The following is a 72,089-nucleotide window of genomic DNA, read 5'->3' as shown; positions in this document are numbered from 1 at the left end:
ATAGCTGAGTATCTCTAACTTAACTTGGGGAAAACTCCGGAAAAAAATATTGAATAATGGTGAGTAAAGAAAAAAAACTGACATAACTGAACGGCTAAGAGCGGCCATTAAGAAAAACCCGCCTGTTCTTTGAGGGAAGACCTGAGCATCTGGAAGGTACCAAATGCGGTTAGAAGGCTGTCCGGCACATACCTTGAGCGATTCCTGTGGGTACTGTAGTGGGGACAAGGAAGGTGGTGCGACCGTGCGAGCCAGACCATGAGTGCTTGATTCCATTCAAAATCCGATAAAAGTGACTGATTGAAATATGGTGGCAGTCTCCTACGTATTTTTTTTTTTTTTTTTTGCCATTATCGCGTATGATATTTATTATTTTAATGAACTGTATGGAGACTTGCCTGGAGAAACCCCCTAGTATGGCGTCATACGGTGGGTAAGGCGACGCGCCCTCCGGCGTATGCCCTATTGACTGATTTATTATATATTTTAGTCAGTTTTTTTTCAAGTATATCCGAAAATTTAATCCGCTTCAGATATCAAACTCAGGATATTTTCATATGAATAAGGTGACAATATTTGAATCTATTTTTTTATAAATTTTGGTAATAGACAGATCGACATAAAGACAGAAGGGCAACGACAAATACATCATTGCCCTCCTGGAAACGGGCGATAATTATGTATCACTCAAGTATACAGAAAACAAGACTGGCTCCATTGTGCACTATTATCATAACTTTTATATTCGTCACGCCTAATAGCAGAAGACGGTATAAAAGCCGCCATTGTGAGGTGTGGAAACTCGAGGCTTATCATCGGTTAACAGTTTGTCACAAGGAGTAAATCAACATCGTTTTGAGTAGACACTGACGGGGATGTGGCATTCCGACTATATATATATATATATATATATATATATATAGATATATATATATATATATATATATATATATATATATATATATATATATATATATATATATATATATATATATGCAGTAGCTTCACTTCACCGCGAAGACGTATGTGTAGACATACCACACTAGAAAAAAGAAAAGAGAAATATAGTAAGTACTTTCGTATATTACATCTTCAGACTAAATTTAGTCTGAAGATATAATATACAAAAGTACTTACTAAATTTCTCTTTTCTTTTTGCCGGTAAACCGCCGGCTTACCGGCAGTAAGCCGCCGGTCCGGCGATTATTGCTTATTTTGTCGGCGGTCAGGCCCCGATCGGCTTATCGGGAGTCATCGTGGACGGTCGCGACCGGGACCGGGAATGTGTGAGAGCCCCTTAATTCAGCAGCAGCAGCAGCATTGTCAGACATTATTAGTTCACTGCAGGATAAAAACCTTTCCAAATGTCCTCCATTCATCTCTCCACCGTGTCCTTTGTCAACCCTGACTCTTGCAATGCCTGGGATGCCACGCTACTAATTTGGTAGTTTATCAGTCACCACTTCTACGCCTGAGATATCCTGCATGCCCATTTCCACTTTTATACTCTTCAAAGTTTATACGGGCAACTACCTACTATTGGGTTACAGCAGTTTGATACCTTCGTCGCCACTTCCAACAGACAGATGACTGAATACTGAATGAAGAGCCACATACTATACGCAGAGCTATCTAAAGCCTTACAACGGGTCGTGAGGATTTTGCGTGAACCCAAACTGGATGTCATTAAGGAATTTGAGGACTTATATTCTTCAAAGTAATGGTCGCGTCCTAGCACGAAAAGATGACTAGAGACCAAACGGCAAGAGGCACACAGCTCTTAGTACTGTAATGAGGCTTGCAAGGAAGTCGCGATGGTAGTGCGTAAACTCAAACTGTGCGGGATCAAGGAAAGTTTAAGGATTATTGCATTAGTTCCATGTCTCATATTTTAGTGTCTGATATGGAGCCTCGGAAAGTAACACTCCAACGTGATCCTATGTCCCCTACCCACATTCCTTTCCCATTTACGTGGGTGTCATTTATCACGTCCTATGCTGAACAAGACTCGTTCTCTGTAGGTTCGGTGCCCCGGCAGTGTTGCGGAACAATGAAGTGTGTGGCATCCGTCGCAGCGCTGTGCCGGACATCTTCACCAGGATCGTGGGCGGTTCACCTGCGGAGAAGAGTGAGTAGACCTAACCTAACTTTTCCCTTTTTATTTTTACAACCAGTCCCTGCCCCCACGTACCGCCTTTGAACCCTTCTGCTAGAGCCATGAAACCCTTATTTGTTGTTGCTTGAAGACTTATTTGGCCAAAATAAAATTGAAGTATTTAAAACTCAGAATGATATTGCGACTTAGCTGACATTGATGCTTCTAATGTATACCAATAAAATATAACGCAAAATCCATTGGTGGCACGAGCGTTTTTTTTTTTTTTTTTTTTTTAATGACGTCGTAATTATTGCTGTTCTTCTGATACAAATATACAACAGCTTTGACAACATACTCAAAATAATAAACTCTTCCACGTTTCCACAGACGAGTTTCCGTGGCAAGTGTCGCTGCAATTTGTCAGCAACTGGTACAGCTATCACATCTGCGGCGCCACCGTGGTCGACCAGCGCTGGGTGTTGACCGCCGCACATTGCACCCATAACATGAAGACCGACCAGCTTCTCGTGGTGGCCGGCGAACACCATCTCAAGCGTCGACATGGTGAGAACTGGAGTGCATACCCACGAATGTTGTGTGCGTGCTAAAGTGTGGGAATGGGTGCTGTGGGTTGGGTATATAGGGTAATGTAGGGAAGGTGTATGTAGGTTGGTGTGTGTGGAACAGTATAAGAGTATGTGGATAGGATGGCATAGACAAGGTAGTGTGAATAGGGTGTGGTTTGGGTAGAGTACATATGCAAGGAATAATGATAAGGTGTTAGGAAGGTGGTGTGAATAGAGTGGTATTAATTTGGTGTTGATAAAATGATATGGACAGGGAATGTAGGGTAGAAAAAGATACTGCGACTCCTAGTAGGGTGGTGAGGCACTGGGCAGGTGGAGATGATGTGGACACTTAGTTAATACCCACCGCTCTCTCTCTCTCTCTCTCTCTCTCTCTCTCTCTCTAACTATATCTATCTATCAATCTCTATCTATTTATTTGTGTGTGTGTGCGTGTGTGTGTGTGTGTGTGTGTGTTCAAGCCCATAGCGCCGGAAGGCCATCATGGAGTGGATTTTCTTAGCATAGTGACGCGGTATTGGTTACGTCCTTCAAGCTTCACGTTTGTTGCAGGGGATGAGCAAAGTCGCTCCATCGAGACCATTGTCGAACACCCACAGTACAACGTAGAAACGCAAGAATACGACATCGCCCTCCTGAAGCTCACAAGACCTCTAGTGCTGGATGGCGTCACCGTCGCCCCAATTTGCCTGCCGCCCTACCTCAATAGTTTTACAAGTGAGGACACAAGAGGCGGGTTTTGTTAACTCTGTAATGCAGTTCACAATGTCCAGATATCTGTATATTGGTCTTAAGTCTTCTAAATGGTTCAAGAGTTTGATCTTTGCGAATAGAATCCGTCAATGACCAACCTCTCCTATATCATACGTTAAACACCCTGGATTCCTTTGGTTGAGTAAGATTCAATGTTGTGTGAGTCCAGGTGCTCAACATTATGTGGAGGTCTCTAACAGACCGAGACCGAATAACTTGCCGCAAAGATCAGCATGCATAGTCTGTCTTTTATGAGCCCCTCCTGTGTAGAGATTCCATGTCCTTAATCCCATTACCCCACTCTTCTTTATTCCGACCCATCTCTTTGGCATATTGTCAACAGTTTATTCTTTGCTAGTACAATCCATCAGTTCTCGCATAGCATCTCTGTGGCGGTCTCTTCTGCAGGAAACGGCGTTGTGACAGGCTGGGGCAACACGAAGGAGGATGGCGAGAGTTCTGACGTGCTGATGAAGGTGGTTGTACCCATCATCAGTGACAACCAGTGTCAGCAGAGCTACCGCGCTATTGGGTACACTGGGCCCATCACCAACAATATGATCTGCGCCGGGTATTCCTCGGGGGGCAAGGACGCCTGTCAGGTAGACTTGTTTCTCTCATGTCGTATTATCTTCAACCTTTTAGTCATTCGTAGTGTTACTTTCCTCGCTGTCTTTTTTATTAGTATTTTCGTGCTAGCTGATTTTTGAAACTTGCTAATTCCATGCATCCACCCCTTCCTCAACGTCGCTGCACAGTTCCAAATGCAAGAGTTAACCTTTATTTTCACTTTATCCCATTTACTGGTAAACCTCGAAATAGCAGAGCTTCTCCTGTATTTCCCTCAGTATTATTCTTTCAAAAGGGGAGTATAAAGACGTTTTTTGAACGAAGGTGAGCTACAGGCTATCATAGGAAACACGTTGTCGGCCCCAACCCGGATTTTTTTTCCACGGTACAGGATGCTAGCCAAGGCTAAGACAAAAAGAAAGCCCACAACTCGCCACCATAAAAACAGGAGACAAAGGAAGAAAGTGGAAATCATTGGTCAGATTTAGTTCAGTAGATGTCTAGATACTCCTTTCCTTAAGTTTAATTAAATAGTAGGAAGGTGAAAATATGGAATATGGATGGCTGTTCCAGTTTATTAGTTAAGGGATGAAAGAGTGAAGATGCCGGTTGGAAGCTGGACAGCATAGGGATAAGGATGAATATAAATTCTTGTGCAGCGAGGCCGCGGGAGAGGCAGAGGCATGTAATCAGCAAGTTCAATGAGCAGTTAGCATAAAAAAGTGATAAAAAAACAGCAAGAGAATCAATATTTTGAGCCAGACTTTGTTCTGAAGACTGTCAGTTAGGGGAGAGGAGTGAATTAATCTTAAGAGGCACTAGTAGACGGTCCTATTCGTTAGTGGTGCGGGCGGAATTTTCAAAGAGAATGGAACTACATTTTTGTCCGCAGGGTGACTCAGGTGGCCCCTTCGTGTGCCTGGGTCCTGACAACCGGTACTACCTGGCGGGCGTGGTGTCCTGGGGCATCGGTTGCGCCAAGCCTAACGTGCCCGGAGTATACACAGAGGTGAGTCCCAAATGTGACTGCATAGCGCCTCCTGCCGAGCCACGCCGATTCAGTCACGAGTCACAAACTGATGAAATACTTATAGTGTGTGTGTGTGTGTGTGTGTGTGTGTGTGTGTGTGTGTGTGTGTGTGTGTGTGTGTGTGTGTGTTCATACTTATTTGTACGATAACAGGATTGAGTCAAATTCGTAACATTTCATATTTTATCACTTTTTATCAGACATTTTCCTAAAATTGTATATACTCTTGTCACGATTTACTTTCGTAAATCATTCATTTCACCTATATATTAGCTCGGAAAGCTGATTATCTCGTGTGTGTGTGTGTGTGTGTGTGTGTGTGTGTGGGTGGGTGTGGGTGGGTGCATTTCCGTGGGTGTGCATGTGCGTGCGTGCAGTATACTAACGTACCGTGTTCCCCAGGTGAGTCACTTTGTGCCTTGGATCAGTGACGTCATCAGCAACCGCATATCATTTCGCCCTCGCCCCATAAGCATGCGGTTCGCTTCCTTTGGCGAGGAGGCTCAGAAGGAAGAGGAGGAGGCTACCACAGACCAGCAACAGCAGACTAACGCCCAACAGGGAGATGAAACTCAGAACGAAGAGATAACTGCAGAGACGGACACCGGATTCCTGGCCACAAATCCTTACGTGCGTCATGTAAATGAAGCAACGCAAAACGAAGAGATTGAAGTGGAGAGGGGCACCTCAACCCACCCCACAAGTACCTACGTACATTAAGAAGACCCTAAAATAAAGGAAGACACTAAGGTAGACATGGACTCGATGACCTTTGCTCCACATCCCACGAACTTAAATGAAAATGAAGAATGTAGAATGGATGAAGATGTAGAATACGGCTCCATAATCCACACGACAAGTATACCTACTTCGGGCATTAAGAGGAATGTTTTGTAAAGAAATAACAGCTTAACAAAAAAAACTGAGAATTCAACAAAGAACACCGTGATCTATCCTATAATAATCTATGGGCATTAAGAGTAGTTTAGAGTAAGGGATGAAAATCAGAAGTACATACCAGCAGTTACAGGAATGTCAAGAGAAGAAACAACACAGAACTAAGAGGCTGACATGGAAAGGGGTACTCCACAAGTATACCCACGGGCAGTAACAGCAGCTAGTGGTGTCATATTACATTACATTTTGAAAAAGAGTAATGTCAGCATTTGGGACCCACTACTTAGTGTCCTATTAGGTTGCAGTGTGTGTGGTTTGGGGAGTGGAAATTGCCGTGACATTCATCTTGTCACCTTATTCCATAGTGTACATTTAAGCTGGTGGCAGGAGCCCAAAGACATTTTTGCCATTTGGACAGTATATAGGATATTTGTCAATCAGCATGTCTCCCTCATAGTCGAAATTGGAATATATTACAGTGTAAGTATAGTAGCCCTTCAAGGAGTGGGTTTATTTTTTGTTGATGCCAAGTTATAAAACTGAGAAGTCAGTGATAACGGTAATTATATGTGCAGGATTTGTAAAAGAGGAGATACAGCACGGTGCATAAACCTGGTATATGAAAACAATTTTATGATAAATTGTTCGTGTATAATGTGTGTTCCGTAAGCCTTAAAAAACGTTTTATGAATATTAATCATTAGTCTGATAAACTTTTGGAAATACATGTATTTGTTTCCTCCTAATATTTTTTACATTTTGTAGTTTACTACACATAACGTATCAATGACTTGATAAATGATCAGTCGTTTTGGAAAACAAAGGTTGAAGGTTTCTAATGGCAATTAAGAATAAGAAATGGACTAGGGTTGATCATTTCGTGTGTAAAACTGATAATAAAGGAACAATCAGAGTGACAAACTAGCAACCCAGGAAATAAGAAGAGGTCAGGGCAGAAAGATCAAGTGGAGGTGAAATTACGCCACAGCAGGAGGAGAACTCGAACATCAGGTAGAGAGATGGAGAACGTTGTCAACAGCCTTTGTCCTGCAAATAACAAATAATGATTGATGACGATGGTGATGATGGCCAGAAAATTTGGGAGAAGCAAGGACCACCCCCTCCACCGTTGCAAAAGTAAAGTGAAATGTCGTTCGATAGAACTGCGCGTGGCCTCGGTGCTCACATCAGTCACTGTCCCTTGACTTGAGTCTATGGTGGGTGAGAACCCATTAACCCGGGATATAAGGCAAGTGTTGAATCCGGGTTACCACAGTTTACCTTTCCCAGGAACTCATTTATCGACCAATCCGAAATAAAAGATGAATAGCTGAATAGGCTACTCGCTGACTGCCCAGACCAAGATTCGAACCCGGGTCCACTAGCTAAGTGTGCTAACTACTACACCACGGAGGCTCAATACTCCCCCAAAAAAACTACTCCCTGTCATCATTGCTGAGTGAAGGAAAAAAAACAGAACAAGAGGCCAAGTTCGAGGGGGGCAGCGTAAGAATGCACAGTTTCCTCTGCGGTAACAAAAGATAGCCGGAAAAGAAGCTGTGATAAGGAACACCGATCATCACACTTTGTATCAATACATAAAGTAGTATTAAAGAATTTCTAGTGACAATATGTTTAAAGTACTGTCATGATCATAGTAATAAACCCTCCGTTTAACTCGTCTCCTACAGACTATGTAGGTATATGCTTTTTTTCATTCTTATGATTTAAGCCACATTCTCCAGTGTTTCCTTATGCTCAGGTATATCTTCACCTTCCTCTGTTATTAGTACAGGAAAATAAATGATATAATAATCATTGAAATCATTATAGGTAGAGGCATTCCGTTACTACTTTCTGCCAAATGTGAAAAAAATTTACTTCTACCAGCATTGCAATGGTCTATGAGTAGGTATTCTTTGCAACATTTTATCTACACTTTTCTCCAGATGTGATAAAAATTTACTCCCAACAGTATTGCGAAGGTCTATGATTACTTGTTCTCTTCCAGCATTTGATTTAACCTCTCCTCCCAAACGTGGTACTTTCACCAAAATAGCGAAGGCTAATGTTTACTTATCAACTTCAAACATTCTTAATTTTCACGATAGCTGATTTTCTCTCTTCTACTCCAGACATGACAGGTTTGGTCCTCAATCCAAAATCTCCTCGTAGAATTTGTTGACCAAAGAATTTCATCAAAACCCGCGCTGAAATGGAATTTTTACGTTGTGATTCTTTACTTTATTGATAAGACATAAATCGCACTACATATTCGATATTCCGTACTAGCGTCAAAGTTTTATTTTTCCATTTATTCTTACGCTTATTTTCCAAGGTACCAATTTCTTGACATCATCAACAGATCTACAGATATTATTAGCCTAACTACAGCTGTAGGGTTCCTGCAAGGATTATTGATATGATGACTGGCCTTTACTCCGGGATTGAAGCTGCTGTGGAGTGTGGGGGAGAGGTTTCTGGCTTCTTCCTTGTAAATTCAGGGGTGATGCATGGCTGCATCCATCTTTGCTCCATCACTTTTCAACATTTTTTGCATGAACTGGGTATTAGACAAAGTTGTTGGTCAAAGTCGTTGCGGAGCGTCGGTGAACAAAATCAAGGTCACTGACCTTGTTTTTGCTGATGATGCTGTAGTTCTCGTAAATCGCTATAGATTTTTGGTGATAGCTCTTGACGTGCTGCATAAGGCGGAGAAGCCACTGACACTGAAGGTCTCTTGGGCCAAAACAAAGGTCCAGTCATTTGGAGGCCTACGGGATGAGACACTTCAGTCTGTTCATGAATGTGTTGAAGACATTGAGGTCACCAAAAGTTCCACACACCTTAGTAGCGTAGTACATAACAATTAATGGTGAGTCTTTGCCAGGAAAACACTCGATGGATGTTCATGGCCCACAGTGTTATGAAGTCGCTCAGCGTTTTCTACATATATGCAGGCGGACAAAGATTCGCATTACTTGCGCTTTCTGTCTTACTGTATGGCTGTGAGACATGAACACTGAAGAGTAACTTGGAGAGGCATGTCGATGCAGACGTATTTAATGTAGATTATGAAAAGAACTAAACCAGGAACTGTACCCCATTTTAGAGAGAGAGAGAGAGAGAGAGAGAGAGAGCGCACTCTCTCTCTCTCTCTCTCTCTCTCTCTCTCTCTCTCTCTCTCTCTCTCTCTGTGTATATATATATATATATATATATATATATATATATATATATATATATATATATATATATATATATATATATATATATATATATATATATATATATATAGAGAGAGAGAGAGAGAGAGAGAGAGAGAGAGAGAGAGAGAGAGAGAGAGAGAGAGAGAGAGAGAGAGAGAGAGAGAGATTATTGTTATTATTATGATTAATTGCTTTCGTTAGATCATGGAGTATCGCTAAAATGACTTCATGCCGAACCAGTGACTACTTCGTGAAACTGAATCGAGGCCTATTACTAAATTATAATTATATCAACGTCATCCATCAACATTATTCATCAATGCCAGCTCCTGCTGTATGAGCACATGGCACGCTTCCTGGGCGCCGATCCTGCTTATAAGTCTGTTTCTTCACTTTCTAATATAGCAATGTCCTTTGCATGGTGGGGACACCAAAACTGTACCGCATATTCCAAGTGGGGTCCCACTAAGCTATTGTAGAGCGGAAGTATTACTTCTCTATTTTTTAATAAAAAGTTTATTTTTAATGAAGCCCAACATTCTGTTCGCTTTATCTGCTGCATCGATGCATTGCTGTAAGAATTTAAGGTTTGACGCAATTTTGACACCCAGATCCTTGACGCATTGAACGCTTTTGAGTTTGACGCCACGCATTTCGTAATCGAACTTCTTATATCTTGTTCGTTGATGTAAATAATGAAAAGCACTGGGCCAAGAACCAAGCCCTGAGGGACGCCACTAGTGACAGGCACCCACTCTGAGTTAAATCCGTCGATCACCACTCTTTGTTGTCTGTTGCTCAACCAATTCGCGATCCATTGGTTTACTTGACAATCAATACCTAGTTGCTTTAATTTATAAAGTAATTTATGATGTGGAACTTTATTAAACGCTTTCTGAAAATCAAAATAGACTACGTGCAGTGATTTGGTTACGTCGTAAACTGAGAAGAGGTCGTTATAAAAGGTCAATAGGTTTGATAGGCAGGATCTTTTGTTACGGAAGCCATGTTGTGAATCCTTAATTAATGAGTGGCTTTCAAGATAACTCACAATTTTGTCTCTAATTATGCTCTCAAGTAGCTTACCTACAACTGAAGTTAGACTAATGGGCCTGTAATTACCCGGTATTTTTCTGTCTTCTATCTTAAAAATCGGTGTCACGTTAGCCTTTTTCCAATCCGAAGGGACGATGCCTTGTCGCAAAGGCATTGAATACGGTTGTAAGAGAGAAGAGTATTTCGCTCTTTCTTTCTTTAAGGAGTATAGGATATACTTTGTCAGGTCCGGGACTTATTTGTTTTAAGGGATTGAAGAGCTTTTAGGACTTCATCGATAGTTATTATTAAGTTAGGCAATGCATTCTCAAGATTTACGTTAGTACTGTTGTCGTCGCTGGTGTTGGTGGTAGTGGTGGGAAGACTGCTAGTACATCGAGGAAAAGTAATTGTTTAATAAGTTCGTAACGTGTTGGCTGTCAGTCACTAGTTCACCGTCACTGTTTGTTAGAGGTCCAATTCCACTTCTGATCGCCTTCCTGTTGTTTATATAAATGAAGAAAGATTTTGGATTATTTTTACAGTTGGCTGCTGTTTTCTTCATATCTACGCTTTGCCTGACATACTAATCTTTTTAGTCGCCGCCTGGCTTCATGATAAAGTCTAATGTTTTCGGGCGTGCTTCGCTCTTTCTTTAGCCTGCAAGACAATTTTCTCTCCTTATAGTCCGTGGGCCACCCTCACAAAATAGCTCTAGAAAACAAGTTTCGTCGGGCATATGTCCGCATTGAAATTTTTCACTTGTAATAGGTTGCAGCAATGTTCTCAACACTTTATCCGTAGAGCTTAACCAAAAATACTTGCACATTAACATACAGTGAAAATTCATACATCGGCTTCTTGGTATGTATAAAATAGTATTCCCCACACGTTAAGTGATAGGAAAAGCAACTCTAAACACTTTTTCATCTATGGCAATTTGTGTTTAACGCCTTCGTTTTAAAGTTACAGGATGTTTAAATACGAAAATTGATCAATTTCCAGCCTTTGGTCCTGATCTGAAAATAACGGTAGAGACATCAGGATGGTTGCAAATTACTCTAAAATACAAGCCAAACAATTTATATTCAGACAACATTGGGCTAATGTTAACTATTTGACCTATAAAAACAGTCATAGTTATGCATGCTGTCATGAAAATACCATTTGCATCGTATTTTTGCTTAAACAAGTTGTACAGCCTAAACAGTTGCCATTAGACAAAGACTGTCTTAATGTAATTTGTTTGTCTTGTAAAGTAGAGTAATTTGCAACCATCCTGAAGTCTCTACCATGATATTCAGATCAGGAACAAAGGTTGGATTCCAGTTAATTACAGGATGTTTAAATAAGAAAAATTCATTGGAATCCAGTCATTGTTCCTAATCTGAATATCATGGTAGGGACTTCGGGATGGTTGCAAATTACTCTACTTTACAAGACAAACAAATTACATTAAGACAGTCTTTGTCTAATGGCAACTGTTTAGGCTGTACAACTTGTTTAAGCAAAAATACGATGCAAATGGTATTTTCATGACAGCATGCATAACTGACTGTTTTTATAGGTCAAATAGTTAACATTAGCCCAATGTTGTCTGAATATAAATTGTTTGTCTTGTATTTTAGAGTAATTTGCAACCATCCTGATGTCTCTACCTTTATTTTCAGATCAGGACCAAAGGCTGGATCAATTTTCGTATTTAAGCATCCTGTAACTTTAAAACGAAGGCGTTAAACACAAATTGCCATAGATGAAAAAGTGCTTAGAGTTGCTTTTCCTATCACTTAACGTGTAGGGAATACTATTTTATACATACCAAGAAGCCTTTTTTTATATTATTATTTCGTAAACGTGCACATATAACTGGTTAAGCTCCTTGAGACTAGCTTCTATGCAATATTACGAAAGTGTACGATATCTGATGGTGGCCCACGGACTAATAGGTAACATTACGTCAATGTGATCCTAAGAAAAGATTTACTACAAAAATTTATCCTGCCGCCGCCAGCAAGGTGGGCAGGTGCCTGATGCACATTCGGTCTCATGTCAAGTACAACAAATGTAAAATAAACATACAAGTAATTTGTTCTAACAAATTCCCAAAGTCGCAAGGCCATTTCAAAATTATATGGATTATATTTACTAACATTACGGTCTTCTGTCTTCTTAAAAAACGAGAATAGTCCCGTGAGTCGAAATATTCATCAGAACGAACAGGCAAGGCGTTTGTTTACAGTTAATATTAAAACCTTATTAGAATAGGTACGTAAATATTTTTTTGTATAAATAAAACTACATATATTTGACATACTTTATTTGTGCTTTTTTATTCAATTCAATATTCATTAAAGCATTAAAAAAAAAAAAATATTGAATTTAATTTAGTCAGCCATAAAAGTACATTTTCTTTGGCGCTTTTAAGCATTAGAGAATACCACAAGTTTTTGTGGAATACTATCCTATTCATATAAAAAAATAGATTTTAATATGCTATTATTTCGTAAACGTGCAAGTAAAACTAGTTAAGCTCCTCGAAACTAGCTTCTATGTAATAAAACCTATTATATCCTGAAGAAAACGAGCGCTGCGGAATGATGCCCGACGAAAGTGTAAGATATTCCAGGGTGGCCCACGGACTATTCTATCTGATCGCCAGTATGGGTTCCGCAAGGGGCGTTCTATTGGTGATCTCCTAGCCTTCTTAACTGACTCTTGGTCATCCTCTCTTAGCCGTTTCGGTGAAACTTTTGCTATTGCGCTGGACATATCAAAAGCTTTTGATAGGGTCTGGCACAAATCTTTGCTTTCTAAACTACCCTCCTACGGTTTCTATCCTTCTCTCTGTACCTTTATCTCCAGTTTCCTTTCTGACCGTTCTATTTCTGCCGTGGTAGACGGTCACTGTTCTTCCCCTAAATCTATTAACAGTGGTGTCCCACAGGGTTCTGTCCTATCTCCCACTCTTTTTCTGTTGTTCATTGATGATCTTCTTTCCAAAACGAACTGTCCTATCCATTCCTACGCCGATGATTCCACTCTGCATTATTCAACTTCTTTTAATAGAAGACCCTTCCTTCAGGAACTTAACGACTCAAGGCTGGAGGCTGCAGAACGCTTAGCCTCAGACCTTACTATTATTTCCGATTGGGGCAAGAAGAACCTGGTGTCCTTCAACGCCTCAAAAACACAGTTTCTCCACCTATCCACTCGACACAATCTTCCAAACAACTATCCCCTATTCTTTGACAACACCCAGCTATCACCTTCCTCAACACTAAACATCCTCGGTCTATCCTTAACTCAAAATCTCAACTGGAAACTTCATATCTCATCTCTAACTAAATCAGCTTCCTCGAGGCTGGGCGTTCTGTACCGTCTCCGCCAGTTCTTCTCCCCTGCACAGTTGCTGTCCATATACAGGGGCCTTGTCCGCCCTCGTATGGAGTATGCATCTCATGTGTGGGGGGGCTCCACTCACAGCTCTTCTGGACAGAGTGGAGGCAAAGGCTCTTCGTCTCATCAGCTCTCCTCCTCGTACTGATAGTCTTTTACCACTTAAATTCCGCCGCAAGGTTGCCTCTCTTTCTATCTTTTACCAATATTTTCACGCTGACTGCTCTACTGAGCTTGCTAACTGCATGCCTCCCTCCCTTCTGCGGCCCCGCTGCACTCGACTTTTGCTCACCCTTATACTGTCCAAATGCCTTATGCTAGAGTTAATCAGCATCTTCATTCTTTTATCCCTTCCGCTGGTAAACTCTGGAACAGCCTTCCTTTGTCTATTTTTCCTCCTGCCTACGACTTGAACTCTTTCAAGAGGAGGGTATCAGGACACCTCTCCTCCCGAAACTGACTTATCTTTCGGCCACCTCTTTGGATTCTTTTTAGGAGCAGCGAGTAGCGGGCTTTTTTTTTTTTTATTAATGTTTACTTTTTTGTGCCCTTGAGCTGTCTCCTTTGCTGTAAAAAAAAAAAAATATATATACATATTCCTATTATTTTCTTGTAACATTTATTTATTCATTATTATTTTTCTTTGCAAAAGGGGGTGGGGGGTCATGGCCCCATGCCCCCCCCCCCCTCGGTACGCCACTGTGTGTGTGTGACGTGTGTGTGTGTGTGTGTGTGTGTGTTTAGAAGAACGATTTACTACAAGTTTATTGTGCAGGTAGGATATGGGTAGAATTTGCGGGTGCGGGGTGGGTGTCGGGTTCTTTATAAAATATTCTGCGGGTACGCCCTTTGAAAATACCTGTGGGCGCGGGGCGGATGTGGATATACTTATTGTGGGCATGGAGTGTGTGCGAGTGGCAGATGCTTTCAGATTACGGGGCGGGGCTGGCAGGATCTTTGCACCTCAGGTCAGGTAGGGTCAAGTAGTACAGGTAGGCTACGTGTGAAGTGAACTTTGAGGGGTTGAAGACTAAGGGCCGCTTTCACAGTCGTTATGTTTGTTTTGATTATTACCAATGACGCCGATCGACGCTATAGTTTTCCACGTGAAACTAGCCTATGGGGTAGTGGCGGGTGCAGAGAAAGCGAGAGGTGTTGAGAGTGTGTGGTAAGGTGAGGGGCTAGGCTAACCCCGCAGCCGCCACTATCCCATCGGCCAGTTTTAAGTGGAAATTCTATAGCGGCGATCGCCGCCATTGGTAACGATCAAAACAAACAATACGACTGTGAAAGCGGCCCTAAGGAAAGGGGATTATATGACCTGATGCTTAGGTGTTAATTGAGGGGCAAGGCTACTTAGGTCATTAGTGGCGGCGGCGGAAAGCTAGGGTTTCCCACAGGAATGTCACGGTTACTTCCGATGGGTTACCGACGTTCCCGACAGACTCCAGGTGCTAAACCGGACCCTTCCCGATGCCATCCCGGATAGTCAAGGTTGTTCACGCGGCATTTGACAGTTGTCGGGGTGAGCCCCGATCATTTTGCTCGCGCCAAAATGATCGGGAGACAATGTCGACGTCCAAGGTTTTCCCCGGCGTGGTTCCAATGCCGCGCGGGAAATCCAAGGTATGTCAGGGTTAGTCACGGATACAATGCCGATTCACCATTTTTGCATGTTGGGAAGGCACCGGGACCACAAACCGTGAATGTGTGAACCCAGTTTCACCCGCCGCGCCTGCTCTCCAAGCCCCGCCATCAACCGAAGATGTCTCGCCACAGGGGAATGGAAGAGCTTCACCTGACACTGCAGGCTTCACTCCCGTGAGAGGAGGAGCCAGACCCGCCCCCAGCGCCATTTACCCTACTCATTGCTTCAACAGATTTGCCATACTGGAAGAGGAGAACGAGGAGCAGAGCACTTTCTTGGTTGGGGACTCTATGATTCGCCATCAGGTGGTTGAATTCTGTGGAAGAGTTCCCCGTCGTAGGCGTAACTATTGTTATCCTGGAGCTGGAGTTGACGACATCACAGCTGCCCTGGGCGAGGTCTCCGCTGAGGCTTCTAATGACTCTCTTTTTGTTCTCCACACAGGTACGAACGACGTCACCACGACCCGGTCTGAGGAACTGCTGGACAAGTACCGTAGGCTTATCCAGCAGTACAAGTCTAAATCCCCTAACATTGTGATTTCAGGAATTCTACCACAGAAGTCGGCGGCGAGCGACTTCTTCAGCAAGGCCTACAGCCTTAACAGCCGCTTACAGACTCCTTGCAAGGCGTTTGACGTCGAGTTCTTTAACGCCTGGAACAATTTCTACGGCCAGGGTGAGCTCTTCCATAGGGACGGAATACACCTGTTCCCCGTCTGGGTAGCCAGATTCAGAAGGCTCCTTAACGACACAGTACGTGACACCCGAGCAAAAAACTGCTCTCGGCCACGTCCCGCCACCCCGCCCGTGTAAATAGACGGGATGCAACACAACAAACGCGAAACCGTCAACCCGCAAGTAACACCAACTTTATTATTAAACCTCAAGATAACATAAAAGTCCCAAGTTTCAATGCGCGTAGCCTAAGAAACAAGTTTAATGAATTGAGATGTCCTGTTTCAACATAAATTTTTTATGTTATTGCTATGACCGAAACATATATCGACACCACAAATATTGATTCAAGTTCAGAATACAACATAGATGGCTACAAACTCTTCAACAAAGATCGTGTTAACCGTAGAGGTGGTGGTGTCGCCCTTTACGTCAAAAGCTATGTGCAACCCACTGACAGAACACCAAGAGACAGTAACGTTGAACATTTGTGCGTGCGAGTAAACATTGCAAAAAATAATCTAAATATATCTGTCACCTACAGGTCTCCGGGGCAATCACTCGAAGATGATGTAGAAATGTACAGCGTTTTAAGGCAGTCACTTAATAACAGCGACTCACTGATATTAGGAGACTTTAATCTCCCTCATATTGACGGCGACACTGTCGGGTACAGAAGGCGAGTCACATAGAATGATCGAATTTTTAGAAAAAAATTACCTAAGCCAAATGGTTACAGAATCAACTCGAAAAGCTAACATACTAGACCTTGGTATAGCGACCCAGGATAACCTAGTCAGTAATGTTATGGTAGGAGAACACCTAGGTTCTTGCGATTATAAATTAGTGCGTGTCGATATCAGAGCTCAAACAACAATGACTGAAAATCAAGGTGCCCAATTTCAAAAGAGCAAAGTCCGTAGAAATTCGACAAAAACTAACAGAAATACAACTATCAGATGATGGCAACGTAGAGAAAGCCTAGCTAAACTTTAAAAAATCATTTACTCACTCAGCAGAACACATTTGTCCCATTGTGCGAGAAGCGAAGTAACACTAATAAAAGTCCACCTTGGTCTAATAGCGAAATTAAACATTCGGTTAATAGTCCGTGGGCCACCCTGGAATATCTTACACTTTCGTCGGGCATCATTCCGCAGCGCTCGTTTTCTTCAGGATATAATAGGTTTTATTACATAGAAGCTAGTTTCGAGGAGCTTAACTAGTTTTACTTGCACGTTTACGAAATAATAGCATATTAAAATCTATTTTTTTATATGAATAGGATAGTATTTCACAAAAACTTGTGGTATTCTCTAATGCTTAAAAGCGCCAAAGAAAATGTACTTTTATGGCTGACTAAATTAAATTCAATATTTTTTTTTTTTTTAATGCTTTAATGAATATTGAATTGAATAAAAAAGCACAAATAAAGTATGTCAAATATATGTAGTTTTATTTATACAAAAAAATATTTACGTACCTATTCTAATAAGGTTTTAATATTAACTGTAAACAAACGCCTTGCCTGTTCGTTCTGATGAATATTTCGACTCACGGGACTATTCTCGTTTTTTAAGAAGACAGAAGACCGTAATGTTAGTAAATATAATCCATATAATTTTGAAATGGCCTTGCGACTTTGGGAATTTGTTAGAACAAATTACTTGTATGTTTATTTTTACATTTGTTGTACTTGACATGAGACCGAATGTGCATCAGGCACCTGCCCACCTTGCTGGCGGCGGCAGGATAAATTTTTGTAGTAAATCTTTTCTTAGGATCACATTGACGTAATGTTACCTATTAGTCCGTGGGCCACCATCAGATATCGTACACTTTCGTAATATTGCATAGAAGCTAGTCTCAAGGAGCTTAACCAGTTATATGTGCACGTTTACGAAATAATAATATAAAAAAAAGGCTTCTTGGTATGTATAAAATAGTATTCCCTACACGTTAAGTGATAGGAAAAGCAACTCTAAGCACTTTTTCATCTATGGCAATTTGTGTTTAACGCCTTCGTTTTAAAGTTACAGGATGCTTAAATACGAAAATTGATCCAGCCTTTGGTCCTGATCTGAAAATAAAGGTAGAGACATCAGGATGGTTGCAAATTACTCTAAAATACAAGACAAACAATTTATATTCAGACAACATTGGGCTAATGTTAACTATTTGACCTATAAAAACAGTCAGTTATGCATGCTGTCATGAAAATACCATTTGCATCGTATTTTTGCTTAAACAAGTTGTACAGCCTAAACAGTTGCCATTAGACAAAGACTGTCTTAATGTAATTTGTTTGTCTTGTAAAGTAGAGTAATTTGCAACCATCACGAAGTCCCTACCATGATATTCAGATTAGGAACAATGACTGGATTCCAATGAATTTTTCTTATTTAAACATCCTGTAATTAACTGGAATCCAACCTTTGTTCCTGATCTGAATATCATGGTAGAGACTTCAGGATGGTTGCAAATTACTCTACTTTACAAGACAAACAAATTACATTAAGACAGTCTTTGTCTAATGGCAACTGTTTAGGCTGTACAACTTGTTTAAGCAAAAATACGATGCAAATGGTATTTTCATGACAGCATGCATAACTATGACTGTTTTTATAGGTCAAATAGTTAACATTAGCCCAATGTTGTCTGAATATAAATTGTTTGGCTTGTATTTTAGAGTAATTTGCAACCATCCTGATGTCTCTACCGTTATTTTCAGATCAGGACCAAAGGCTGGAAATTGATCAATTTTCGTATTTAAACATCCTGTAACTTTAAAACGAAGGCGTTAAACACAAATTGCCATAGATGAAAAAGTGTTTAGAGTTGCTTTTCCTATCACTTAACGTGTGAAATATTTTATACATACCAAGAAGCCGATGTATGAATTTTCACTGTATGTTAATGTGCAAGTATTTTTGGTTAAGCTCTACGGATAAAGTGTTGAGAACATTGCTGCAACCTATTACAAGTGAAAAATTTCAATGCGGACATATGCCCGACGAAACTTGTTTTCTAGAGCTATTTTGTGAGGGTGGCCCACGGACTAGAAGGTCAGAAGTGGAAAGGTGCTTTTGAATCTTACGGTTGTATTAGTATTACGATTACGAATGTGTGTGTGTGTGTGTGTGTGTGTGTGTGTGTGTGTGTGTGTGTGTGTGTGTGTGTGTCGAGAGCTCAATGGCACCGAGTGACCGAGTTATTTCCCCTTTGGTTTTGTTTTGAGTTAATTAAGGTGTTAAATGATGGGTTCATAAAATTGTGTGTAGAGTGCGATGTCAAGCTGTCAGCTGAAAGCGGCGGAGGGGTGTTTGTAGCGGGAGCGGGGAGACAGGAAGAAGAGGAATACGAGATTGGGATGGCTCTGGCAGAGAGAGAGAGAGCACGAAAGTCGTAAGTGTGCCTTCTCTCCTTCTTGCCTCTCAGATTTACTTGATTTTAGGTATAAGGTGCTGTCAAAGGGATTAGAGGACTATGTAATTATACTGTAGAGGCACCAAGTGAATTTGTCTGGTGACAGTGGTGAGTATGTAATATGATTCTGTATTATGACGGGGAGAGTGGCAGGCGACGCGAGACGCGTATGGGACCTGTAAGGTCGGCCTTTGCCGCTATATTACCACCTTTAATGACTGTTTTGTGCTTGACAGTGAACAGTGTAGAGTGGCTGAGTAACTATTGTATGTTCAGCACTTGAACAATGGAGCTGCTGAGTTAAATAGGAGCAGGTGATCTATTTTGAGAAACATTCATTGACGACGTAGGCTCACATGACCGTAGCTCAGTGGGCGGGATTCTGGAGCTGCCCTGTGTAGGCCACCCGGCCTCTTGCAGTTTCCCTATGTTCTTATGTTCTTATGTTCATATGTTATCCGTATAAGATTTTCTGACCACAAATTCCAAATTTCTGAAAATTATGATTGATAGACTTCATTTTCTGTTCATGTAGTACTTTTTTACTATAGCGTGTGTCATTTCTTGAATTCACGCAGGCTTGGGATCTGTGCCTTTCCACTCCTTACATATTTCCTCCTTGGTCACAAAACGCCAGAAAACGCTTCATGTACGTACTTTATCTGGTGTAAGAAAGTCACCACTGACTCGACTGATGCCCCGGATAATTCAGTTAATCAGGTAGGTAAATAATGAAATAATGATTAAGAATAATTACTGCAAAACACGTTAGGTGAAGAATCAGCAGCCAAGCCTAATCTAAGCAATAAGTGACCCAGGTTTTCTCATGAGTTTGGAAGTGCTCACCTCAGTTCTAAGTGTCACTAAACCCGTGCCAGAAAAGCTGCAGGGGTCACAGCAAGAACTGATGGGTGCTCTTGGAAGTGTAGCTACACAGAGCTGCATAGATGCATTTCAATCTTATCGTGATGGAAATAAGTTCAACCAACTTTTTGCCCAAGCTGAGGAAAGGTACGGAGATATCATCCAGAAGCCTTGAACAATCAGTGGTCATCAGAAACATAATTAAGGTTAACACTCCAACAGCAACTCCATAGGAGTACTATCGAAGAGCTATTTTTCTCCCATTTTCAGACACTGCTATAGCACAACTCACGGAAAGGTTTGCAACTAAACACATTAGGAGTTTTTTGTTGGGAAATCTTGTTCCCTCTCAGTTGATACTGATTTTAGTGAACTGAAGGAGGCAGTTGAATTTTATGGAAAATTTCTTGATGGAGATGTTGGTGGTAGCGAGTGTTCTAAGTGCTAATCGGTTCACGGACAGAAAATCATATCCGCCAGGGTTTCTTTATTGAACAAAACTTACAGAGCTCATCACGACAAGGACAACACATATGATAGGTGTTTGTTTGTGTATGCGTTTGTGTGAATGTTGTTTGTGTAGGTTAACATTTAAGTGTTGGTGTATGTGTGGAACAATGTGTAACGGTGGACAACAAGAGAACGTGGACGGACAGTCAAAGGTAAACGAATACAAGGAAAGTTAACGATGAAGACGCGACAAGACAGACTGGCAGACACAGTGACGATGGACATTACATGAAAACACTGAGAATCTTAGTCTCTCTTTGCAGCGCCCCATTTTCTTGTCACTGAGGGGAAGGAACACGGAATTTGAGCGGTGACTGCTACAGATTACTCCCCCCCAGTGACGAGGAAGGAGGAACGAAATCTTCCCTGGTGCTGGGGCGCTGTGGCAGACGGTGATGCGTTGCGATGAGTAGCGCTGTGCAGAGTTGTGTCGAGATGCGCGGTAAGTTGCGCTGAGTAGTTGCGTTGAGTTGTTCAGCTACGGTGAGTCGAGCTGGGGCGAGTAGTGCAGTGACAACAGCTACGGTGAGTCGAAATCTGTAGCAGTCACCGCTCAAATTCCGTGTTCCTTCCCCTCAGTGACAAGAAAATGGGGCGCTGCAAAGAGAGACTAAGATTCTCAGTGTTTTCATGTAATGTCCATCGTCACTGTATCTGCCAGTCTGTCTTGTCGCGTCTTCATCGTTAACTTTCCTTGTATTCGTTTACCTTTGACTGTCCGTCCACGTTCTCTTGTTGTCCACCGTTACACATTGTTCCACACATACACCAACACTTAAATGTTAACCTACACAAACAACATTCACACAAACGCATACACAAACAAACACCTATCATATGTGTTGTCCTTGTCGTGATGAGCTCTGTAAGTTTTGTCCAGAAAATGGGGCGCTGAGGGGAAGGAACACGGAATTTGAGCGGTGACTGCTACAGAGATGCAGATCTCGTTGAAGATGAATATCTACGGAGGCAGAGTTATTGGAAGCGTCGTGAATCTCATGAGAGGTCAAAGCAAGTTGTTGAGACATTGGCATGTGCCAAAAAATTGGGCATATATTCAAAATTTTCCACCTTATTGCAATTTTATCAACCCTACATGTTAGCACTTCCACCAATGAGCGATACTTTAGTGCCCTTAAATTGCTTAAAACATACCTTAGGAACGCAATGAGTGAAAGTCGTTTAAATGGACTGGCCTTACTTTGTCTATTGTGACACAAATCTTGATCATAAAGTCCTTGATGAATTTGCACGTAGGAACAGACGCCTAAATTTGAGGTAAACCAGTTTCAATGTATTGTTGTTAACAGTAACTAATCTAATTCATCTAGTTAATTTTTATTTTATATTCATAAAATACCTGACCCAGTTTTCATGTATCTTGTACGTAAAAATATGAATTACAGCACCAGCCTGTATAAACGAAGAATATACATGTTATATGAATATAACTTTTTTTTTTCCTTGCCAGTATATTACTTTTCTATCAGAACATGTAGTTCTAAAGTAAGCAGTGTTATTTCGAGGGTAAATTTTTGCAGTCCAAATTACAGAAATGAACAAGATTTTAATAGTAATGTTCGCTTAAGTAACATAAAATTAGTACTTTTAAGATTATTTAAATCTCCCAGATTTATGTTGTACTTATATGCTACCAACAAACTCCTAAAATGTACAATGTATGTATATGTATGTATTAATGCATGTATGTATAAAAAAATAATAACTTTACCCTAGCGATCTAACCCGAATCCTCAAGCTGTATGGAATCCCTGCGCTTGCAATAATAGTACTGGACGCAGAAAAAATTATATATATATATATATATATATATATATATATATATATATATATATATATATATATATATATATATATATATATATATATATATATATATATATATATATATATATATATATATATATATATATATATATATATATATATATATATATATATTGCCCCCCTCCCTTTTTCAATTTTCTGGGTACGCCACTGTATATATATATATATATATATATATATATCTATATATATATATATATATATATATATATATATATATATATATATTTTTTTTTTTTTTTTTTTTTCACAAACGGAGACAGCTAAAGGGAACAAAAAAAGCAATAATAAAAAGCCTGCTACTCGCTGCTCCCAAAAGAATCAAAAGAGGTGGCTGAAAGAAAGGTCAATTTCGGGAGGAGAGGTGTCTGATACCCTTCTTGAAAGAGTTCAAGTCGAAGGCAGGAGGAAATACAGATGAAGGAAGATTGTTCCAGAGTTTACCAGCGTGAGGGATGAAAGAGTGAAGATGCTGGTTAACTCTTGCATAAGGGGTTTGGACAGTATAGGGATGAGCATGAGTAGAAAGTCGTGTGCAGCGGGGCCGCGGGAGGGGGGGAAGCATGCAGTTAGCAAGTTCAGAAGAGCAGTCAGCGTGGAAATATCGATAGAAGATAGAAAGAGAGGCAACATCGCGGCGGAATTTAAGAGGTAGAAGACTATCAGTAGGAGGAGGAGAGCTGATGAGACGAAGAGCCTTAGACTCCACTCTGTCCAGAAGAGCTGTGTGAGTGGAGCCTCCCCACACGTGAGATGCATACTCCATACGAGGGTGGACAAGGCCCCTGTATATGGATAGCAACTGCGCGGGGTAGAAGAACTGGCGGAGACGATACATAACGCCCAATCTCGAGGAAGCTGAATTAGTGAGAGAGCAGATGTGAAGTTTCCAGTTAAGATTTTGAGTTAAGGATAGACCGCGGATGTTTAGTGTTGAAGATGGTGACAGCTGAGTGTTGTCGAAGAATAGGGGATAAGTGTTTGGAAGATTGTGTGGAGTTGATAGGTAGAGAAATTGGGTTTATGAGGCATTGAAGGAAACAAGGTTCCTTTTACCCTAATCGGAAATGATAATAAGGTCTGAGGTTAAGCGTTCTGCATCCTCCAGCCTGGAGTCATGTAATTCCTGTTGAGAGGGTCTTCTGTTGAGAGAAATTGAATAATGCAGAGTGGAGTCTTCAGCATATGAGTGGATAGGACAGTTTGTTATGGAAAGAAGATCATTGATGAATAATAGGAAGAGAGTGGGTGATAGAGCCCTGTGGAACACCACTGTTGAAAGGTTTAGGGGAAGAACAGTGACCGTCTACCACGGCAGAGATAGAACGGCTGGAAAGGAAACTGAAGATAAATGAACAGAGAGAGGGAAAGAATCCGAAAGAGCGCAGTTTAGAAAGAAAAGACTTGTGCCAGACTCTATCGAAGGCTTTCAATATGTCTAGCGCAACTTAGAAAGTTTCACCGAAACTGATAAGCGAGGATGACCAAGAATCAGTTAAGGGAGCAAGAAGATCGCCAGTAGAACGCCCCTTGCGGACCCCATACTGGCGATCAGATTGAAGGTTAGACGTGGAAAAGTGCTTTTGAATCTTCCGGTTAACGATTGATTCAAAAGCTTTAGATAGACCGTAAAGTAAAGCTATATGGCGGTAGTTTGAGGGATTGGAACGGTCACCCTTCTTAAGCACAGGTTGTACGAAGGCATACTTCCAGCAGGAAGGAAAGGTAGATGTTGATAGGCAGAGACGAAAGAGTTTGACCAGGTAGGGTGTCAGCACGGAAGCACAGTTTTTAAAGACAATAGGAGGCACTCCATCAGGCCCATAAGCCTTCTGAGAGTTGAGGCCAGAGAGAGAGAGTTCAGCCTTAGAGATAGATGAGACGGCAGTGCTGCCGTCTGGGTTAAGAAGAGAAGGGAAAGAGGAAGAAGTGAAATTGGAGGAGATATTTTTGGTTAAGTGCCAGAAGTCTCTGGAAGAATTAGAGAAAGCTAGGTGTTGACATTTGCTATGGATAAAGGAGTTTTTGGTAAGTCGAAGAATAGATTTGGCACGATTCCGGGCGGAAATGTAAAGATCATGGTTAGCGGGAGTTCAAAGGCTCTGGAACCTTTTGTGAGCTGCCTCTCTATCTTTGATAGCACGAGAACAAGCGTGATTAAACCAAGGCGTTTTAGCATGGGGAGTAGAGAAAGTACGTACGTGGAATGTATGCCTCCATTCCAGAGACAGTCACCTCTGTGAAGCGCGGGGCACACACAGAGGGATCTCTTTCCTGGAAGCAGTAATCATTCCACGGGAAATCGGAAAAGTACATCCTCAGGTCGTCCCAACGAGCTGAAGCAAAATGCAAGAATTGCAATCCATTGGTGTTATTTACCATCAGTTGCCTAAAATCAAGATAGACTACGTCCAGTGCTTTGGTTACGTCATAAGTTGAGAAGAGGTCGTTATAAAAGATTAATACTATTTTCATCGTTGATGTTGGTGGTAATGGTGATAAGACTGGCAGTATTGAATACCGTTGTTCAGTAAGTTCGCAACGCACTGACTTTCTGTTAATAATTTACCATCGCTGTCAGGTAAGGGTTCAGTCCTACTTTTGATCGCCTTTTTGCTGCATATAGCTGAAGACTTCAGATTATTTTTACAGTTGACGGCAATTTTTTTTTTTTCGTACCAATAACACGCTTTGCCTGTGAAATCATATTAAATTTGATGTCACCACGACTTTGCATTTCTATTTTTAGTGAATATCAAGTTGAAGGAAATGGCGGTCGAGCTTGTTTTTAAATGAATTAATCGTGCTGCACTGCACCACTAAAGGCGGGAGTTTATTCCATTCTTTCTTTTCACTCGTTGCCTTGCTTCATGATAAAGCCTATTATTTTCAGGCGTCTTTTGCAATTTCTTTAGCCTGTAGAACATATTCTCTTTAACTGAATGTTTGATTTCGTTGTTAAAACCACGGTTGACTTTCAGTAGTGGTATACGTACGTCGCTTCTCGCAAAACGGGACAATTCTGCTTAGTGAGGTTTGGCCACGTTTCCTCTGCGTTGGAATCATCTGATAGTTGCATTTCTGTTAGTTTTTGTCTGATTTTTACGAAATATGCACATTTGAAACACCATTCTTTTGTATTTTCTTTGAGATGTTGTCCTACTGATTGATTGATTGATTGATAGTTTATTGTTGCAAGTCAACAACAAAGGAGAAGGGAGGAGCATGCCATCCCAACCCCCAGGCAGTACAGAGTGTGATTATACAACTAAGGATACATGTGGAAGTAGCACCAAGAAACTAAAAAGATACAATGGTAGGGGACAAGTGCTAAAAAAAAATAAAGGCCTTGATTTAGTCAAGGGAGCAGACATAAGGGACTGGACATATGAACTACAATCTAGGGGCAAATGCAGGATACTCACTAAGCACAGCTGAAAGAACAATATTGTTAATGAACTAGCCCACCAGCTCAGACAGGTCCTAGTGGCCCTGTGGGCGGTAGGCAGAACATTGCAGGACATAGTGTTTGAGCGTGTGACCCCCTGGCCTGGCACACAAGCGGCAAGGTACAGGGTCAGCCCCACTGACCTCCCAGTAATATCTGTAGCCCAGCCTCAGCCGCATCACCACCTGATCATAGGATGCACTAAGCCTACCATAAGTGTGGGTGCAGATACTTGATACCTGGGTATAGTGAATGCTGGAGGGACTACCATCCTGACACCTCAAGGCAAGCTGATTGGTAACAGAGTCACTAACAAGGGATCTAAGTCTACTCTTAACATAATTATAGGTGTACTCAACACCTGGGTGTACATTGAGATCATCAGAGGCAGCACGAGCAAGTCTGTCTGCCTTTTCATTATGGGGCAGCCTAACATGTGAGGGCACCCAGATGAAGTGTGCAGTAGCACCACAGCGCTCCAGCAAGCTAAGGGCACTAAGGCACTATTGAGTATTGACTATATCACAGTCAGAAGGGGAGGAAGACAGAAGTGCACACAAGGCACATTGACTATCAACAAACTGGTACACAACTTTCCCGAGAGCTACAGTGATATGGAGGGCTTCATATATGGCATAGAGTTCTGCCCTTGTGGAAGACAGATGATCAGGAAGCCTCTTAGAAACCTCAGTGTCAGTGTATTCAGAGGGGGGTGGCATAGTCCCTAATAAATAATCCACAACCAGTCTTGGTACGCCATTGACAGATCCATCACAAAACACATGGACAGCCTGGGTGCGGGGATATGCAGACAATTTGGTCAGAAAATGGTCCTGCAGGGCTTGAGGAAGCCAAGAATCTTTAGGTTTATCTATTTTTTTCTATATCAACACTGACTCTATGAGGTTTCCAAGAGGGATAACAAAAGCTGCTAATGAGGGCAAGACACGGTTCAAGGACACCAAGGTCAGATAAGAGCTTGTGAAGCTTTCTAAGGTAGGGGAGAGTGGTGATGATTCGGACAGTGGGAGGGTCCAGCCATCGCACTTATTGTAAAGTGTATGGGACTGAGTGTCGTGAGATTTTGTGTGAATGTGCAAAACTTTGTTGCCTTGGCCCACAAAGGGACAACCACGCCCTCATAGCTGTTCTTTTCGCTGCAAGTCCTATTTTATGTTTTTTTGCATCTCGTATGTAATATTTTCAGGGTGTATCGTAAGCTCTCGCTTCAAAAACGTGCCAATTAGCGAGATGTAAATTATTTCGGTGATGCAGCGATGCACGGCGAAGGTATTGCCGTATAACACAATCACCCAGCTCTCGTGCTGGAAAAGGAGTGTGACCACACATTTGCTTTTTATAGAGTCGTGATAATTCGGACGGTTGATTTTTTTATGATTTTTATTAAATTTATATCAATTTAAACACTATAGGTGTTGCAACGGTTACAAAAAGGTTGATTTGGTTGATTTATACTCAAATATTATGCTTGTGAGAAGAGAAGGAAGCCATAATACCAAAATTTTTGAGATATTTCTTGTAGTTCTCCTTTTATTTATTCCCCCTCTAAATATTGAGGGGATACTTTTGTCCTTATGCAAATATTTTGTAGAAGATATAATCTTGTTTATTAGCCAATCAAACTTAAGTTATATTAACATTATGGCGAGTATTATGAGTGTCCGTACCATCCCGCCTCCCTGGCCGAACCATCACCACGGGTGGGGATGGTTTGGATAATATTTAGAAACTCGTCTTTCATCACCTACATCTGAAAACTGGAAATAGCTACGAGTGTCATATTAGCAGCCTAAAGAGCCAAATGATGGAGGAACATTTTGAGATTAACAAAATTACACTACTTCTTAAACTACTTTTTCTAAAAATATTTTTCTAAAAAGTGTCCGAATCATACCGGCTCTCCCCTACGATTTGGCCGGAATGTTAGGGGTGGGCTGAAAGTTACCATGAGCCTTCCTAAGCTAAGTGTACCCATGGCAAATCATGCGGCAGACTGTGCGGCAAGTAATTTCCTGAATTCTGCAGACAACACTGGGCAGTTCCAGCTCTGCTTTAACATTACTGACTAGATTACTTTGAGCTACTATAAAAAAGGTCAAGTGTAGCCTATTATTTAGTCAAGATGGTTCAATAACCATTTGACAGGTAAATATCATCTAAAAATTCAAGCATTCTATATGAGACTCGGCTTCTGTAGGCTACAGGAGAGTGACGTCCAATCAATATGAGGTAGATTAAAGTCGCCTCATATAATTGCGTCGCTGTTTAGTGACTTTTGCAAAACGCTATGCATTTGAACATCGTCGTCGAGTGATACCGACCCGGTCCATGGCCTGTAGGTGCATGACGGATATTTATAGGCTACTATATTTTTTGCAGTTTACTTGCACGCACCAATGTGCAGCAAAAGTGTCTCTTGGTGTTATATCTGTAGGTTGTAAATAGCTTAGTTTTTTTACAGAGAGAGAGAGAGAGAGAGAGAGAGAGAGAGAGAGAGAGAGAGAGAGAGAGAGAGAGAGAGAGAGAGAGAGAGAGAGAGAGAGAGAGAGAGAGAGAGAGAGAGAGAGAGAGAGTATAATAAATGAATTTATAAATATGTATGCTATTAGTAATCCATTACAACAACATTTACAAACCATCTTTCAAAATCAATAAAACCATAAGTCAAAGAGAACCGGCGGCTCGTCCCTGCCAGAACATAAACATTGGCCGGGTTGGCGGGAACTCCGGAGTGCGGGGCGAGGCGAGTCTTGGCAGGCGGCTGGGTGTATTGTCTGGCACTGATTACTCCTCACTCTTAACTGTAAGGGTTACTCGCACACGCAGATCCTCAAGGACATTGTGCTACGTGATTTATGGGTATCAGAAGACTTATTAGTGTGCTAAGAATGGGTAATGCGCTCATTGATGTGTAACACTGCTCAATGGAACAGTGAAGACGACAAGGAACCCGGGGAACGGAGGGTTAGGAAAGCATACCCTTGCCACATTCCATTACCATTATTACTGGAAGGCAGCGTGTTCATATAGCTGATGCTGTATGATGTGCACCGTTTCTCAGCCAGAAGGGTGAAGTAGAAAAAGGAATTTCGGGGGCTAGTTGACAAAGTCTTGTACCATTGCCTCATTTCTTAAACGTTCTTGAGAGGCAGCTCTTTCATGTTGTTGGTGTTATATTATATCGTGTTCCATGGCTTGGTCAAAACTGAAAAAAGAAAATAATTATGGAGGACTGATTAGAACTTTCATGTGGTCACATTCCTTCTCAATAATGGATCACGGTATATTCATGTATTATGTATTGTGCTGTATTATGATTTTTTTCTTGTAGACCACTCAGCTTTGTTTTGCAGCTGGTGATGTATGTTTTCCATGCTAGAAAGTTAATGCGTTGGCATCTTCACAGCTTGATGACCTCATCATACATTTAGTGCTTATGAATCATGAGTCTGAAATAATGGTAGACATAAGTCACATGAAATATTATTATTGTTATTCTTATGTATCCATAAGCACATTTAGGTGCTATAATTGTCTCGTAGTATATACCTGGGAAGTTGTTGGTTATTTGTTGAAATATTGATGCATGCACTATAGAGGGTGAATCTCTCTCTCTCTCTCTCTCTCTCTCTCTCTCTATATATATATATATATATATATATATATATATATATATATATATATTATAATCTGTGCTTTCATTGTGATCCTGACTACCTACTACATGAAGGATAGTAAATGCAGAATGCATAACAAATTAAGTGTGATGTCTTTCACTAATCATGTTTGGTATATAAATAATTAGTGAGTTATTCTTGTTATAAAATAAATTTGTTTTCATTATTGTAATCAAAGATTACTAATAAATGAGTCTGTATTATTAATAAATACCTTAATCCTTTGAAAATGGCTGCTTTTTCAGCATTATCTAATAAATTCAGTTTCTAGGATAACTTTGCGGTCAGTTTCAGTGAAACGGGCTTTGTAGAACATTCATACTGATGGATAATTACATAATCTTGATAATGAAAGGTATGGTAACAAAGTATTTGTAGTAGCCTAATATTGCTTTATATAATGTAGTTGTATTTCTTTAGAATTTTTTGGACTGGTGTGGCCACAACTTGGACTAACCACCACTTTGGGTCCACAAGAAGCCAGGATGAAGTGCACCATTCCAGAGATCTCATGGCACAACAGAGACCCAGTGTACTCCCTGGACATTCAGCCCAGCTCTCACGATGGCCTATATCGCATGGCCACTGCTGGTACCGACACTCATGTTGTGGTGAGTGTCACTGTTAGATGGTGAGACACAACTGGAAGACAGCTTGTGGGGATACTTTTATGATACAGACTGCCTCTCCCATTCATAAGTTTATTGAAAGATTGATTAATTTCATTTGTCATTTTATACTACAGTTTTCATTAGCTAAAACCATAGAAAATGATTAACTTTGTAGTGATACATTGTTCTGTTATTTTGTATCATTACAAGACTTACTATCTATATGTATCTATGTATCCAATGCCTTGTTCCCTCAAGGGGGTGGCCACAGCAAAAGCATTTTCAACTTTCCCTGTTCTGGCATTCCCTCTCAGCACATGCAATCCCCTTACTGAATGCTTTTTTCTGAGCTCAGTTACCCCAATACTATCACTCCAGTCAAGTTCATTTTGGTCTCATTGGATTTGACTCACCTTGAACTTGATGACTGATGTTGCAAATCTTGACTTGGGAACAAGAGAGATGGGAATGGGGGTGAGGGTGCATTAGTTGTGTGTTTCCGGATATTTCTGGGTATTTCTGGTTGCAGAAAATACACTGATGTTCAGCAAAAATGTCTGATTTCAGTACAGTACAGTTTATTCAGTTATGTTCAGTAGTTTCAGAGAAAAACAAAAGTCAAAATTTGAAGTAATTTTTTTCTTCCCTCTGTAGACTTCAATGCTTGCACATGACTTGTACATCTCAACTGGTGGCATAGGGATGAGTGATAGGGAGAGGTTACCAACAGCTAAACTTTGCACTAGGAATAGCTGAAGCAGACATGATCCATTTTTTGCTACTGTCACTGAAATATTCCAGTAGGAAATGGCTTGTGTTATATAACTACATTTGTAGCCATAACTAAGGCTGTTATTATGTAACTACACCTGTAGTCTAAGGATCAAATATCTAAAACACCATGCATTCCATCACTGTGTTATATTCCTACTCTTGCTCTTCCACATAGTTCCTTCGCCTGTGTACCACTTGTCTGTAGCCACTGTCACACACAACTATTACCTATGCTCCCAACATTAGCTTTACCCTACCATCATGGAGTCTCACCAACTATTTCATTCCTCCCATGATCATTCTTTTTATTCCCTTTGAACTCCCATTTCTCATATTTACTTTTCTACTACTGAGAAGTGGTGAGAATCATTCAACCTTTGCATGTTATACATCTTGTTTCAACCTATTAGCCATAGCTATCAATCTCCTCTCTTTTTCCCCATGCCTAAATATTACTGTGGATTGAGTTGGGCTGAAAGAATGTGTTTGACAGGAACAAACCCATATCAGTACAAACATCCACAAAATATTGCTTATTCTCATTCACTCCATCAACACCCCATTTCCCAACTACACCTCCAATCATGGTGCTCCCAACTTTCGTATTCATGTCCCCATACACAAATAGTTTTCTTTCACTCTTAATAGTTTTCATGCACTGCTTCAAATCCTCCCAATATCTCTTCATATCAATCTTGCCATTCTTTTTTTTAATTTTTTATCATTCACCAGAGCATATACATGCACTCATATTCATCACAGTACCTTTCTTGCCCATCAACCATATTTTTCTTAATGCACACTTTCCATGTCCATCTATTTCCACCCATATTTGCAGGCAGTAGGGAAAAATCTTCCTTTCTTCCTTTTCCTTACCCTTGACCTATTTTCAGATCTGGCAGCTGCGTGTATTGGACAATGGGGGGGTCAGCGTAGAGGCCCTGAGTGACCTCACACGACACAACCGAGCTGTCAACGCAGTCAGATTTTCACCAGATGGAGAACATTTAGCTTCAGCTGATGATGGTAAAACACAAAAATGCCTTGTAATGCTTCCTTAGCACACATTTCCAAAAAACTTGGTGCTTATAAAGATCTAATGGGTCTGTAAAAGTAAAGAATCTGCTTCCATAGCTCTGTTACTTCTATGAGAAAGAACTTCTGTCTAACTAGCCTAGACTAATTTTAGCCTCAACATAGCTCAGAGTTACAAATGTCCTTTGCCTCTATAGCGCAGATGCACTTGAACCAACACCATAAGGAGATTGAATGTAATGACTTATGACTATTTCTGTTGGAAATATAGAGCAATTAATATCTTTTTTCATCCTTTACCAGAGGCAGCAATAATACTTTGGAAAAAGGATGACTCATCTGATATTTTCATGGAAGAATCAGAGAAAGAGAACAAGGAACACTGGACCATATGGAAGATGCTGCGCGGCCATCTGGAGGACGTGTATGACCTCTGCTGGTCGCCCTGTTCACAGTTTCTTTTCACCGGTGCTGTGGACAACACTGCAATACTCTGGGATGTTGCTAAAGGTGATATTCTTCTGTCTTCATTTTGTTTCTGTCTACTAAGACTTTGTTACTTACCTGTCATCTGGCCACATAATTACTTATAGAACTAAAACCAGGCTTTGGTTGTATAAAGCTTGATAAGCAAGCTGTCAGAGGTAAAGCTTCTGTTATTCAGTTGATTATAAGGAGGCTGTTATTGTTACTTGTAGCATTCTATCTATCTATGACTTTGATGTCCTGCTCCTTCACGGGAACTTCCCTCCAGGGGGTGGCTGCGGCAGAAGTGTCTCCATCTCAATCCTGTTACTTACAACTCTCGCTCCAATACTGTTCATTGCCTTGGAGCTCACTTGGAACTCGCTAACCCTATCAACTCACTTCACAGGCAGTTTTCCCCTGACCCCTCCCTCAATCCTTCCCTCATATACTCTTCACAAATTCATTCTCCTTCATTCTTATGTGTCCAAATCATCTCAGCGTACCACGTTTCACCCATTCGATCACTCCACAATCCACTGCTTTTGCTGTCACACCCATACCAAACCTCTCATACACACTTTCATTATTTTCTCAATCCCATCCTGAAACACCACATGCACCTCTTATATAACTCATTTCCACTGCATGCAGCCTCGAATGCTGTGCTGCATTCCATGTCCATGTCTCAGTTGCATACGACAGAGCTGGCAAGATGATACTATTCCTTATTCACCTCTTTACCTCCAAGGGCAACACAGTGTAATTAAACAGCCACAGATCACTGCACAACGGATGTGCCAGGTTGTCATTGACTCCTTGGTTATCCTCCCCACTCACACTCGGGTGGCCTGGCATATTTGCCCGGCGTCTGCGGGCCTTGGGGCTCATTGCCAGGCTTAACCCCTTTCCTCCGGAGACGCCGACGTCTGCATCCGATGGCGTCACCGTATGGAAAGGGTTAGTCCTCTTCTAAACCTCTTAATCCTCTTCTAAATCTCTTTAGAGGAAATGGAAGAGGATTAAAATGAATTTAGAGGAGGATTGAGAGGTTTAGAAGAGGATTAATCCTCTTTCATTTCCTCTTGACCCTTTCCATACTGTGACGCCGACGTCTGCATCACGGATGGAAAGGGTTAAAAGGGTAGCGCCCTGGGGTGCCTGCCTGGGCGTCCGTATAGAAGCCTGCTTTGAGCACTTGATGCCCGTTGCCGGCCCGGACCGCTTCGGGTATCGCTCTGGTATGCCTTCTGGTTGACCCGGGTGGTAAAGCCTGTGGTGCTCGTAGCCACAGGGTTGCTAACGCAGCTATGCAGCGATAAAGTCGTGGGCACGCACCTAAGAACAGCACAGATTGTCAGCCTTCCAGTTTTGTAAAACTGGACCCGGAAAAAGTTTCTTGTGGCACCGCTGGGTCTGCTAGAAAGCCTATGTGGTAAACACAATGGTGCAGACTTGGGCGGTTAAGCTGCCACAAATACCTGTATGGCTTTTCTGGGTTGGGTCCAGGCCCCGCTGCTGTGATTGGCAGGGGAACATTAGCTGCTGCCTGTGAACACAGGGCTAGGCACCCCAGCAATCGGTTAGCAGCTGAGGCTGTCGCACCTAATTGCTGAATCCCAAGTAACAAATCCCCCCAAGGTGCAGCAGGACTGCGATAAGCCAGGGAGGGATTGCTGCGAGTGCTAACCGTGACGACGCTGCTCGAACCCTTTTCTCAGCGCCTGGAGCACATCAGTCATGCACAATTCACTCCCTGGTGCAGACTGACTGCTACAAAGCCATGGGGCATACCATATTATGAGTATGGACAGAAGCACCTATGCAGTACTCTGTTGTTGCCTTTATGGCAGGCCATGATTGAAAGTTGAGTTTTCGGGTCCATAACTTAACCTACACCACATCCAGGTTTTTCCCATATCCGGGTGCCCCCGTGGCTCTATTAACCTGGATATCAGAGGGATTACTGTATATAGATATAGATATACCATATTTTCTGCCATATAAGATGCACTTTTTTCAAAAAAGAAAACTTGAAAAATCACCCTGCGTCTTATACAGGTAACTCTCGATTTATGCGAGTATTGCGTCCTTGGAGAGGTCGCGTAAATCAAAAACAATGTAAATCAAACAATAGGTAGGTTTCTGTCGAAAAATAAATACCGTATTTTGCGGCGTATAACGCTTACCCCAAACTTTAAGACAACAATTTTGAAAAAAAAAATTCCTAAAATGCTCAGAAATGTACGGGTTAAAGAACATTGACAATGTACAGTTTCCCGAAATTTATATATTTTTGGTGTAATTTTTACTGCTTGAATTGACAAGTGTCCTTGAGTAAAGCAATGAAAATGGCGGCCGGGCTGGTGTTGTGAGAAATACATCCCCGTAAACATACTGATGATGCACAGCTTCTGATATCATATTAAGCATATTATTCTCACCATCACTCGTAGGTTATAACAGACAACTAGGCAAGCTACAATTCACACGGTTCTGGTGACACGCGGCATGCAGCTGTTTGTTGTGTGGGTGTGGTTGTGTGGTTTTCAAACAATGCAAATGGCGGCCGGGCTGGTGTTGCGAGAAATATCTCCTCGTACATACTGATTATGTACAGCTTGTGATATCATAATAAGCATATTACTCTCACAGTCACTCGTAGGTTATGACAGACAACTAGGCAAGACACAATTCACGTGGTTCTGGTGACACGCGGCATGCAGCTGTTTGTTGTGTGGTTTGTTAACAATGCAAATGGCGGCCGACATATATTACCTGCATAGTCCATCAACGCCAACTCTGGCTATACGGGCACGTGGCACATTACCCTGAAGCTGATCCTGCTCATTGGGTTGTCTCTGTAGCGATGTTTGAAATTTGGCGCATGCGGCCAGCCCGGATACGGGGTGGGGCTCTGTTTTCACCCGGCCGTAGTGAAGGGGTTAATATCAATTTGAAATTCATTCTGTTATTATGAAAATTAATCATTCTTAGCATCATTAATATGAGATTATTTTGATGATTTGATGAGGAGGTGGCTGAGTGGTCAGGTTGCAGGCATCTGGAGACCAGCATTCAAGTCTTGCCCATCACTACAAGCTGCCAATTTTCAGCCATCACCATCACCAAGTGGCAGAAAACAACTCACTTGCTGTCTTTAGGAACGCCTATCAGCATAAATTTGATCTAAACTGAAGAGAATCAAGTGGAGCTCCAGGGGCAGCATGAGCTAGTCAAGAATGGTGTCACTAAAAAATACATGCCCATGCTACTAACAGGCTGGACAGACCACCAGACTCTGCCAAGAATGCCTAGCAGCACTATAGGTCAACCTTAAAAAAAGTTAGAAAAGAAAAAAAGCGAGTCAATTATTGATGATGCCAGAAAAAGGCGAGGTGTAGGGGTCTTGTAATTTGGTGAATATAATATTTATTTTCTCTGAATTAAAAGCCTCTTCAATATATATGGGAGTACAGAAATATGTGGTGTTGGAAAATGTTAAATATGCAGACCGAGCTGGTATTTGTCTACACAGCCTTAAGTGCCGGATAATCTTTTCAGGTAAAAGCCTCGGCATACTAAGTGACCACAAGGGATTTGTGCAGGGTGTGGCTTGGGACCCTCTTGGGCAATACGTTGCCACCCTTTGTTCTGACAGGTGAGAGGTCTCAGTTATTGTTCCTCTAAATATTTTATATGCATCCTAAATGTTCTTTGTGGTTCGTTATTCATTAATTTTTGCCTACCTAAGATCGGAGGGATTTGTTTGTAATTATCTATGTGTGTTTTGCAATACAGTTTAAAAAAGAAAATCAATCTGCTGTACCTTACATTCATTGTGATTCAGTAGCCTTTTTCACTGTGGCAGGTCATCTGACATAGAAGGAAGGTTGAGGGGGAGATAGGGGAATTGGGATGCACTGGAAGGGGAGACAACAAAACATGCTGTGTAGAGATGGATTACAAAATCATAACAAGTTTAGAGAAAGGTGGACTGATATTTTTATCTGTTACTGTACTTCACTAACATGCTAGAAAATGAAATGTGTGTATACTACAGAGATAAACATATTCTTACAAAGAACCATTCTTAGTATGATAGTTATGGTTTCTCAGTAATTTCTTTAGTTCTATGTGACAGATCTTGACACTCAAAACTATGGCCTATAACTATTCTTGTACAGTTGGAAAATTATCATCATTAGTACAGCAGTCATGGTTTCCAAATGATTTCCTTGGCTATCAGTTTGGCTGTCATGGTTTCTAAATGATGTCCTTGTCTTTTGGTTTGGTTGTCATGGTTTCTAAATATCCCTAGCTCTAAGTGCCTATTACGCATAGTAAATTCACATTTGGAAAAATAATGTTTATATTTTTTTTCAGGTGTTGCAGAATATACAGTTTTGAAACCAGGAAAATTGCCCACAAAATCTACAAAGCAACATTGCCACTGCCAGATGAAGATAAAATTACTGAGAAAGTAAGTATGGGATTTATTTATTTCATATTCATTGTTCAGACAAAAGCATTATAATGAAGGGTTCCACCACTTCTCAAAGTACATAAGAAACTGATCTACTTAGGAGATTAATCTTTTTTTTCTACAACTCACTTAGGTATTAAACCCAGGCCCTTGAGACATGAGGTGGGCACTTTAGTGTCAAGCCAAAGGGTAGCCTACAGCTTAAGCCTGTCATGGTCCTTGTCAGCACCCTGGGCTGTTGCATGGCTTCCCTTCTCCCATTTAGATCAGATTCTTTGTTTGTCACATTTTTTACTGCAACAAGACCCAAGAACCTGAAAATCCCTTCAAGAGACACAAACCCTCAAGTTTCCTACCCCTTACATGGGGAGAAGTATAAAACAGGAATTGATGCCTACCAGTGTAATGGGGGAATGTGCTACTTCTTGAAGCACGTGGGAAATAGATTTACTTGTTTTCCCGGTGAACTGCCAGGGATCCAAACCTGCACACCCAAGTCATGATGTAGACACTCTAGCTTTGAGTAAAGGGCACCCCAGGGAATCCTCTTCTTACATTAATCTCCCTACATAGTCATCATTAATAACTCACTTTTATCAAGTCCCATCAAAATCACCTGATGCACCAGACTTTTCACTTTTGTGGTTCACACTCCAAAACAGAAAAAAAGGATTTCAAGGAGTAATTGCTCCAAAAAGAATAAAGAAAAGAAAATTGAACCAATCTTATTAGTTTCTCACTGTGCTGCACCATAAATTGTCACACTTCCATCTTTCAGACAACAAAATTATTTTATGATGACACACTCAAGTCCTTTTGTCGGCGCTTGAGTTTCTCCCCTGATGGAGAGTTGCTACTTGCTCCTTCTGGGATTGTTGAAGAAGAGAATGGCAAAATCACAAACGTCACCTATGTGTTCTCCCGTCACAACCCAACGAAGTAAGACTTTGCCATCGGTTTTTTTCTTTTCTGGTTTAATGTAGATACCTTTGCGAATTAAAATTGATTGATTGGCTCTAGTACAGGTTGAGGACAGCCATTAAGAACATAAGAACGTAAGGAGTCTGTAAGAGGCCGGTTGGTCTATACAAGGCAGCTCCTGTAATCCTAACCCCACCTTCACTATCCATGCCTTTATCCAACCTCTTCTTGAATGTATTTATGGTATTGGCACCCATGACATAGCTGCCAAGCCTGTTCCATTCATCCACCACTCTATTGATAAACCAATTCTTACCTATGTCTTTGTTGAATCTGAATTTATCTAACATAAAACCATTGCTACGTGTCCTACTTGGTTCTTTTACAACCAAAACCTTATTGACATCCCCTTTATTGAAGCCCTTCATTCATTTGTAGACTTCCATCAGGTCTCCTCGCAACCTTCGCCTTTCTAGAGAGTGTGGATTTAAATGCTTCAGTCTGTCCTCATTAGGCAAGTTTCTCACCCCTTGAATCATATTTGTCATCCTCCTCTGTACAGATTCTACAATAGCCTCCTGAGTTTTGCGCCTGCTTTGTTCTACAGGTATAGCGCTAAACTTGCGGATCGCAAAACTTAGGGTATTGAAAACACTGAAAAAACGCTTATTTGTTCCGACTCGTGGAGAAGCTGACCTTTTTTTCCCCACTTTACTCCCTTGTTATCTCAAAATACATACTGTGTAAAAAGGAAAAAAATGTGGTGAGATTGAAAATTTTGTAAATGGTAGAGTGGATGTGTTGGAAGTGAGTGAAACACATATTCGAGGAACTGGTGTGAGTAATGGTAGAGAGGGTATGTGGGAGGGTGTGCCTGGGGGGGTTGTATGGATGGGGATAGATGAAAAATATAGAGGCAGGAGTAAGGAAGGATGTGCTATTGTGATGTCTGAAAGAGTGTGGAATGGTGTGACAGATTATGGTTGGAAGGGATCAAGAATTGTGTGGGTGAAAGGAAAAGTATGCTAAAGTGGGTGATGGATGTGGTGGGAAAATGGGGGATACCTGGGAAGAATGAAAATGGAGAGTGCCTGGTGGATGTCTGCTGAGAGGGGAATGTTCCTAGCGAACACCTTTCAGCACAAGAATATCCACTGATACACATGGAGGAGGGGAGAAGATAATGAGTAAAAAGGATTGATTGATTATGTGGCAGTAGATGAAAGGCTTAGAAAAGAAATTTGTGACGCGAAGGTAGTAAGAGGAATGTTCGATGGATCTGACCATCTTGCAGTGCTGGCAAAATTAAAGCTGAAAGAAAAGTGGGTGTTTGAAAAGAAAGGTGAAGTAAAAAAGGAAATACTGAAGATAGAAAAGTTACAGGAAAAAAAAAAAAGATGAGTATAACCGTGAAATGGCAGAGGCCTTAAGTGAAAAATGGGAAAGTGTAAAAGATAGTACAAATATTGAAAAAAATTTGGAACATTTAAGGAAATAATGGTAACTACAACAAAAAAAGTGTTAGGGATGAAAGTGGTGAGAGATGGAAAAATAAAAGGAAATTCATGGTGGACAGAAGAGATAAGGAGGATAGTAAAAGAGACGAGGGAACTTTTTAAGAAAACTCAAGAAAGAAATGTGGCTGAACAAGTAAAAAGGGAAAGGAAAAAGAAATATAGAGAATGCAAAATGAAAGAAGTGAAAAATGAAAGAAATGCAGAAAATATCTCAAGTAAAATAAATGAAGTTATGGATGAGAATGGAAAGATGTTGAAAGACGGGGAAGCTGTGAAAGAGAGATGGAGAGAATATTTAAAAAAAACTTAGTGAATTTTGAGGATGGACGTCCAGCAGCTGTAACAGCAGCAGTTTTGAGTAGAGGTAGAGGAGTATATAAAGAAAGAAGTATGACATGAAGAAGCAAATCAGGCAATAAAAAGATAAAAAAATGGAAAGGCAGCTGTAATTGATGGAATCACAGCAGAAATGTTGCAGTGTGGAGGAGATGTAGTTGTTAAATGGATGGTCAAGATAAGTGAAGTAGCATGGGAGGGGGGGGGGGTGCCAGCAGGCTGAACAAAAGCCATCATTGTCCCAGTTTACAAGGGGAAGGGCAGGAGAGGGGAATGTGGGAGCTATAGAGGTATAAGTTTCCTGAGTATACCCGGAAAGGTATATGGAAAAGTCATAATAGAGAGGGTGCAAAGACTTAAGGCGGCATCACACAGGGCAAATTTCGCCCAACTTGTTGCTCGTTTTTGTTGGCTGTTAGGCAAAATTGAACAACGACCAACAAGATTTGGCAGGTCGGGAAGGATGGACAACAGCTGTGACGACAGACTGGTTGGGAGGAAACGGGGTCAAATGACATTCGTGCTATAAGCTGTAAAAAGAAATCGAAAATCAATCCTCGTACATATTTACTCAAATTGTCAACGGTAAAACTCCAAAAACCGACGTACATGTGCTAGTATGTGTTTGTGATTTATTTGTCCACTGTGTAAAGTTATTTATAACACTCAACTGACTGTATGGTGGGTCATCACCGCCCAGCCCCGGGCCTGGGGTTGTTAGATTGGGCGAAAAGTAGTGGATTGGGCGACTTATGAAGGCTACACGCTACTTAACTTTTTAATCCACTACTTGCTACTTAAATTTTGAGTAATTCTGAAATGTATTGGGCTACTTCATGTTGAAATCCGCTACTTATTTATGTGTGAGTAGGTTACTTATCGTCAAAAGAATCTGGCAACCCCGGGGCACCCGGCCAGGCCCCGCCCGGCCCCGCCGCCACCTCTGGGTGGAGTCTGTGCCTGGCGCGAGGTATAAGCAAACTAGCCATGGACGCCCCCAATGCCTCTTCTGGCGCTTCTGCAGTCGTGGCACATGCTTCATTATGTGCAATGCAGCAGCACAATCTTCTAAATCCTCAGTATCCTTCCGATTCATGGTAAAGTGGCTGGAGAGATGCTGCAGGGCGTGGTGTTTGTTGTTGTTGGAGCGCGGCGTCAACACAACAGTTCAGGGTCACAGTGTGATGCACAACATTGTTGGTTGCGATTATCACCAGCAAAAACGAGCAACATGTTGGGAGAAATTTGCCCTGTGTGATGCCAGCTTTACAGAAGAGAAAATCAGTGAAGAACAAGGAGGCTTCAGGAAGGGAAGGGGATGTGTGGATCAGATATTTTACATCAGGATGGTAGTAGAAAAAATAATAGCAAAAGGAAAGAAACTATACGCTGCCTTCATGGATTTGGAAAAAGCTTATGACAGAGTCGATTGAATTGCATTGTGGGATGTTTTAAAGATTTATGGTGTGGGAGGAAAACTGCTCAGTGCAATAAAGTCTTTCTATGAGGATGCATCTGCATGTGTCAAAATTACTGGAGAAACAAGTGAACATTTTGAGATAAAAGTGGGCTTGAGACAGGGGTGTGTCATGTCACCATGGTTGTTCATTATTTATATGGATGGTGTTATTAGAGAAATGAAGGGCAAAGTTGGTGAAGTTGGAGTAAGAATGTTTGATGAGGGAAGGAAGTGGGTACTGAATTCAAAACTGTTTGCTGATGACACAGTGCTCATTGCAGAAAATGAAAGTGACCTACATAATTTGGTCAGTGTTTTTGATAGTGTCTGTAAAAGGAGAAAGCTGAAAGTAAATGTCAACAAAAGTAAAGTGAGGGTGTGTGAGCGAGAGTAGAAGTGAGGTAGATTTTGTATGCCCATATAGAGTGGGAGTTGAATGTGAAAAGGAATGCAAAATAGTTTTGAATGGTGTAGAGGTGGAGGAGGTCAATGAGTTCAAGTACCTTGGATCAGTTATGTGTAAGCATGGTGGTACGGAGGGGGAGATAAGAGAAAGGGCATTGCAAGGAAGTAGGGTGGTAGGGTCTTTGGGACGAATCATGAATGGCAGAAGTCTGAGCATGGAGGTAAAGAGGGATTTGAGAAATAGAATAGTAGTACCAACCCTCACATATGCAAGTGAAACGTGGGCCTGGAATGAAAGTCAGAGGTCTAGGGTGCAAGCAGTGGAAATTAGTTATTGGAGGAGTGCTTGTGGTGTGAGTAGAATGGATGGAATGAGTAATGAAAGTGTGTACGAGCGTTTTGGAATGTGTCACGTAGGTGAAGGGAAGAAGTGTGAAGTGGTGGAAAAAGTGAAGCGACAGACTTTAAAGTGGTTTGGCCACATGGAGCGAATGGAGGAGAATAATATGACCAGAAGGGTGTATGTGAGTGAGATAGAGGGAGGGAATGCTATAGGACGACCTCCAGTGAAATGGAGGGATAGGGTGCAAGAGTACGTTAGGGAGAGGGGGGAAAGATCTTTGAGAAACTTTGAGCAGGCAAGGAGGGAGTGTCTGGATAGAGAAAGTTGGAAGCTATTCTGCCGTGGCCATCCCCTGGTGGGAGCTCCTAGGAGCAGATGTCGATGAAATGATAATGATGATGAGAACGGGTCATTTTGAAGCTGCAGCTGAAGATGGCTGGCTGCCTTACAATTGGCTGACAGTTCTTGTGATTGGCAGAGTCCGATGACGTCATTGACAGCGCTCATCCAATCAGCGGCCTCTAACTATGACAAAATGAAAGCTTTGTGAATCTGGTCAACGTTGATAGTTAAATCATTATAGTTCGTAGCTTTTACCACAGGCCATTAGCGAGCATCCCTGTGAATCTCGCCCCAGCACGTGTGAACACGGTCACCCAACAGCTAGTTTCTCAGGAATTTTGTACAGAGATTCAAAGTTGGCTGCATTTCACGGAAAACTCATCAAAATTTTAGTCAGAAACTAACTAGTGCTAAGTAAAGTTTGAGGATGACTTCAGCACTCCTATTGCTTACGCTCCTTGAGATGAAACCCAGTACCCTGTTTGCATGATTTTTAGCCTGAATGCATTGAGCCCTAGGATGGAGGTCAGCGCTCACTAAAACTTCTTAGTCTCTCTCACACCCAGACTTGCTTAGAGGAGTGTCATTTAAGGAGTAATTGTGTAAGGGGTTATTCCTACCTACACTCAAAATACTACACTTCCCGACATTGAATTCCATCTGCCACTTCCCCGCCCAATCATATAGTCTGTCAAGCTCATCCTGGAGAATGCTAGCGTCCTGGTCTGATTGGATTACTCTACCGATCTTGGTATCATCTGTGAACTTACTGACATCACTACTAATTCCTGTGTCCAAATCATTGATGTAAAAAATAAAAAGTGGTGGACCCAGCACCGACCCCTGTGGGACTCCACTCGTAACACTGCCCCATTCAGATTTTTTACCATTGATTTGTACTCTCTGCTTCCTACCACTAAGCCAAGCCCTAATCCAGATCAAAACTTTCCCTGTAATTTTAGTAATATCCGGTGATGAGGGACTTTGTCGAACACTTTACTGAAATCTAGATACAGTATGTCATAGTTTTCATCTGTCAATCACCTCGATTACTTTAATGTAGAAGGACAACAAGTTAGTAAGGCAAGACCTACCCTTCGTGAACCCATGCTGTGAGTCATGAATTAAACTATACTTCTCTAGATGGTCCTGAATGCTCCCGGCTATAATTGACTCCAGCATTTCACCTACAACTGATGTTAAGCTAATTAGGCGATAATTTGAGGTGGCTGACTTGTCTCCCTTTTTGAAAATCGGCATCACATTAGCTACTTTCCATTGGTTGGGTACATACCCAGAATTTACTGACATCTTAAAGTTTGCCTAATCAAGATACTTTGAGGTGCTATGTGCCTGTACATCAAATAAAAACTGAAGCATATGCTCTCAGTTAGGAATAATTAATGATAGAATGTAGTAATGCTTCCTCTAACCATATAGACAAGGTCCTAACTACCATGGTTATTCATGAAGCAGTCTTTACGGAAGTTCTTGCCTGTTTTAAATTGATAAACCCCTTTGATAAATTTTGTGAAAGTAAGTCACTAGCCCCTCCATGTGTTTTTTATTGATGGGGATCTATTCTAAAAGCCACAATCTGTTGATTGTGATGTGTTACCTGTCTAGTATTCTACTTTATTTGCACATTTGCTTATTGGACCCCCAAAAGTTATCCTTGCACCACATGGGATCTATGGATCACATAACAAAAAAACATGCTACAGAAGAACCAATATTTGTTCTGTTCCCTCCTTAGTCTCAAGATTTTAGTAGTGGTGAAGCAGTGATGGATTTATTGAACCACCAGACAAGCATAGAATCTATTTTCTATTGTCCTACTGTCCTTAAAAACTGTGCTTCCCTGACTGACACCCTGCTTGGTCAAACTCTTTTGTCTCTACCTTTCAACATCTACCTTTCCTTTCTGCTGCTGGAAGTATGCATACATATAGCATGTGCCTAAGATGGGTGAGCATTACAATTCCTCAAACGTCTATCCTGTAGCTTTACTTTCCTATCTTTATAAAGTTTTTTAATCAATCCATAACTGGAAAATTCTTAAGCATCTATCCACTTCTGACTTTCTATTTGATTGCCAGTATGGGTTCTGCGAAGGGCGTTCTACTGGTGATCTTCTTGCCTTCCTAACTGACTCCTGTCATCTTCTCTTAGCCGTTTCAGTGAAACTTTTGCTGTTGCCTTAGACATCTTGAAAGTTTTTGACAGAACCTGGCACAAATACTTGCTTTCTAAACTATCCCCCTACAGATTCTATACCTGTCTATACTTCTATCTCTAGTTTCCTTTCCAGCTGATCTATCTCTTCTGTGGTAGATGGTCACCATCTACCTCCCCTAAACCTATTAACAATGGTGTCCTGCAAGGCTCTCTTCTATCCTCCACTCTCTTTCTGTTATTAACCCTTACATTGCTAAACGCTCGCAGCGAGCGTTAGGCGTATTTGCCGGTGGTGCTAAATGCTCACTGCGAGCTCCAGCCGCACTAAAATCTCCCGCATATGAGAGTGTTCCAACACTATTTCTCACAACACAGGATTACCAATTGAGTGGGTTCTTCACTAAATTTGGTGGAAAATCATATCAGCCCAGTGCGGCAAATCTACGGACGAGTAACTGGTGGATGTTCTTGTCCAATATAGCGGCATTTTTGCATAGCTTCACCTATCACCTGACTAATTCTTTGACCAAATAGTTGTAAATATTCGAGTTGGCAATACAACCTTGCCAGAATCTCAAGGAAAGATGTCCGCAGTTCCCTCAATATGGCTGATCATCCCGCACGCACTGACATAAGTGTTCACATTCATCACTCCCTGAATGTGCATGTACATTCGCAGGAGAGGCATACATAACCAACTCCTATAGATCTGGGCCTCCTCTTTCCAATGGTGTTTTTGGTTTTTAATTGTGATGAATAGTTTTTGAGATACAGAGGTTAAAAGAGATCCCCCATTGGGCTGCCTGACTGCGCCTGAGGGGATAGTCGCGTCCCGTCCCACGTGCAGTGAAAGGGTTAATTAATGATCTTTCCAAGACAAATTGTCTCACCCACTCATATGCCGATGACTCTACTCTGCATTACTCAACATCTTTTGATAAAAGACCCACCCTACAGGAATTAAATGATTCTGGGATGGAGTCTACATAATGCTTAACCTCAGATCTTACTCTCATATCTCAGTGGGGCAGAAGGAACTTAGTGCCCTTCAATGCCTCAAAAACTCAATTTCTCCGTCTGTCAACTCAACACAATCTTCCAAACACATTCTCTATTCTTCGATAACACACAGCTGTCACCCCCTCATACAGTAAACATTTACGGTCTATCCTTAACTCAAAATCTTTACTGGAAACTTCATATCTCCTCTCTCGCTAAATCAGTTTCCTCAAGGTTAGGCATTCTGTACCATCTTCACCAGTTCTTTTTCCCCTCACAGTTGCTTTCCACATACAGGGGCCTTGTCCGCCCTCGTATGGAACATTCATCTCGTGGGGGGGGGTTCTACACACAGAGCCCTCTTGGACAGAGTAGAGTCCAAGGTTCTTTATCTCATTAACTCCCCTCCTCTTACTACCAGTCTTCTACCTCTTAAATTCCGCTGCAAGTGTTGCATCTCTTTCTTCTATCGATATTTTCATGCTGACTGCTCTTCTAAACTTGCTAACTGCATGCCTTTCCCCTCCCACGGCCCTGCTGCACACAACTTTCTACTTGCTCATCCCTGTTCTATCCAAATCCCTTATGCAAGAGTTAACCAGCATCTTCATTCTTTTATCCCTTCTGCTGGTAAACTCTGGAACAGCCTCTCTTCCTCTGTATTTCATCATGGCTATGACTTGAACATATTCAAGAGGAGAGTATCAAGTCACCTCTCTTCCCAAAATTGACTTCTTCTGTCCTCTCGTTGTTTTTTCTTTTGTTCGGAGCAGGGTTTGCAGGCTTTATTGTTTTTATTTTTTGCCGTTGGGTAGCCTCCCTTGCTGTAAAAAAACAAAAAGGTGTTGTGACTTTGGAGAGGATTGGATTCCCTTCTCAGTCTTAAACCTTTTGCTTCACTGAATAACTTTATCCTATGTCATGCTTGCATTTGAGCCAAATGTTCCTTAGTAGTTTCATCTATATCATCTCAGTGCTAGTTGACTTTTCATATTCATGCCTTGATCTGTGAGCTAGTGAACCCATCTTGATTTAGACTGCCATTCTCTTCCAACAGACCAGTTTTGTATCTTCCCACCAAAGACAAGTTCACAATAGCTGTCAGGTTCTGTCCCATACTGTTTGAACTGAAGCCACTACCCCAAGAGGAGGAATCACCACAAGAAAGTGTAAGTTGGGTAATTATGAAGAAAATATATATTCTGTTCAAAAATATATTTTTCATATTCCAAAATAAAAGGAAAATTAAATATAATCAGGATAGACTCACCTCTTACACAGTTTAACTCTAGAACAGCTTTCTTTCCTATTTAGTATGACTCAAACCTTTAAGAGGGAAGTATCATGATGCCTCTCGACCTGTTTTGATGATTTCTTTTCTGCTTCTATTCTATACCATCTTCTTTGCTAAAAAATGAATGTTAAAATGATAGTTCCCTCTAAGCTGTGGTAGTGGTCAATCAGGAATCATATCATTCTATATAACTGATATAATAACCAGATGTCTATCCATTACAGGCTGAGCCCCGTGAGCCATGGGAGGAGCATGCCAACCTCTTCCATCTTCCCTATAGGATGATCTTTGCTGTAGCCACTCAGAACGCTGTCCTCCTCTATGACACCCAACAGCCTGTTCCCTTTGCAAGACTCTCAAACATTCACTACACTCGACTCAGCGACATATCCTGGTGAGTATATACTTAGTAGTAGGCTTCATTTTTTATCTTCTGTTTTAAACAAGACAGACCAATGGCAAATAAATAATAAAAAGATGGCCTTCAGTATGCTGGTCCAATTAAAAAAGATGCCAAAAAAAGCATGATCAAATATACCTACAGATGTTTCTTGATACTCCCATTGATAATGTGATTAGAATCTTCATTAAAACTACAATTTTTATGAATTCAACGTATCTTACAAGCAGTCTCAATAACTTTTATGTTTTTTGTAGGTCATCGGATGGGCGCATACTAGTAGCGTCTTCAACAGATGGCTATTGCTCTTTAGTCTCCTTTGCTAAGGGGGAACTTGGCACTCCGTATATTGGGGGAAAAAATAGGGACTCTGAAAAACATGAATCCGTTATAAGGGATTCTAGTAAAGTTGCTGAACATGAAAGTGCAGAAGATATAGAAATGGAGGATATGAGCAGAAAGCCTCTCAGTGCAGTGCTAGAGCAGTCAGGAAAATGTGAGGAGAAAAGTTTTGGTAGTAACATGCCAGTAGAGCTATCCAAAAAGCAAGGTGAGAACCAGACACCATCCAGGAAAGTACCAGAGGAGTCATGCAGTAAGCAAGAAGAGGAGGGTAGCAAGCCTTCCAGTAACCCAACAGTGGAGCCATCTAAGAAGCAGAAGGATGAGGAGCACAATAGACTCTCTCCCAGCATAGCAGAAAATACTCTTCAAAAGCAGAAGAAAGAGAGCAAAAAGTCATCCTCAGACATAGCACAGGAACCACCCAACAAGCAGATCACAGTCAGGAGGGCAAGAGACAGGTGTGCTTTGCTTCATATAGTTTATATGTCACATAAATGGCATATGCTTACCCTAGTTATGGAGGTATCTGTGCTAAGAGAAAAATTGCCAGGTGGCAGCAGTATTTTGATTTGCATTCTCTTTTCAAAAACAGTGACAGCTGTTTCCTTTTTTTTTTTTTTTTTATGAGAAATTAGACATCAATAATGTGGGTAGCATAACCAATGACCTACTATTTTACTGTTCTTTGGAAATGAGAATGAAAATATTGGTGCTGTTGTGCATTTTTCCCTGAGGACATTTTCATTGTTATATCTTCTGTATAGTTTACTGAATAATATTTTCCTGTTTTGTAAAGCCTTCCTATGCTATATCTCTGATGCCCTGCTCCCTTGCGGGAACTTCCCTCCAGGGGGTGGCCGCAGCAGAAGTGTCTCCATCTCTCCCTGTTCTGGCACTCCCTCTCAGCACACTCAATCCTCCTACTTCCAACTCTCTCAGTCCAATACTCACTCACCATATTGATCCACTTCACAGGTGGTCTTCCCCTTACACCTCTTCACTCATACACACTCTTCACGAATTCATTCTCCCCCATTCTCATCACGTGTCCAAACCATCTCAGTGCACCATGCTTCACCTACTCCACCACTTCACAATCCACTCCTTTCACTGTCACACCCATACCAAACTGCTCATACACACTTTCATTACTTTCTCCATCCCATCCTGAAACACCACATGCACCTCTTACATAACTCATTTCCACTGCACGTATTCTCGATTGCTGTGCTGCATTCCATGTCCACATCTCTGATGCATATGACTAGTTGGCAGGATAATACTGTTCCTTATTCCCCTCTTTAGCTCCATGCTCACACTTCCTTTCATAACTCTCCAATGCACCTCCTACCTGTCTGTCCATCACTGCTCTTTCCCACCTCACCAGGTTCCATACTTCCATCCTTACATAAAACTGACCCTAAATATTTAACTCAGTCACCTCCTCCATTCTTTCCTCCCCTAACCTTATCCTACACTTCATTGTACCCTCTGCTCTAACTCATATGGCTTTGCAAAATCAGTGACCTGCTCTCGACCTCTCAAATCCCATAACCTTACTCTCTCCAGCATTTACTCTCAGCTTTCTCCTTTTACACACCCAGTCAAATCATCCACTATCCTCAGCAGTGTCTCCTCATTCTCTGCTAACAATACTGTGTCATGTGCAAACAGGCTTGCTACCCATAGCTGGGCGTTATCGCGATAAGTTATCGTGATACTTTATCGCTGATAACAAAATCGGATTATCGACCATCCGCTACTTATTTAAATATATATCGGTATCTTTGTTACTTTTGTAACCAAACTAGCGATAATCGCTACTTTTTTTCCGCCTCAGAAAAAAACGTTGTCTCCTTACTGCGCATGCGTGGCCTGGTGTTGTATGAAAAAACTTCGGGGTATGAAATATCTTCGGTGATGAGATTTTATACTTAGATGATGAAAATTAAAACATTAGGTTATTTTTTTATGCTACTAAAAAATCAATATATCAAAGAGAAAAATCATTTAACTTTGCCCCAAAAATGATTATTCACTGCCTCAAATTTGATATTCCATATTCGTTTGTGACTATGCCATGATACTGAAGGCGCCCGGTGTTGTGTTATTTGGTGTCCCATCGTCAAAGCTTTTGTTTACAAACACTGGTCTCTCCTGAACTGCACATGCTCAGACCATTAAGTGTTGACCTGTATAGTCTCACAATGCTTTTTTAACACATTAAGAGTTGCTGGAAAGCTAAATCAAACATACAGTACCACCATCCTCGCTGTTTCTAGAACGAGGATGGTGGTACATATAAATACAACTCGTACAGTGTTGTTCTAGAAACAGCGAGGATGGTGGTAGTGGTACTATATGTCTGATTCAGCCTTCCAGCAACTCTTAATTATGGTTTAAAAGCTTTGTGAGACTGTACAGGTCTACACTTGCTGGTCTGAGCATGCACCGTTCACAAGAGAGCAGTGTTTGTTAACAATTTTTGACGGTAGGGACGCCAAATAACACAACACCGGTTCAGGCATTTCTTGTATTACCGTCCATATGTACGTGTCAACGTGTGGTTTTAAGGTTTTGTAAGTTTCCTAAAATACAGATAATGAAAATTTGAATTCATCAATGTTGTTCTATCTGAAATATCAATATAGTATCGTTTTCGCCTATCGAACTTATCGCTAGCTAGTATCGGAATTGTGGATTTATATCGGGTATTGGTTATCGGTTATCGCCTATATTTGTGTCTCTAGTTAATGAATATCGGTTATCGCTGTTAAGGTTTTTCATTATCAGTTATCGGTTATCGGGAATAAGGTTTTCTGTTATCGTGCCCAGCTATGCTGCTACCAATGACTCCTCTGTACCTTTCACTTTCAGCCTTGGACCTAGCTCCCCCACTTTGGCTTTCATTTCTCTCATACAACCATCAATGTACACATTAAAAAGCCATGGTGACATCACACACCCCTGTCACACACCAACACCAAAACTCTCACTCAACTCACCATTCACGTGTACAGAGGCACTCGCATCCTTATAGAAGGATAGGATTCCCTCCAGAAAATGCCCTCCCTCACCATATATCCTTAGAACATCCCACAACCCCTTCCTACCAACCCTGTCATATGCCTTCTCTAGATCCATGAAAGCAGCAAACAGCTTATCCTTCTCTAGGTATTTTTCAACTAACATTTTCAGTGCAAATATTTGGTCTACACAACCCCTCCCTTTCCTAAAAACCCCTACACTTTTCTCAGTTATTTTCTTCATCCTCTCATTTAAAACTCTACCATACACTTTTCCTGCTACACTGAGTAGACTTATTCCCCTGTTACTATTACAATCACCTCTGCTTCCTTTCCCTTTGTACAGCAGCACAACAATAGCCTTTCTCCAATCCTCTGGCACCTCACTCTGTTCCCATGCTAGGTTACATATTCATAACATCCATTCCACAACTACACCTCCTCCATATTTCAGCATTTCTGCTGTTATGCCATCAGCTCCAGTGGCCTTTCCTACTTTTAACTTCTTCATTGTCTACTCTATCTCACCTCTCTGCACCCTCCCCTGTGGATCTGGCCGCCCTACATTGATCTTTATTCTTACCCTAGTCACTTCTGCTCTCCCTCCCACACTCATTCATTTCAGTTTCAAAGTGCTCCTCATTCCCTATCACAAGCACCCCATCTTTCCTCTTCATGCTACAAATGTCATGTTTTTCTCCCCCATTTCTCTTTTAACTTCTTTCCGGAATTTTTTTTTATTCTGGTATTTTGCTGAAATTTTCCCCACAAAAAAACTCCTCATCCACTCTCTTTACCAACATCTTACTCTCCCTGTACTTTCTCTCCCATCTCCCTCTTGCCTCCTCCGTCACATTTCTAACATTTTCTTGTAGTTCCGTCTTTTCTCCTCAACTGCCTCTTTTATCTCGTCCGTCCTCCACGCACTCCCTTGCTTTCCTTTTCCACATGACCTGTAAAGCCTTGTGCCATGTTATTCATTGTGCATACTGCAGGTAGTGTGACTTTAATGTTAATGTGTACTTCCAGCTCAAAATCCCCGAAGAGGATACCTTTGATCACCTTGTCTGGACCGTCCCTCAAGAATGATGAAAACACACCAGTCTCCAAAGCTGAATCCCTTCCCCCACCCTCTACCAGTGCTGAAATACAGGTCTGACCCCTACCAATGCTAAATGTTTGGATATATGTATATTTTTTTAAATATGTTCATCTGTACCATAGAAAGAGCTTAAGAATGCATGCTATTGTATTCCACTAATGATACGGAAGTTGATGTTATGAACTAGGTTTCCATTAAATATTTTTGCCTAGAAAACTCATCTGAATGGTCACATAACTTTTTTATGCTCCACTCATCTTACTGGGAAGTGCAGTCTTTAATGACGATGATGTTTGTTTTTAACATTTTTATCCTCATAGCGTGTTGCACAAGGAATAATATATACAGTACCCTCTCGAGTTTCGCGCTTGCTTCATTCCGAAGGTATAGCGCTAAACTTGAGGATTGCGAAACTCGAGGTACTGAAATTCGTGAAAAAGCGCTTATTGGTTCCGACCTGTGGAAAAAAATTACTTTCTTTTTTGACTTTACTCCTTTGTTATCACAATTTTTTCGGCTTTACTCCCATGTTATCTCAAAATATGTTCCTTGGTAATAGGCAGCAAATGGGAAGTGAGAACAGGTCATTTTGAAGCTGCGATTGAAGGTGGCTGCCTTACGATTGGCTGGCAGTTCTGAGAACACGTTTGTGATCCATGTGGTGTCATCTGCTAAAGTAAGGGCGGTCGCTCGCGGTCACCCATACGTGGTACAGTTGGACAAACCTATAGCTTCTGGTAGTTTTGTGTGTGTTATGATATAATCTGCTAACTCTTTCAGTTATAAATCATTAAATCACTAATATTATGGTTGACTTTTCAGTGCCTATTGAACGTAAACCACTGCCGCCGCAGACGCAAAATAGCTCACTGAGAGGTTCAACTTGCTTATTGTTTCCATATTTCCCTCACTGCTCACAAAGATCACAATTGGACGAACTACAACAAAACCAGGCAAATTAATACTTTTAGTGCTGTGTGTTCCCACGGCATGCATGCGTGGTGGACAGCAGAATGACTAATTTCAGCGGGGAGATATTTATCGCAACACCGGCCAGTGTAGTGAACCCGACCGTCACTACCATGTGATGTGATGGTGTCAGAGGTATTGCCTTTACAATGGCACCAGTGTAGTGGACTTTTTTCTTCTTCTTTTGACCTGTAATGCTTTATATCGCTTCTTAGGTCCTCTTTCTCCACACTTTTATACTTCACAACATACACTTAGTTACTTCACAGAGCGCACTTATTCACTTCACCCTGAACTTAGGTGTTTTTCTGTCCTTTTCTTTCCTTGATTTTGCTTCTCTATGCCCTTTTGCCATTTTCCACCATTACTTTTCACTGTCGCTGCCATGCATTACAGGTCAAAAGAAGAAGAAGAGGAAAACAACACTGGGAGATCTACAATTTTCATATACTGGAGAAGAAGGTTTTTGGACTGTGGTTCCACAGCATGGGGTGTTCTCTTATCTTGTTAATCAAGTAGTAAGCAAACCAGTTCTGCCAGTCCATTTTACGAGTCTATTGGTGGGCCATCTTCCACTGCTCCTCACTCCTCAACCACTGCCATCGTCTGTTTGTTTACATACAGCCGTGAGGTACCCACTTACCCACAACAGTTTTCCATTCATGCGGACACCCAACAATTAACTCGCTCCAGGTTGGGGATACGAGCAACCGCGGTTGCCCATAGCCCCAATGGTTGGACACCGCCTTTTAAGGCAGCACATATGACGCTGACGGTAGGTAGACACATCCTGTACATTTCAAAGCACCGTGAAACTCGGGGCAGTGATGCACGAAAGTCGGGATGGTAAGAATTTAGGACTAAGCACTAAACACTACGATTGCAAAACTCGGATAGCGCGAAACTCGAGAGGGTACTGTAGTTTATTGGAAACTAGTAATTTTTATTTATTTCATAAGCAGCTCAAGGTGGTCCATTGTCAGAATGAGTCTTATTTTCTTGCTTCTTGAACCTAAAACTAATCTCCTTCCTTCATGCATGTGTATATCTTCACCCTCTTGAAGCTTGTCACATTGTTGCTTTCCTTCTTGCTATTTTGAGGTCAGTGGACACCTGAAAAATTGTTTTTACCATAGCTGGCTGGTGAATTTATAGATGAATTTAATTGATTTAAGTAAGAAAACTTGTAAGTTTCATCCATTTTGACTCAATAGTTTTTGCACAAAAATTTATTTGAAAAAAAAGGTAGATCGTTTGAACTGAATGTTTAGTGAATAATATTGATATTACTTTTCATACTTTGGCATTTACTTATTATATTAAATGCTAAAGTTCCCATATTTAATTTTTGTTTATCTTTTTTTGTGTTGTCTGCAAAAATTGCTTCCTCCATTTTTCACTTTTTTTTTCTTTTTAAGAAATCAATATAAAAGAAAGCAAAACATTTTCCCATATGTTACACATTGGGAAATTTTCCCTATCATTCCTCTATCCTGAGATATCTTCCAAATTTTGATGGCTTGAACAGTAATGTCAATATTACCTTTGGTTTTTAGAAAAATAACTTTTAATGTTGAGGAACGTTTTTTCATGCATATTATGTCATGTAATATAGACACGGAGATGCTACAATGCATTATTAACTATTTTTTATTGATACTTATTGTGTTTGATTGTAATGGCATTTGGCTCCCTTCCACAAATCCCTGACACTAAAATATATTGGGGACTCGCACAATATGACCACACACAGGTGGGGTGTCAGGAAGTGCCACCTCCCTCTTTGTTGCCAAGTTTTTGCACTAAAATCCCCTTGGCTCGTAGTCTTCACTACTGACTCTTCTTTTTCTTGTCATTGCATTGTTCAGTGAATCTCCTGGATTTGAAGTCATTGTAGAGTTCTTTTGGGTGCTCCAAAGCCTCACTGAGAGTGAGGGAGGATGAGAGGGTGTATGGTGTTGCCAATATAATAATAATACCGTATGTTGTTTTGTGAAACATGATACAAAAACTAAATAGAACACACAACAACACATTGTGAACAGTCTTTTTTGATGAGACTTGGTCTGGAGAGGCAGGCGGCCCAGATACACCCACTACATTTTGGATTTTTTAAAGCATTTATAATGGCTGTTATTTTTTATTTTTTTGCCGTGTGACTGCAAAACATGATTTTTCCCAAGCGTTCACTCTCCTTAAATCAATCTATGCTAACTGCTCTTCTAACTTTCTAACTGCAAACCTCCATATCTTCCATGGTCTCACTGCACATGACTATTCAAGCTCAATCCTGTGCTGTTGAACTTCGTGACACAAAAGTTAACCAGTATCTTCATTTTTCATTCCTTTTACTGGCAAACTTTTAAACAGCCATTCTCCCACTCTATTCCTCCAACTCCTCCAACTCTTTCAAGAGGGAAGCATCCAGAAACTTCTCAAACTAAATAAATTATCTATTTGGCATCTTCTTTCTTTGCAAAGGGATTTTTCTGCACTTTTTTTTGCTAGTATAAGAAGTTCAGCATTGTTTATTTTTTTATTTTTTTATTATTATTTTTTTTTTTTTACAGTAGGTTTAATGACAATTTCCTTTCTATTATTTTGTAGGAGAAACCTGAAGACGTGGATGAAGAAGTGAGGAAAAGGTTTGAGGGTGAGTCAGTAACACCTTCCAAAGTATGCAAAAATCTATCTCCATCGAAAACTCCTACAGGTAAAACACCACGTAGAGTCCCTCTTATTACTCTCGCCAGCCCTAAGGGGAAAAAGAGCAGTAGTGAGTGTAGATGAAGATCTTGAGCATCGCTCATAGTACTTATGGATTTCTATAGAATGTCTAGTTTTGTATGCAGGGAAGTTATTGGTTGTCGTTTTGCCTTCAGTATCCTTTTGTAAATATATATACTTTTAAGAATTACTGGGGTATATTAGTCTCCTGTGAGCACTATATAACCCTTGACCTTTAATAAATAGCTGTTTTTCATGTTTTTGGTGATACTATTTACTAATTATTGCTAGGACACTTTGGGAGTGACTATGCTGTATCATATATTAACAGAAAACATACAACAGAACCATTAGATTGCTTGGTAATCAGCATGAAAGTTGCCTTCAACTTTAGTGATGATGTTAAGCAGAACACATTATGTTTGTAATACATTCAACATTGGGATATGCATTTACAATATGATTTAATTAGATAAAGCATATGGCAAAAAGCATTTTCAAATATTCCATCCATGCAACAGTTCTTTGTGCTCTTTAGTAGACAGGGCAGCTCTAAGAGTGGGTAGAGAAAGAGAACTTACTATTGATTTAGGATCAAAGAACAATACTAACATCACAATGCATAAAGAATATAAAAATATATAATTTCCCATAAACATGTAATAACAGTTACTAGTGAAATGGCTTGATGATAGAGATTAAAAAAGTGTTCCAGATTTTCAGGGATAAAATACAAATTAGGAGCAGACATGATGACAAAACACAACCTTTGATCAAATGATGTTTACTACAACTGTTAACCAAGAAAACACACCGCTTTGTAGCTCAGTGGTCTAAAGCTCCGCGCTGCCAGGTATCGTGGCCTGGCGGGCGGAAGTTCGAATCCCGCTCAGGCTGGGATTTTTCCACTGACAAGGGGTGATTACTGTCCCCCCTTGAGCAAGGGGGATGGGGCATATGGTGTGTGAGGTATTTGCAGTACCCAGAGATTGACTGTAAATGAGCTTGCTCTTGTCGGGAGGGTATCAGGCCATGGTGAACTAACTATGGGTGTGCATGCCTACTCACACACACACACACACACAAATGTTAGGTATTTACTAAATGTACACATAAATGTTAGGCATTTACTAAAATTACAAACTAAATTAATAACAGTTCCTACAGTCATATCCCATGGTTATCAGTCACATCACTGCCATGAAACTATTACAACTTTTTTTTTCTTCATCTTCTCCCATTCTTGGGGTTGGATTTGCGATGATCCACTTCCTTCTTTCTTAATCCAGTGCTAATCCTTCCTCTATTTCTAACACTTTCAAGTATTTTTTTTTTTTTTTTTTTTTTTTTTTTTTTTTTTTTTTTCTCAGCCTATAGCACCTGTAGGCTTTCTTCAGGGGCCTAGCTGGTGATCTTCCCAAGCCCGTCATGGTGCAGGCAATTTTTTATAGCGGCGGCAGTTATGCTTGTTGCACTGTTCCTCTTCATGTTCCCCTTGGTCTTCCAGCTGGTCTCCTTGATAAAAAATGGTATAATATAAGCTAAGCTCAGTTTGAAAGAAAGTAGTTATACATACCTTTGTACATTCATTAAATACTTGCAAATTTCTTGTACTGCTTTTTATTCTTAGATTATTACCATTATCATTTGCTAACTAGTTTTATATAACAAGTGATTAAGGAGTAGGGAAGAGTGGTGATGATTTGGACACTTTTTAAAAATATTTTTTTAGAAAAAAAGATGAAGACCAGTGCAAATTTTGTTGATCTCAAAATGTCCCTTCACTATTTGGTTCTACATAGGTTGTTAATACCACACTTGTAGCTATTTCCAGTTTTCTACAGTAGATGATGAAAGTTTCTAAATCGTCTGAACCATCCTTACCTATCGTGATGGTTCAGTCAGAGAGGTGGGATGGTACGGACACTCGCATTATTACTCAGCACAGTCTAAATATCACGTAAGTTTGATTAGCTAATAAGCAAGAAATGATCAATTCCAAAAGATTTGTGTAAGTACAAAAATATCCTCTTTATATTTATTAGAAAAGAATAAAACAAATATATGAAGAATTATGGAATCATGGCCTCCTTACATAAATAAGATATCAACTGCCCGAATTGTCACAAATCAATAAAAAAATAAATGGCTGGTCACACTTGACTTCCAACACGAGAGCCAAGTTTTCATGTTTTACAGCAACACCTTCACCATGCATAGCTGCTCCATCATAATAATGCACAACCTGCGGCTTGCCATGAAGTGAGAGCTTAAGATGCACCCTGAAAATATTACATAGGAAATGCAAAAAAAAAAAAAAATCTGACTTGCATTCAAAAGTACAGTGCTGAGGGAGTGGTTGTCTCGTTTCAGCCAAAGCAACAAAGTTTCACACGTTCACACAAGATCTCGTGACACTCGGTCCCATATATATATATATATATATATATATATATATATATATATATATATATATATATATTATATTTACATAGTGGCCTATTGCGCCAGTAGGCTTCTTCCCGGTGGATCTTGATGGTCGGCCCAAGGTTTCTTCCCGGTGGGGCCTGATGGTCAGCCCAGCTCGTTCTGGCGCAGGCGAGTGTTTATAGTGGCGCCATCTTGCATTGGCTCATGCTGCCCTCCTGGAGCTCATCTTTAATCCTAGAATTTAGAGTCCGGGTTGATAGGTGGTCTTCTGGACAGCATGTGGGTAGTTTTAAGCCACTCGGTGGCGGCTGAAAAATCCCAGCTTGGTGGCACCGGTCGAGGATTGAACTCGTGTCCTCCTGAACGTGGGGCCGTCTCGCTATCTGTTCTGTTTTACAATAAATGTGATGTCTGGACCATCCCACTGTCTGAATCATCACCACTGTCTCCTACTTATTGAACAAATGACAGCTAATGCTAAAAAGAATAGTTTGCATCTTGAAGGTAAGTTTTGTTTACCGTTTACTGTTGATGAGGTTTCAGGTCCTGCTCCACTGCTAGTGCAGTGCTCTGCAGGGCCGTCAACAATATACAGTACCCTCCCGAATTTCACGATATCCGAGTTTCGCGATCCTCGAGTTTCGCGATCCTAAATTCTTACCATCCCGAATTTCACGCATTATCGCCCCGAGTTTTGCGCTGCATTGACATGTAAAATGATGATGTACGGGTCACGTCTACCTACCGTCAGCGTCACGCGCTATTCCTTTAGGCGGTGTCACACTGGCCGTTTTCCTCCAACCGTTGGAGCTACTGGCAACCGCGGTTGCCCGTGCGCCCAACCAGGAGCGAGTTGTCGGTTGTCAGTATGGATGGGAAACGGTTGGGGGTACGAGCAACCGCGCGGCAGTATGTAAATAAACAGACGACGGCAGTGGCTTAGGAGTGAGGAGCAGTGGAAAATGGCCAACCAGGAAACTTGTAAAGTGGACTGGCAGAGCTGTTTTCTTTACTATTTAATCGATACAGGGCGACTGCTTTGTTTACTGTGAATACGGACAACCGACCTTGGTCGTGTGTGACGCACAACCGGAAAAGTTGGAGTTGCCAATTGCCCCTATCGCCAACGCGGTTGGAGGAGAAAGGCCGAGTGTGACACCAGCAGCTTATAGGCGCAGTCACACAAGCTAGTTTCTCGGAAATTTTCCACCAAAATTATCTCCCGACAATTTTCTGCCTCGAATTTATCCTCAAGTTTGGTCACATAAAGGACTGTTGCATTCTGGGATATATCAGCTGAAAAGCAAAACAAACAATGGATTCGCTGTAGAGTCTGCTTTGTGGTGTTTGTTGAAGAAGAAGAAAAAATAGCAAAGAAAGCGTTTGTTGGTTCGTGAGTGTGTTACAGCTTGCTACCGTTAAATGCTACGAGAACTTAGCAATGAGGACCCAGACACGATGAGGCAGTGGCTACTCATGGACAAGACTCAAATCCAGGAACTGCTCAACCTAATTACTCTAAGTTTATCTAGCTTTGTGGAACTCATTGTGGTACTGGAATAAACACGCGGATAGCTATTGAACTGATCAGCTGATAAGCTCTTCTTGTGACCACAACTTACCGACCTCACGAGAAAATAACCGATATGCTGGTGACTTGAGTTTTTTACTAGAATTTTGATGAGTTTCCCGTAAAATGCAGCCGACTTTGAATCTCTGTACAAAATTCCTGAGAAACTAGCGGTTGGGTGACCGTGTTCACACGTGCTGGGGCGAGATTCACAGGGATGCGCGATAATGGCCCGCAGTAAAAGCTACGAACTATAATGATTTAACTATCAACGTTGACCAGATTCACAAAGCTTTCGTTTCGTCATAGTTAGAGGCCGCTGATTGGATGAGCGCCGTCATTGACATCATCGGACTGCCAATCACAAGCGTGTTTTCAGAACTCAGCCAATCGTAAGGCAGCCAGCTGCCTTCAGCTGCGGCTTCAAAACCTTGGAGGAAGAATACAAGGAGGGGGCATGACGTCACAGAAGTGAAGCCAGCTTGGCTCCACCCCCTCCCCGCCGCGGCCCTCAATTCCACCCAAAACATTGCCCGACTGGCTGAACGCGCGACACCCACACACCTCAACATTTTGTCTCCTCTGCCTTTGGTCGCACCCACAGTGGCAGGGATGGCAGGATAACATTTCCTCATTAAGATACAATGATTTTTGTGGCGAAACATTACATCAGAGGCGAGAGAACTGGGCTAGAAAAAGAGCGACACAAAAGAATGCGAATGCTTGCCTCGTAGTAATTTCAAGGAAATCATCTGTAATTCCATTTCCATGGCTTTTACACACAAACAGATCAAATTGCTTGAATGCTATGAGCACAAAGTTATTTTCCAAAACATGTGAAATAAGTGCAATTGGTAGAACCCAAGTCGCGCCTTCAACCACATATTCTCTCTCTCTCTCTCTCTCTCTCTCACTCATAACACGCATATTTGTGTTGGCTGTTGGGGGGACGGGGGAGCCGAGTGTGCAGGGGAGGGAAGTGAATCAAGTGTAATTGTTAGTGTTGGTGTGTTGTGGTGACAAGTGAGTGTGTATTTGTTTTCTGAATGAGTATTGTACCGCAGTCTAAAATCTGTTGAGGGAGGCTGTTCCAGTCACGTATGGTGCGTGGAAAGTATGAGTGCTTGTATGCATCAGTGTGATGTGTTTGGTATTTATGGGTGTGTGTGTTATAAGTAGGTACGTTGACTGTTTGCGTTGTGTAAGTATGTGTGTGGGTCGATCAGTGTCAATGTGAGTGTTTGTGATCTTGTACATAAGTGTAAGTCTGTGTGCTTGTCTGCGTATGTGAAGAGGTTCTATGTTTATCTGTTGTTTGATCCGTGTTGTGATTCCAGGCATTCAAGTGTAATTGTTTGTAATGAACCTAGCTGCCTTGGTGTTGATTAGTTCTAACCTATCAATGTTTCTGTGTGTTTAAGGATCCCACACCGTGGAGCAGTATTCAAGTGTTGGTCTCACAAGTGTATCATAAGCTACAGTCACCTCTCGATTAACACGAGTTTAAATAACGCGCTATTTTTTATTTAACACGAGTTGATGTGTAAGGAGATACGTCTAACTAACGCGATGTGTTCGATTTAACACGAGTTTCATCGATGACGTCATCGATGAAAAATTATTAATACATTAGTCACGGAAACAACAAAAACACACGTTCTCATTTTATTTAAATTTGTTCTTCACCTGCGTCGGCCACCCCGTCGTCACCCCGCGCTCCCGTCACCAGCCGCTCCCTTCACCTCCACCACGCCGCCTCATTGGCCTCCTTCCTCTTCCTTTGACTACCCATATTATTGGTGACAAAGATAACTCCTTTAAGTTAAAGTTTTCTAAAGAAAGAATTGCTACATTACATTTGTAAGCCACTGACAGGAGGTGGAAGGACTGGTTGAGGAGGGAGGAGGGAGAACGGGATGAGGATTCGGCAGACGACGACCAGTGACGCATCAACAAAGTGATATGATGGTGAGTGTGAGGACGTGTTTTTGTTGTGTCAGTGACTTACAAATGTAATGTAGCAATTTTTTCTTTAGAAAACTTTAACTTAAAAGGGTTATCTTTGTCACCAATAGCATGGGTAGTCAAAGAAAGAGGAAGGAGGCCAGTGAGGCGGAGGTGAAGGGAGCGGGGGGGGGGGGGACGGTGACCAAAGAGACTAGTCTCCTTGCCGGTGACCGACGCAGGTAAAGAACAAATTTAAATAAAATGAGAATGTATGTTTTTGTTGTTTCCGTGACCTACTAATGTATCAATAATTTTTTTTTTTTTTAAGGTTAGAGTAACTAAATCCCCAAAATAGGCAGACTTTCCCAGTATCCAATAACGTAACCCCCTATTACCAATGTTTCTTGTGGGGAAACTATGTTTAAATAACGCGACATCTCCAGGAACGTAACTCTCGCGTTTAATGTCAGGTGTGCAATTATGTAAATTCCTCCTCAGGAACCCCAGTGTTCTGTTGGCTGTGGCACTGATGTGGTTTATGTGAGTGTTGAATTTCAAGTTAGTTGTTGAGATGGATACCAAGGTACTTGTGTGTGTGAACTAATTCTAAATCTGAATTATGGAGAGTGTAAGTGTGATGGATGGGGTTGTGCGCTCTGGTGAATCTTAATAGTTTGCATTTGTCTGGTCGGAAGTGCATCTACCAGGGTGTGCGCCCCCCGCTGGAGGGCATCCAAGTCGTTTTGTAGCAGTCTGCAGTCGTCAGTAGTCTTTACTGCTCTAAACAATAAACTATCATCGGCAGCTAGTCTAATGGAAGAGTTAGGCGTTGACAGTGGAAGATCGTTAATATACAGGAGAAAAAGAAAGGGACCTAGAACGGTGCCTTATGGGACACCTGAAGAAACAGGGACAGTGTCAGATGAAGATCCGTCAAGAAGAACACGTTGAGTCCTGTTAGCAAGAAATGCAGTGATCCAGTGAAGAATAGGTCCTGAAATACCGTAGTATTTCAATTTTAATGTCAGTCTTTTGTGCGGGACTTTGTCGAAGGCTTTGGCAATCTAGAACAATAGTGTCAACTTGTTTAATGTCACGTCAGTCAAGTAGCCTCGTAATGTTGTGAAATGTAGTGCAATTCACATGAGCGTTTAGGTCGAAAGCCGTGTTGTGAGTCAGTAAGGATGTTGTTTGTGTCAAGGTGATTCATTATGTGTTTGAGTATTATGTGTTCGAAAATCTTACATGGAATCGATGTTACTGAGATGGGGCGATAATTGGCTGGGTCAGTCCGGTCACCTGTCTTAAATAAAGGATTAATATTTGCCAAAAGCCAGTCAGAGGGTAATGAGGTGGATGATAGGGATTGGATGAATATGGCCTGAAGGATGGGGGCAAAGGATTTAAGGATGAAGGCGGGAATGTTGTCGGGGCCAGTGGATTTGGTTGTGTCGAGTCCTTCCAGTAATTTCTGTACTTCGTTAGTCGTAATGTCAAGGGGAGCTATCGGGGGGAAGGGACTGTGTGGCATGTTTGGTGTCAGGTTGTGTTCTTGTGTGTATACCAATTGGAACTGTGTGTTGAGTATTTGTGGTTTGTGTTGTGGGCTGGTTACTAATATGTTAGTGTTGTCTTTAAGTGATGCAGTCGTGTTAGTGTCATGTTTGCGCATCTTTAAGAATTTGAAAAAGTTTCTTTTGTTATTTCTTACGTTGTCTGCAAGGTAAGTTGCTATGTGTTTGCGTTCCGCTACTTTTATGTTTTTGGCAAATGTCTTTTGCTGGTTTTTGTAGGAGGTCCAATTATCTGTTGTGTTGTATGTCTGCGCGCGTCTGTAGTCTTTGTTTCTTGCGATGTTGTCTGCATAGATCACTGGAAAACCAGGGAAGTGTGTACTACAAGAAAGTGTTTTTTGTGGTATGTTTCTGTTCACTGAGGCGTGTATGGTGTGTTTCAGGTTGTTCCAGTTGGTGAAGGGAAGTCGTGTGTGTGGGTCTGTCGCAAAAAAGTCAGTGCTGGAAGCAGTTAGGTCTTGTTTGATCTTGTCTAAGTCAACCCTTGAAAAAAGGAACATCTGTCTGGGTCTCTGTTTATGTCTAATCGGTCGGAGGTCAGCATCAACGATGAGTATGTCATGGTCACTACCTGAGTGTTTGTTATGTTAAGAATGTTGTTGGTGAGAAAAATGAAGTGTGTGTGCTGTGGTCAAAGGGCCACCGTGGCCAGCGGGGTGTGTTACCGTATGTGTTCGTGTTGGCTGGAGTACTGTTTGTGAGAGTGAAAATGTATTTATGATGTCAATGAATGTGTAGTAGATGGCGTCTGTTTGTGTGGGGAGTAATGGGGTTGGGGGCGTCAGCATCAGGAGGGTCAAATGGGGATATTGCAGTCCAGTCATTCAATGTCAGGGAGGTTGAAATCACCCGTGATCCAGATGTGTTTGTCTGCCTGTATGCGTGAAAGAGAAATTTGAAGGTTGTGAAAATAGCCTGTATTAGTAGAAGGCGGTCTGTAAAAAGCAGCAATAGGAAGATATTTACAGTTGAAGGTTTGTAAGTAGACCCAGGTGATTTCGCAGTCTGTGTCAAGGTCAGGCCTATGCTTAACACAAAGACCTGACTTGATGGCGATGATAACACCGCCACCTTAGCCGAGGTCTGTTGGGCGGTCTTTACGGAATACTGTCACGCTAAAGGGGGGAGGGAAAAACTCACTACTGTCAACGTCGGGGGTCAACCAAGTCTCGGTCCCTACTATTATGTCAGGATTATGTATAATAATTAAGTGGTGCAATTGGGCTATTTTATTTTTCATGCTACGAAAGTTTATTGTTAGTAATCGGAGGGAAGTGTGGTTATGACGTGGTGGTAGTGGAAGTGAAGGGAGAGGTAAGGATGGTTAAGATACAACAGAAACGGGAACGAGGTGAAGAAGTAGGGGAGGGAAGTGAAACAGTGTTGGTGGTAGCGAGTGTTCTAAGTGCTAATGGTTCACGGATAGAGAAAGTCATATCCGCCACGGTTACTTTATTTGAGGGGGGGGGGGGGAGATTGCTCCTTCTTGCACGAGGGAGCACGGGCCTTTGCCAAAGGCAGCCCGAAGCGGGGAGCCGACAGACCGACTCTATCGGCGATCGAAATCTAGCCGACCAAGTCGGTCTGTCGACGAGGACTGGCGTGTCTCTGACAAAGGTCATGGGCACGAACGAGACATATAAAAGAGGTGGTTGTGTGTATGTGCGTGTGTGTGAATGTTGAACTGTGTAGGTAACATTTATGTGTTAGTGTATATGTGGAACAATATGTAGTAGTGGACAACAGGAGGACATGGACGGACAGTCAAAGATAAACGAGGAACAAGAAAAGTTAACAATGCAGACGCGACATAACACAGGGAGATAAGGGTAGCGACAATGAACATTAGTCTGTGCTGCAACGCCACATTTTCTGAGGAGTCACCGGGAAAGAGAGCACGCGATTTGAGCGGTGATTGCTACAACAGGAGATGATGAACAAGGGGAAGAAAAGGAAATAGGGAATGGGGAAAGTGAAAGGGTAAGATCGGGGGAGGGTAATAGGGTAGATCTGGGTGTGTTAGTAGCTGTGGTGAGAGGTGAGTGATGGGTCAACTCTGGCCTTTACCGGTATGATACTGGAGGTGGTGGTGGAGTTTGTAGTTATGTTAAGGACTACCTGAGTGTTACTCTTCTCCCCACACACTCTGTTAGCAGGCCACCAGGTATTGAGGATGTCTGGATCACCATACAACACCGGAAATTGCCATCTATCGATCATCATAGGATGTCTATACCGCCACCCCAAAGCAAAACAAGAATCATTTGATTATATTTAGGATATTCTTATAATAGTAGTATGTCTTCGAAAAAAATCGTTCTTTTTGCTTGGTGACCTCAACGATGATTATTTATGTATCACAAGTAAACTCAGGAATATCATCACCAATGCCAAATTTTCTCAGCTCATTCAGAATCCCACGAGAGTTACAGCTAACACTGCAACACTCCTTGATATTATCGTCACTTACAGACCAGATACAGTTATGACCTCTGATGTTCATCCATGCTCCATTGCAGACCATGATATATTTTTTGTCACTATAAATGTACGTAAGCTCAAGAACTACCAACCGACTGTTGTAACAAAACGAAGTCTAGGAAATTACTCTCTAACGGTAAGGTAGGTTCTGGACGAACCGTACATATGGATGTACCGTACAAAAGCTCTCAAGACCACATATATTATTTTAAGCTAGTTAACGTCTAAAGAGTGAAAGAGAAAACGGAGTCACACAGCTCCGTCCCTCCATTTGAGCGCGGCAACCAACAGCGCATGAATGAGGTGAGTTTTTCGGTTTTTCGCATTCCTGATGTAATATTTTGCCTCTAAATTATGGTTTGTGGTGCTTATGAATATGCTAGGAGTGTGAAGGTTAGGTATTGTACACCTAAATATGACTATATGTGATGATATGACGAGGTTTTAGTGATGTAGTACACCACGTGTGTCGGTAAAGTTTGTTTTCATTTTAATGGCTGCCTGTGGATGTTTCGTACAGCTTGGCTTTTAAGTGTACGGAGTCTCCACATGTAAACAAAGATATTTATGCTGTTTGTGTGTTGAACTTTATTTGAAAATTGACAGATAGGCTACAGCAATATAGTCTAGGATAGCATAAGGTATCTCATATGAAATTTAAAGATTCTGTTGCTTATCTAAATATTGTTTTCATTGTAATTGTTTTGTTGTTGTGTCCAGTTCAAGAATGGTGAAGGACACACTTGAATATAATAATGTATAGTATAGATATATGCCTTGTGACCTTTATTTATGTTATTTATTTCAGATTGAGCCAGGATGCCACGCAAGTTCATTCCAAGAACCTCCGGGAGACAGACTGACCAACCTCGAACTGGCATTCATCTACAGGATTGAGCACAACACCAGCATACGGAGGACATCTCGGGAGTTTGGTGTCAAGGTTATGTCTCTGCAGGATGCCTTCACAAGGAGCAAAGCCAAATCTGATGGGCACACCTTTGTAATTCCCCAAGAAAATTTTAACAAGATTTTCAACAAGAATCAGGAGGAAATGCTGTGCAAATATGCCATACATGTGGCAAGACTGTTCTATGGGATGACTCGCAAGGAATTTCGCCGACTTGCATATGAGTATGCTGTGGCTTGCAAGTGCTCCAATATCCCTGCAAACTGGCATGCCACACAACTGGCAAACGAAAATTGGCTCCAGCTTTTCATCAGGTTTCCCTACTCTCTTCTTTCATATAATTTCAAGTAGGCATTTTTGTTTGTTTTAAGCCTTGTAAGCTTTTTAAGGCAAAGAAGATAATGGAACCATATTTTTTCTCAACTTTTTGTGTAATAAAGGAAGATTAAAATTAAATCGCATTCTTTATTTCAACATATTTATCTTTTTATGTTGCAAATCATTTAAAATCAACATTGGGGTCTATTTTAACGGAATCTGGTGGCAAATTACAAATTTATTTAATTGTCTATTTTCAATTTTGTTTGAGGTTATATTATGTGTACGGATCGTCCATACCTGTGGACGATCCGTACACTTCGAGATATTATTTTTAAAGCTTCATTTCACCAACTTATATTGTGGTGAAAAAACTGTGCTTACGAGAGAATATGGCGCAATGATTGTACTTTATAGTGATCACTTCAAATTTAGGTTAATTCACTAAAAAAAAATTTTATGAATAAAAAACAACAACTGTACGGTTCGTCCAGAACCTACCTGTATTTTGCAATGCACTTTACAAAGAGACGATTAACTTACGAAAAATCTTTAATACTGATGATGTTAACGTACAGACAAGTTTATTTACTAACATTTTCTGCCCATGTCTTGACCTTTGTGCCCCAATGGTTACCAAAGAGATACGAAGGCCTCGCTCCATGGTTAACTGAAGAAATTCACCACGTCATGAATGAAAGGAACATCAAACAAAAGCTCTAAAACATGATAGATATAACATAAGCTTACAACAAGAACATAAAGTCCTAAAGAAAAAAGTCAAAGCCGTGATGGGTGCTGCCAGGAAGGACTGTTATAAAGATAGTGGTATACGCACCACCGGCCCGCACCACACACTCCACAGCACGCAGGCGGTGTACCTCAACCCCAGACCACCACACGCGAGTCGTGAACACCCAGAACAGCAAGACATCCCACGTCGCCACTCCACAGGACCGCCAACACACCACGAGAGAAGCAAGGCAGGACAAGGAGGCTCACAGCGTGGGTTTTCTTCTTTACTGAACAGCTCCAACACGTACCGTACAAACACTGGTTCACAAGGCACAGTACTCCCAGTACACAGAGGGGGGGGCAGACACAGCAGAGGGCACGCCATTATACGAGCAGAGCTTTTTACACAGTACGTATTGCTGTGCTGGAAGCTTCCCCCGGCGTCTATGGGCCTCTAGAAGGCTCCGGCCAGGCGCCAGGCGGGAAGTGTTGCCAACTCGCACATACTTTTGCTACATGTTCTTGTATGATCTAAAATATACTGTAACATTCTAGACTGTACTGTTCCGGATATATATAGGAGAAGAGGGCGAGAGGAGACAGTCCCAGTCATAGTAAGCTAGTGGTAAGTGAAGAATCAAAGTGAAGTGTACTACTAAGGAAGAATATTAAACTTCAGAAGCTGTGCAAGGTGTTTACATATCTCCCTCCCACGGAGTCTCCTGACGGCGACACGGAACTCAAGTAATATGTCCGGCATAACATTGGCGTCAGGAGTGTAGGCATTTGTTTTTTCGCCATGGAGACTTGTTCCCAAGCTGCTCAGAGGGACGACATGTTGACTGAACTCTTGGAAGCTTTGAGACTACAGGGGGAGAAACAAGAAAGAGCACAGCAACAACAAGAAAGAACACTCCAAGAACTCAAAGAACAACAAGAAAGAGGACACCAAGAACTCAAAGAACAACAAGAAAGAGCACAGCAACAACAAGAAGGAACACTCCAAGAACTCAAAGAACAGCTAGAAGATCGCTTCACAGGATTACAGCTACAGCTAAAAGCAGTACAAGATGGAAGTGAGTCAGTGCGAAGAGAAGTGAATGATGTGACCACGAACTTGGGACAACGCCTGATAGAAGTGGAGAAAGAACACACAAATCTTCAACAAGAGATGGAGGTGGTACGGGAGACAACACACAAAGAAATATTAGAAGTAAGTGACAGAGTGAAGGCCCTTGAAGACTGCTTGGCTGGAAATGGACAGCCAGTGCCTGCAAGGGCTAGTTGTACCCACGTTAACGTCTTTTAAGCGTCCTTTTTAACGTGGTTAATGTAACGTGTTACGTTTAAGTTTAAGGCGCGAACTGCTGTCTCACGTCAGGTCCGGTGTCCCGTTGCCTGCGTTCTCCAGTTGACTGAAGTGGTTGAGAAAACACAATAGCCTTTTAGTTAAGTGATGTGTGGCCGAGCGGTAGCCGTTATAAGTTCACTTTAGTTCACTTTAGTTCTCTCTCAGGTTAATACAAATACCAAATGTATTTTAACTATATTAACAGTTGTACTACATAAGGTTTACAGTTTACGTGAGCGAGACGCACGAAATCAGAGACAGCCACACCGCTGCAGGGCGCGGGGCGGCAGAGCACCGCTCGCCTGCCCGTCACCCGTCTTCTCTCTCTTCGATCTCCGCGTTGTTCGCCCGTTTTATTTGCTCGTAGTTCGTCCGGAAGGGTGTGGGTTCCGGTTGATGACGGCTGATGAAAGTCATCATTTGCTGATCCTAGTGTCAGTTCATCACAGCTTCCCACGGCCAAAAGCACGACGTGTTGTTAGACATCCTGTTGTGCGACACCGACCGGGTGTCGCCACACGTACAGTCATACATACACATGTACATTATAATATACACATTACATCTCCACATTACTTCTACGCAAGTCCGGGGTAGTTTGAACCCTGTTTCGCCTGAGTTTATCCCCGCAAGAAGTTCCGCCAGCCCCATGAGTCTGCTGGGTTCGCCTGTTAGAAAGAAGCCTCATAAGTTTGATGGCAAGGTCTCCTGGGAGGCTTACCGCGCTCAGTTTGAGCTGTTGGCAACTCGGAACGGATGGGATGACCAAGAGTGCACGGTACAGCTGGCCACTAGCCTGAAAGGGGCGGCGCTGGAGGTCCTTGCTCAGCTCGACAATGCGACAAAGGGCAGCTACAGCGGGCTGGCACAGGCGCTGGAGCAACGATTTGGGACCAAGCACCAGAACAAGCTCTTCAGGGTTAGGTTCAGAACCCGCAACAGGAGGCGCGGCGAGTCTCTTCAGGAACTCGCTCAGGACCTTGAGAGCATGGCGCACAAGGCATACCCAGGTGCCACCCCTGACCTGCTGACGGTTTTGCTGCGTGATCAATTCATCGATGCCCTGGACAGCCCTCAGCTGAAGATACAAGTGAATCAAGCTAAGCCAACATCAATGCAGGAAGCTCTGGCACGTGCCATGGAGTTTGAGTCCTTTGTTAGGTCTAGCTTGTCAAGCTTCAGGGACGACTCGACTTCTGGATTTAGGGCACGAAAGGGCGCTGTCAGCGACACAGACAGGTTCTAAGGACCAAAGTACTGGACCTGTGGAGAAAAGGGGCACTAGAAGAATGAGTGTCGGAAAAATGTGCCCCCAACGAGGGACCACCACTCGGAGAAACTAAGAAGGACTGGTTCACGGGGGCAACGACCAGTCTGTCCTGTACATGCCCCGAAGATATCAGTGTGCAGGAGAACCACCATGACAAGCTGCCAAGTGGAGGGCAAGGTTGACGGAGTGTTGTGGCCTGTGGTCGTCGACACAGGCTCGGAACGCACATTGTTGCGGCCTGACGTGGTGAGTCATCGTCGGCTTCCTAAGACGCCGCATCGACTGTGCGGAGTCACAGGACACTACGCAGAGCTCATAGGCCCAGTGGACGTGAAGTTTGAGCTCGGAGGAAAGGAAGAGTTCCTCTCTGTCTACGTGGCTGACATGGACGACCCCTGCATCCTAGGTATGGATTATCTTGTCTCCCACAGGTGCGAGCTGGACTTCCGCGCTAAGCAGCTGACTGTAGGAGGAAGGAGGGTGCCACTGACGACTGTGAACAAGGAAGACCTGCCAGTGACGGTCAAGCGCACCACCATTATTCCTCCGAGGTCGGAGATGCTGTTACCCTGACAAATTACGGGTGCCCCCCCGGCTAGCCTGTGTGTGGTAGAGAGTGGAAGTCGATGCCCGGTAGAAAACTGGGTGATTGTAGGCAGTACTTTGGTAGACCCTGCTGCAGCGGAAGTGCCTGTCGTCGTGGCCAATGTCTCCTTCAGCCCAAAGAAAATAGAACAAGGGATCATGGTGGGGTTGTGCCAAGAGATCGACCAGGAACCGAGAACCTGTGTCTGCAGAAGAACCCTGACGAAGCCCCAGGAGGAGTTGCCCAACTACCTGTGCGACCTGTTTCACAGGAGCTCCAAGTGTCTAGAGGAGCCCCAAGTGGAACAGCTCAGGGAGCTTATCGTGAGGAATGCAGATGTTTTTTCCACAGGAGACCTGGACTTGGGGTGTACGGACATGGTAGAGCACCACATCGACACAGGTAGCCACCGCCCAGGGAAGCAAGCTCCTCGAAGGATGGCACCAGCCCGTCGCAAGGAGATGGATGAGGTAATGGATGATCTCCGGAAACAGGGGTTAATCGAGCGGTCCAGCAGCCCGTGGGCGTCTGCTGTAGTGCTCGTCAGGAAAAAGGACGGTTCCCTCAGGTGCTGCAAGGACTACCGAGCCCTCAACGATCTCACCATCAAGGATTTATACCCACTCCCATGGATCGACGACACGCTCGATGCTTTGGTGGGCTCCAAGTGGTTTTCAACACTGGATATGAAGTCTGGGTATCACCAAGTCAAAATGGCGGAGCAGGACAAAGAGAAAACAGCCTTCTACGGTCAAGGCCTGTGGCAGTTTAAGGTCATGCCCTTTGGCCTGTGCAACGCGCCGGCCACGTTCGAGCGGCTGATGGAGAGGGTGCTGGAGGGACTTCACTGGAAGACGGCACTCATCTACCTCGACGACGTGATTGTCTTTGGCCAGACCTTCGACCAGGAGATAGAAAGGCTATCAGAGGTTTTCGCCCGGTTTAGAGCTACACACCTTAAGCTCAGCCCGAAGAAATGCTGCCTCTTCCAAAAGGAGGTCCAATACTTGGGACACATCGTGAGCGAGGCTGGAGTACGCACTGATCCTGAGAAGGTGGCTGCGGTAAGGGACTGGCCGACACCCACCAACGTGAAGGAGCTGCGGAGCTTCCTCGGGTTGTGCTCATATTACCGCAGGTTTGTGAAAGGCTTCGCTACGATTGCTGCACCACTGCACCTCCTGACGACGAAGGGGCGCAAGTTTGAGTGGACAGCGGAAACTCAAGTTGCCTTTGAGAAGCTCAAGGAGGCCCTCATCAGCTCGCCCATCCTCACCTACCCAGACCCCTCTAAGCCTTTTATACTGGATTGTGATGCCAGTGATGAGGGGATTGGTGGAGTGCTGTCCCAGGCATGTGCCGACATGAAACGGGTTGTGGCCTACTTCAGCAAGAAGCTCACCCCAGCCGAGAAAAACTATTGCGTGACCCGGAAAGAACTCCTGGCAGTAGTCAAGAGCCTTGACTTTTTCCATGCTTACCTGTACGG

General features: G+C 42.0%; 2 protein-coding genes across 3 annotated transcripts in view; both read left to right on the top strand.

Moving 5' to 3' along the window:
* Positions 1–6,660, top strand: part of LOC127003830 (trypsin-1-like) — a 28,561-nt gene extending 21,901 nt beyond the window's left edge. Inside the window, exons 3-8 of the mRNA XM_050870902.1 lie at positions 2,022–2,128; positions 2,486–2,662; positions 3,238–3,402; positions 3,847–4,040; positions 4,901–5,017; positions 5,441–6,660. Coding sequence (XP_050726859.1) covers positions 2,022–2,128; positions 2,486–2,662; positions 3,238–3,402; positions 3,847–4,040; positions 4,901–5,017; positions 5,441–5,758 — 1,078 coding nt within the window. The 3' untranslated portion in view covers positions 5,759–6,660. The remainder of the gene's footprint in view (positions 1–2,021; positions 2,129–2,485; positions 2,663–3,237; positions 3,403–3,846; positions 4,041–4,900; positions 5,018–5,440) is intronic.
* A 22,041-nt stretch (positions 6,661–28,701) lies between these two features.
* Positions 28,702–57,037, top strand: LOC127003822 (chromatin assembly factor 1 subunit B-like). 2 transcript variants are annotated; one of them, XM_050870891.1, is made up of 13 exons: positions 28,702–28,820; positions 30,115–30,305; positions 31,973–32,105; positions 32,418–32,624; positions 36,144–36,240; positions 36,966–37,062; positions 37,844–38,004; positions 46,623–46,734; positions 47,084–47,253; positions 47,517–48,062; positions 51,660–51,783; positions 55,309–55,414; positions 56,799–57,037. In XM_050870891.1, exons 2-13 carry the CDS (start codon positions 30,180–30,182, stop codon positions 56,831–56,833), a joined length of 1,914 nt encoding a protein of 637 aa, XP_050726848.1. In that variant the 5' UTR covers positions 28,702–28,820; positions 30,115–30,179; the 3' UTR covers positions 56,834–57,037. The 2 variants fall into 2 exon arrangements, with proteins under 2 accessions (XP_050726848.1, XP_050726843.1); XM_050870886.1 differs by lacking the exon at positions 56,799–57,037 and having other exon boundaries at positions 55,309–56,790.
* The last annotated feature ends 15,052 nt before the right edge of the window (positions 57,038–72,089 follow it).

The sequence above is a fragment of the Eriocheir sinensis genome, chromosome 3, assembly GCF_024679095.1.
Source record: "Eriocheir sinensis breed Jianghai 21 chromosome 3, ASM2467909v1, whole genome shotgun sequence".
NCBI lineage: Eukaryota > Metazoa > Arthropoda > Malacostraca > Decapoda > Varunidae > Eriocheir > Eriocheir sinensis.
The sequence above is the reverse complement of the archived record's forward strand: the minus strand, read 5'-3'. Positions and strand labels throughout refer to the sequence as shown.

What these genes read in the sequence shown, in the direction of transcription:
- LOC127003822 (XM_050870886.1), top strand. Translation starts at nt 30,180, where the DNA reads ATGAAGTGCACCATTCCAGAGATCTCATGGCACAACAGAGACCCAGTG. An exon ending in GCCACCCTTTGTTCTGACAG is followed by an intron (nt 36,241 to 36,965) that starts GTGAGAGGTCTC and finishes ATTTTTTTTCAG; the next exon opens with GTGTTGCAGAATATACAGTT. An exon ending in CTACCAGTGCTGAAATACAG is followed by an intron (nt 51,784 to 55,308) that starts GTCTGACCCCTA and finishes ATTATTTTGTAG; the next exon opens with GAGAAACCTGAAGACGTGGA.